This window comes from Pongo abelii, chromosome 6, assembly GCF_028885655.2.
Source record: "Pongo abelii isolate AG06213 chromosome 6, NHGRI_mPonAbe1-v2.0_pri, whole genome shotgun sequence".
Taxonomy (NCBI): domain Eukaryota; kingdom Metazoa; phylum Chordata; class Mammalia; order Primates; family Hominidae; genus Pongo; species Pongo abelii.
In genome coordinates this window covers 124,782,732-124,844,718 of record NC_071991.2, presented here as the reverse complement: position 1 = coordinate 124,844,718, position 61,987 = coordinate 124,782,732, and the positions used below count along the sequence as shown (strand labels likewise).

The 61,987-nt window shown below is 37.1% G+C and overlaps 1 protein-coding gene across 11 annotated transcripts; it reads left to right on the top strand.

The window, feature by feature from the left end:
• Nucleotides 1–3,582: 3,582 nt before the first annotated feature.
• Nucleotides 3,583–52,228, top strand: ZNF800 (zinc finger protein 800). Of its 11 annotated transcripts, XM_063726157.1 has the most exons (7): nucleotides 3,665–4,336; nucleotides 4,782–4,900; nucleotides 10,235–10,330; nucleotides 19,109–19,252; nucleotides 21,407–23,099; nucleotides 37,382–37,439; nucleotides 37,528–39,154. In XM_063726157.1, exons 2-6 carry the CDS (start codon nucleotides 4,840–4,842, stop codon nucleotides 37,401–37,403), a joined length of 2,016 nt encoding a protein of 671 aa, XP_063582227.1. In that variant the 5' UTR covers nucleotides 3,665–4,336; nucleotides 4,782–4,839; the 3' UTR covers nucleotides 37,404–37,439; nucleotides 37,528–39,154. The 11 variants fall into 11 exon arrangements, with proteins under 11 accessions (XP_063582225.1, XP_009241473.2, XP_063582227.1 ...); XM_063726155.1 differs by lacking the exons at nucleotides 37,382–37,439; nucleotides 37,528–39,154 and adding an exon at nucleotides 50,906–52,228 and having other exon boundaries at nucleotides 3,583–4,336; XM_009243198.4 differs by lacking the exons at nucleotides 37,382–37,439; nucleotides 37,528–39,154 and adding an exon at nucleotides 24,623–26,393 and having other exon boundaries at nucleotides 3,603–3,847.
• Nucleotides 52,229–61,987: the final 9,759 nt, after the last annotated feature.

Here is a 61,987-nt window from a genome sequence, read left to right as displayed (position 1 = left end):
GGAAACCCAGGCTAGTATCCTTGAGGTTGAAAGGCTACAAAAAGAGAGGTCTAGCCAACAGCTGACACCAAATACTATGTGACTGTACCCAGTCAAGCCGCTAGTTGACTGTAGCATCTGCGTGGGTGACTCTAGACAAGGCCAGCCCAAATTACTAATCTTCAGAATTGAGAGCACATAAAATGACTTTAAGCCACCAATTCTGGGTGGCTATGCAGCAATAATATACTGTATATGTGTATGTGTGTATGAGAGATAGTGTCCTCTCACCTTGAGGATGACAGAATTTTAAACTATAAAATGGATTTACGTTAACCATTACGATGTAATTCTAGACTTTTAAGGATAAAAAGGTAATGTGTCACCTAGATTGCTGCAGTGAACAACGAAAGGGAAGGCAGATAACTTTTTTGGGATAGTTTGTGTGCATTGTTTTTAGAGGTAGGGTGATAATTCTAGATGATGTCTAAGGTTCCTTTAAGTTCTAGAGCCCTGTGAAATTTCAATTAAATTCTTGTAATTTAGCAACTCATTTCCTGTTCATGAACTTGCACACAGCATTTTAATATGCAATACCTTTCACAACTGGCAGGATCTACTGGCTTGTCTTTCGCATACAATGTGAACCAAAACAGCTATGGCATAGTGAAGGTAGCACAGGGTAGACAGTACAGTGTCATGGCTAAGTTCATGAGTTCCAGAGCCAAACTGCTTGGGGTCAAATGATGGCTCAGCTACCTATCAGCTGTAACCTTGGTGTATTAGTCCATTCTCACATTGCTATAAGGAAATACCTGAGACTGGGTAGTTTATAAAGAAAAGAGGTTTTATTGACTCATAGTTCTGCCGGGCTGGGGAGGCCTCAAGAAACTTACAATCACGGCAGAAAGCACCTCTTCACAGGGCAGCAGGAGAGAGAATGAGTGCCGGCAGGGGAAATGCCAGATGCTTATAAAACCATCAGATCTCATGAGAATTCACTATCAGAACAGCATGAGGGAAACCACCCCCATGATTCAATTACCTCCCACTGGGTCCCTCCCACAACACGTGGGGATTACAGGGACAACAATTCAAGATGAGATGTGGGTGGGGACACAGCCAAACCATATCACTTGTTAAGTCATCTAAACTCTCTTTACCTCAGTTTTCCCACCTGCAGAATGGAAGGATAGCAACACCTCATTAAATTGTTGATAGGATTAAATGAGCTAATATTGAGCTTAAAAAAATATTAACTACTCAATACATGTCAAATAGTAGTACTGTTAATTATAGTAGGGAGTAATCTAGGTCCTGACCCCAAGTTCCTACTGACTGGCACATTACTTAGTCTCTCTGGGTCTCAATTTTTATGATTCTTTTTTTTTTTGAGACAGAGTCTCACTCTGTTGCCAGGCTGGAGTGCAGTGGCGTGATCTCGGCTCACTGCAACCTCCGCCTCCCGGGTTCAATTGGATTATTTCATTTTTATACAGATATGTTTAATATTTGTTTTACCCACATGCACATTTCATCTTGACTCTAATTCTAATTTTTCAAAGATTGTCTAAACTTACTCTGTTAGCAAGCAATTTTGAGGACCCTCTGGTACTGACCACTTTGCATTCGAATATAAATAACACTACATTTGCTCACAAAACATACTTTTCTGTGTGTGTGTGTGTGGTGTTGTTTTTTTTTTTTTTAAACTCACACCTGGTCAGCAAACAACTGATATACCTGAAGCAAAGCCTTTTCAGGGTTCGAACAATTTAGACTTGCATATTCATTTTTAAGCCTATGTTAAATATGTTTATTAAATAAAAGTAGGAAAAGATCCTCTGAAAATGCAGAAAATGTTTTACCTCACATTTTACCACTCAGAGATCTCCAATGTAGATATTTTTATGTTTCTTTCAGTCTTTTTTCACTGCATTTTTTGGAGTGACATTGAGCTTTATTATTGTATGCCATTTTCATATTATTACAGCCTTCTTACTGCGTTTCAAAATTTTTCTGCTTATTCAAGTTTTATATACTTAATTTACAAATTTTGCAAAGTATACAATAAAGAAAATAAAAATTGTTCATAATTCCACTGTTACAGCCTACTGTTAAAATATCACATTTCAAAATACTTCCTTTTTGTTGCTTAAGCATATTCCATACAACTAAATTTTATATAAAATGTGATTTTTATTGGCTGCATAACACTATCACGGAAGTATCATAACTTATTTTACATTAATTTATAAACTGTGGCATTTCATATTTTAGTTTCCCGTTGGGTGATGCCTCTTGACTATGGGACAGATACATATGATCATACCACTCATGTGACTAGTTAAAGATCATGTTTCTATCCCTTTCTTGTCATCCCCTATAATCAGGCTGCTGCAGTCCCCGGAGACCTAATGCAAACGCTTCACCTCCCGACTCCCCCCACACCCCCCCCACCCCCGCCTCAGCCTCTCGTATGTAGCTGGGACCACAGGCACGCGCCATCCTGCCCGGCTAATTTTTTTTTATTTGGTTGAGAGGGGGTTTTGTCATGTTGCCAGGCTGGTCTCTAACTCCTGGGCTTAAGCGATCCTCCCGCTTTGACCTCCCAAAGTGCTTGGATTACAAGCACCAGCCACTGCGCCTGGCCCAACATTTTTAAAGTAACAAATGTATCAATTTACAACCTTTCCTTTGGGTTTTGAAAACTGAACTTTTTCTCTTCTAAACAAAGTCTATCTACTGAACTTCAGTTTTTGCAGGACGCCGCACAATGGCAGCTTAAGTTGGACCAACTGGAAAGGTTTTCAGTGGATCTTGGGGAGGATCGGAGATAAGGCGAATGGGCTTTATTCTCTTAAAATTTCCTGACCGGCAGTGGACACATATTTGCTTGATGTCACCAAGAGCAAGAATTACGTTCCAGGAGCTGGGAGGCAAACGACGGAGGCGGCTCCCTCGCCCCCAAGAAGCGGCCCTCGGTTGGCAGAATTTGACAGATGACTGGGATCTTCGAGGATTTTCCAAGCAGGATCGGGGCGCAGAAGAGGAGGGAAAGTGCGTGAGCGCACATGACCCAACTCCACTTTCAAGTTTGAGAAGCGGAGCTGCCAGGATAAATACCCATCTGCTACCAATAGATGCTTTCCCTCCCTTGGGCCTGATAAAAGAATCCCCAAGTTCCCGGAGGCATGCTTCTAAAATTGTTGGCAGGAAAAAAATAAGTTCAACTTTTGCCATTTAGCAATGCACTGACAGCCTTTTGGGGATCATCACTACTTATGGTTCATACATCTGCCCACCGCTTCCTAAGTCCTCTCCCAACCCTCCCCGAGTTTCAGTTCCACTGAACAGAGAACAGCGAGAGCAACAGTTTGGTGGCCGAGCAGCCCGTCTCCGTGGGCGCGCACGCCGCACCGCGGGCCTCACACCTCACCCTGGGCTTCGGCTCTCGGTCGACCCGAGACTCCTGCCGCGGCCCTGGTGTCCCCTGCTCCGGTTCCCTCCCCTCGGACACGTCCCTCGCGCCGGCGGCCCCGGTCCCCTCCCCACCGGCCGCGGCGGGCACAGCGCGTCGCCTACCCACAGGCGGGGGCGCCGGCCGGGCGCATGCGCGCGGCGCTCCCGGGCGTGCCGGCCACACTCCCCCCACCCACTCGGTGAGCTTGTCACTTCCTGCCCTCGCCCCATCTCCGTCCGGGGTCAGTCAGTCGCTCCCTGTCGCTGCCGGAGAGTCTCTGCTTCCCCCTTCCTACGCGCTCCGCGGCGGTAGCTCGGGCTCTCCGGAGGAGGGGGCGACAGAGAAAAAGAGAGGCTGACTTAATAAAGTTTCCTGAAACAACAACTACCACCGAAAAGGCCCAAGGTGGGGGGAGACCCCCCATTCTTCTCCGCCCCTCTCCTAAAGCCTGAGGGACCGTTGCAGGTGGAGCGGCGCTGGTGGGACCCGGGTTGCGGCGGCAGCCGTTGCCCAGGCGAGGGGAGCCTCAGGTCCTGCCCGCTCCGGTTCCGGCTCCTTCGGTGGTGGCGGCGGCGGCTGCTGCCGGGCGGTTCCTCCTGTCAACTGCCTCCGCCCGCGCGCCTCCCGCCTAGCCACACAGCGCGGAGGACGCCGTGAGCCGCCGCCGCAGTCGCCTCGGCCCGCGGAGGGACGTGGTGAGCTGTGGCGCTTCCGCGTCAGCGCTGGTGGGGACTCTTTGGGAGCGCGTCGGGCCCGAGTGCCGGTTCCCTCGCGTGGTCAGCGGAGGCTGCGCCAGGTGGGGCCCGCAGCCGCCTCCCACGCCAGGCTGTCCCCGCGGCCGCCCGGCCTGCCTTCCTTCCTTCCGCCCGCCCGCTGGCCCGCCCTAGGAGTTGAGTAAGTTGGGCGCACTTGGTTGTGGGGACGGGGTCTCCGCCAGGGAGACCCCAACGCACGTGCGTAGCGGGAGAGCGAGGCGTGGGCCAGCAGCCGGCGGGAGCGGCACCTCTGTAGTCCCGGAGCCCGGCGGTGCCCGCCGCACTCTGCGCTCCGTTTCCGCGCGCCCGCCCGAGACGGCGAGGCCGCAGCCGCCCGCGCTGCCGGCCAGGCCTTCGCCCCTGCGCTGCGCACCCGAGGCTGCGTTTCCGGGTAGGGCGATGAACCTGTGTGAGGAGTTTGGGCTGCAGGAGGGTTTGTGCGTCTTTCTGTTTTCTTTTCGAGAGGGAGATGCGGGTCCGTGGAGGGAAAGCGGAGAGCTGATGATGGGAACGTATCTGGAAAATGCAGCCAGTGCCCCCCAGGAAGTTCAGGGCGAGTGACGGGTTTGTGCTTCTTTCAACAGCCACGCCGCAATGAAGAGCTTCTTACAGTGAAAGCAAAGTAGGTCGAGTCCACTGAAAATGCCTTTAAGGGACAAATACTGTCAGACTGACCACCATCATCACGGATGCTGTGAACCAGGTAGACCCCTCTTCGTCCGCAGTTGCTTTGCCCTCCATCAGAGCCACTCTGCCTTCTTTCTTTCTAGTTTTTTTCCTCCTGCCCCAGTAGTCATTCTTAAGCAGGCTGTGATATTCCCCAGCATAAGCCAGTTATGAAGCTAAAAGCTTGTACAAACAAGAGGTCTCCCCTGCTTGATCCCTTAAAAAAAGTAATGCAAGTGTCACGTTAAACCATTTCCACAAGATCAGTCGCTCAGTCTTTTTTCTTTCTCTTTCAAGGCATCCTGCAGTTAATATACTCCTATGGTCTGTAAATGTTTAAAATTGAAGAGAAAGGAAAACATAGAATACTAGATTTGTTGTCGTGAAATTGTTTCACTGAAACTTTAAAAATTAAAAGTTTCTTAGGCATTTTAATCAGCAAGTAGTTCTGAAAGTCTAAAAGTGAGTTTAGTTTGGGTTTTAAAAGTTTGTTGAACTCATTGGGAGAATCAGGTTTTGCTAAGCGCAACCTTTAAAAAAATTTCTTGGGCAGAACATATTATATTGCAAAATAAAAGAGAAATCTCTTTTTTTATTTAGGTAGAATACATAATTATTTCCAGGGTATTTTATGGAATGAAACTTGGCTTTAGTTGAGTTTATCATATGAAAAAGTTTTTCGGAGTCTCATGAAGAATACTAGCAAACTTTGATAAACTTGATATACTGTTGACAGTTCTACTTAGAACTTTGATATGCTTTATGACAATCATTAAAAGGTATAACTTAAAAGGGAATCATTGAATGCATACCATCACTAAATCAAATAAAGGCTATGCTATTCTAGTTTAAAGGCAGATGTTTATCATTATTTTTGACCTAAAAGTTATTAGATTTTTAATACATTTGCTTGCTTTTTGTTGGAGTATTTTAACTGCACTTATGTACTTGGATTTTATCACAGTAGAGTTCATTTTAGGTAATTTTCTGATTAATGGAAAAAAATGTTATCAGTAGAAGGGAAGAGCTTCCATTTTAAGAAAACTTTGCTACAGATAAGGATAAAATTTGTACTACAACCCTATCTCTACTGTACTTTGCTGAGATCAGTAATAACTTACCTGTACTAATAAAACAGGCAATCCTTGGATGGGATCCAGTTTCTATTGAACTGCTCTTGACCTGTTTAACTTTCAGGATCCTTTCACACTGCATATTTTGTGTATTTGAACTGCAGATATATTGCTTAAGTTTTACTGATCTCGAATGGAGTTTGCTAGTTTTGAGCTATACAGATGTGAGTGCCATTTAAACTCATGTTCCACTGACCTTTTAGTCTAGTTTTTTTTTTTTTTCTGAGAACACTTTTAATCATTGAAATTGAATTAGTTAATGAAACCATCTTATTTAGGAAGAAATTTATTTGATCATTCATTTCTTTAACAAATTGTTATTGAACATCTATTGAGAGCACTGTCGAAGGCAATGGGGATATAAGTGGTGAACAAAGACAGATAAAGTCCTTTCTTTATAAAATGTTTGAGTGGGAAGAGGTAGACATAAAGAAGTAAACAAATAAGCTAATTTGTGATTATACCAGTGTGTTCTGGTAATGAAAGTTTTCTGAAGACTTTAATGTCTTTAAAGATGTTTTCTAGACTTGAACTTTTTAATGTGTATTGAAATGTTTTTGCTTGTTTTTTTTCTCCCCAACTAGCAGGAACTCAGATAAAATTGTATTAGTTTAAAATTTTCATCATCTTTTACTAGAAACTTTTTCCATGCAGGTTAATTTTCAGGCTTATCACGTCAACAGTAGTTACTGTTTTCTTGCCTTGTTAGCTTGAATCAAACTTTCTGAGAATTTTGTTGAATGGAAAGCTAGAAGTTTGTTAACTTATAGGGTAGTTCATTGTCATTATTTCAGGGGAAGGTATATGCTGAGTGGGTAGGATATTTCCAGGACTGAAAGAAATATGTTGTAGTGTGATATCTTTTAAAAGATCATGTCCACAGATGGAGGGAAGATGACATAATGTTTGATAAAAATCTGTCCACATTTGGATTATGAATACTGGGTGAGTCTCCAGAGGAGAACAGTATATTCCTGATGAGGCCATTTTGCCTTGAAGAGATAGGTCAATTTATAGTGAAGGGTGGCACTATAACTGACAGTGTATGTATTTTCTTAGTTATGTTTTAAGATTTTATTAACAGAAATTTCCAAACCTTCAAAACTAGATAATATGAGGAACTTGATGTAACCATCACACAACTCCATCAGTTGTTGTTATATGGACAATCTCTTTTCCTCTATGTTCTCTCCTCCCCTCCTCCCCCAATTCCCCTCTCTACCTTCCACTTACTCTCTCTCCCCCTAGTTTTGTAAGCAAGTCCCATACATCATAAGTAGAAGGATCTTTTAAGGGCCTTGTTTTAAGGGAGGAGAGACTCTTAAAAAAGTCCATATTATATTCTGGGAAATGTGTTTTTGGAAGGGTGTAAGGAAAGATGTTCTGAGGATTTGGGTTTTTTGGTTGGAGAAAGATTTTTTTTTTTTTTCTAAATGGTCATGTAACCTGGATGGGTCTGATCTTGGGAGGATGATAGGCTATGTAAGAAGCAATTTTATAAATTATTAATATAATAAAGTTTTCTAGAGTTGAGGGTATGTTTTCAAGTGAAGGAAGAATTGTATCTTTAGAGTGGGAGCTACACAGATGTGTATACCGAGTGGTTGTGTCCAGGCACAGCTAAGCTAATCCCGGGCTTATTTTGAATGTTATCTCAGGATGTGTATGTGTTCTGGTGGTAGCAGTGTTCTGAGGGTGGTGGGTAAGAATATTTAGCTTTAGCTTTAAAATGAGGTGCTGTCATGTGGAAGTGGAAGTTAGTGTATTTTATACAGAAGGTTTTCTGGAACACATTTGTAAATGCAGGAGCTCTAAGGAGAAGAGTCTGTTTTTCCCAATATCCTTCCCTTATTTATTTCTGTTTTTTTGTCCTCCAGTTCTAGAATTCTTGTAACTGATAGAGGCAGACTTTGAAGCATTTAGTTTTTTACAGTAGTGTGGGTTTTCACCCTCTTTTATGTAGTTATCATTTTTTTTGTAAGTAGTTACCTGTTGCTATAATGTGCAAATAGGAGAAATCAGTTTATTCAAGTAGATGATACTGGTCTGTTTACAAACTTCTGTTTTCCTAAGAGGTTTAATTCTCTTTCTCTAAGATTTTGAAAAAAGATTTTTTAGTTTTTGGTGTCAGGAAAGCAATTGATGGATACACGTTGGTGATAGTGATGGTAGAATGTTTATTGAGCACTTACTATGTCCCAGGCTCTGTTTTAAGCAGTTGATCTGCATTAGCTTATTTAACCCCTATACAACCCTATAATTTAAGTACTTTGAAAATCTCCATTTTAGACCTGAGAAAAGAGAAATCAGAGAGTTTAATGTGTCCTAATTGTATCTAGTAAATGGCAGAAAAAGAATTTAAACATAGAGAGTCCAGGTCTGGATTCTTATGTTCTTAATCGCTGCAGTTAGTGCCAATGTCAGATATTCTCAAAATGAGTGTGTGTATGTGTGTGTTCTTAATTAATCTAAAATACACCTAAATTAATTAATTAATTAATTTGTTTATTTATTTATTTTGAGTCAGTTTTGCTGTGTTTCCGAGGCTGGAGTGCAGTGGCGTGATCACAGCTCACTGCAACCTCTGCCTCCTGGGCTCAAATGATCCTCCCAGCTCAGCCTCCCACGTAGCTGGGGCTAGAGGCATGAGCCACCACGCCTGGCTAATTTTTGTATTTTTTGTAGAGATGGGGTCTTGCCATTTTGCCCAGGCTGGTCTTGAGCTTCTTGGCTCAAGTAATCCTCCTGCCTTGGCCTCCCAAAGTGCTGGGATTACAGGCCTGAGCCACCGCACCAGGCCAAGTGTCTCTTAAAATTGGGGAAATTTTGCTTGATGAAATGAGTTGGTCCCAAAACATCATTCCTCTTGTTTGTGTACACTGAGCACTAGACTTGAAGCATAAAGAAGAATCTAAGCCTGTATCTATATACATAGTACAGTAGACTAGTTTAGCCCCCCATCAGAAAGCTAAGTACTGTCTAAGCCTAAACCCTGAAGCAAGAGTATCACACATTGTTGAAATCACCCTTCATTTCTCCTCACACTAAGCGGGTGGTCCTGTGTTACGATGGTCATAGTTGAGTAGAACATTATAGCATATTTTAAAAAGATAATTAAAATGGTCAGTTTTTCTCTACCACAACTGTCTCTGTTTGATAACTGATGAAGAAACCCAGTTTTCCTTTTCTGTTGCCTTTATTCATATTACTGTAATTTATTATGTATCTATACTACTAATCTGAGAATCTTGGGAATTAGGGATAATATAAACCTCTTTATGTAAAAATGAAATTTTTAATTTTTAAAATGGAAAGATTATTTTTACTTATTGTAAAAATGTGTCCTTTCTAAAATGCGTACTTCTAAAAGCCAGACTCTGAAGCAGCATTGAAGTGTGAGGCAGAAAGCAAACATCCCTGAAAATCCACCGTAACAGCATTTATACATATATACAAATATATATAAAATTTATATATTTTTGCATCTACCTATGTATTAATGTAAATGGGATCATATTCTATAACGTGTTTGTTGCTTAACAATTATTGCCATCCTTTGTTGTGAATACACATAGAACTAGTTCATGCTTTCTAACAGCCATGAAAAAGTCTGTCCTATGGACATTTCATAGTTTATTTAATCTGGTCACTATTAAGAGACTTTTAAGTTGTTTGAAATTTCTCCCAATTATATACAGTGCTGCAGAGCACTACAGTGAACATTCTTCTGCATCCATCATTGTGCACTTGTTCAGTTATTTCTTTAGGCAGTGATTTTTGACATTTTGCTCATAAATATCCAGAGTTATACCAGATTATCCAGAGGATTTTGGAATGGTTTATGAAGTGTGGCTAGGCCACCATTGCCTTAGAATTTTGATTAAATATAGTGTTTCCTCTTCAAGGGGAATAAAAAGGCAAACATGAAGAATGTGTACTAAATAATACCAAAATAGTAAGGTCTTTGTATTGAAACCTAATATCTAGCCTTAAGTAGCCTTAATTTAGCCTTTAATTGAGAATAGTTTTAGTTTTTTTCTCCATTGTTTCATTTTGCCTTACAAAGATGATGGTTAATTATATATATCTCTACATATTATATATACGTGTGTGTGTGCGGGCACAAGTGTGATTATCCTTAATGTAATTGTAGAAAGCCATTGTTTTACTTTAATAGTAAATGATTTAAATAACCCTTTTTTTGTGGGGATTGGGGTGGGTGTTTGTCTTCCATGTAGTTTATATCCTGGAACCTGGAGATCCTCCTTTGTTACAGCAACCACTACAGACATCCAAATCTGGTATTCAACAAATAATTGAGTGCTTTCGATCAGGTATGAATGTTTTAGGATATATTTTTCAGTCTTCACATAGTAGTTAAAAACTACCTAGAAGTCCTTAGAAATAATTTTTAAAAAACATTAAAATGTATATGTTGGCTTTCTTTATAGAATATTTAAAATTTTCATATTTTAAAAAAGTGGATGTATAAATATTGACTTGGTCTAGAGATTATTCTTCAGTACTATATATGGTATATTAATTTTAAAATAAATTTGTTTAGTATGATTTAAATAAATATATTATGTGGTGTATTTTCTGGTAAAGCACTTCTTAAAGATCCATTGATATCTTTTGGCATGTTTTGTGTAAACTCTCAAAAGGCAGTAAATTATTCTGGGTCTTCATGAGCTTTGGTACAGTAGATTACTCAGAATGTCTGAGATGTCATTTGTTCTAGGTTAATTACCTTATTTATGTTTGTGTGATTCACCTTCTTCTCCCTAACCCTTGAGTTTGTGGAGTTTTGGTATCTTTAATAGAGCACAAGATAGAAGAAAGACAATATTCCAGCCCTGATATCTTCAGGTAGATTTGCTTAGATATTATTTTCATTAGCTGATAATAAGAATTAGCTTTATAATAAATATAATTGTGTAATTGCAATCCAGTGTTTTAAAATAGGTATTACTTACAACATGTGAAATGATTGGGAACTGTTAGCACCCCTGTGTTGTCAGTAAGATGTTAGGTTGCTGTGATTCCTGTAATCCACTTGTCCACCCCTGGTGTATTTGGCTTCTCTGACATTACAGAGTATTCACTCAGATGTGAACAAGCAAATAAATATAACTGACGGACACTTAGAGGATTAGAATACCTTGTCATTATTTTAAATCTTAACTACCTTAATGAAAAATTTCTGAGGTTCAAAGGAAAAAATAATTCATATGTAACTACTTGTTTTGTATTCATGAGATTTTTTGAGATGCTTGTTTCTAAATTGTTATAAACGGGGAAATCATATATTTGCTTTACTTTAGGATTCTAAGAAATAGAATCTAAATTAAAACATTTATTTTTTCTCTGACTCTCCAAAAGATCCATTTCTCAGACTTTTCATCTGTAGTACTCATGGCATTGCTTTTATCTGTATTTAATTTAGGAAGTATTGCTTGTATACCAAGTGCCTATCCTTATATTGGATGGTGGTATAAACTATTTTAGGGATTTTTTATTGTTTGATTTTTACTTTTGATAATTGCCTTCGACTAACAGATAATTTACAGGTCAAATTTTCTTGTGATAAGTTCAATTAAAATAGAATTTTACTTATTAGGGACAGTATTTATATTTCTGGCATAACAGAAAAAATGGTTTCTGTTTGTTTTAGCTTCTTTTAGAATAGAGATTAAAGGGTTTTTTTGGTTCTTTCTCATACCATGGAAATGACAGCAATAGCTTTTCATATTTAGTAATATTACTTGTTATAGGTTTCTTTTTTAAAATTCTTAATTTGGAATTAATGAAGTTATACTGTGTCAGTTTATTATAGTTTTTTAAATTAAGAAGTTAGAATTAGGCCGGGCGCGGTGGCTCACGCCTGTAATCCCAGCACTTTGGGAGGCCGAGGCAGGCGGATCACGAGGTCAGGAGATCGAGACCATCCTGGCTAACACGGTGAAACTCCGTCTCTACTAAAAATACAAAAAATTAGCCGGGCGTGGTGGTGGGCGCCTGTAGTCTCAGCTACTTGAGAGGCTGAGGCAGGAGAATGGCGTGAACCCGGGAGGCGGAGCTTGCAGTGAGCCAAGATAGCGCCACTGCAGTCCAGCTTGGGCGAAAGAGCGAGACTCTGTCTGAAAAAAAAAAAAAAAAAAAAAGAAATTAGAATTAGTTAAGTCATAAGTGCTTTGACTTGTTAAAAAACCGCCTTTTCAACAAGAACCTGTACCCAAAATCTGTGTGGTTACAGAATTAAAAAAGATTCCAAAAATCTTTTTTAATTTTAGAAGGCAAATATTTAAAGATTAAATTAATTATTTTCTTATTGTGTTGTGATCATATGTGTTCTCTGTGTTTGTCATATTTTTACTCTCTGAGCTAAAGAAGTGAGGCAATGAAACGGGTAATTTGAAATGGTAAAATTCCAAAGCCATTTTATGTTGATGTTTTGAACTGCGTTCTTTTTAAAATGGTATCAGCAAATTTGCCTTTTGAGTTATTTTTTATTTAGGCAAATTCTGAAAATACTATTATTTTAATTTTCTGAGTACCCAACAGTTTAAGTTAGAGGTGATTTAGAAATATGCTGAGTGGTACAAAGAAACTAATTTTGGATTAAAAAAAGAATTATTTTACTTCATTAATGTATCCTGTAACTAAGAAATTTTAATTTGTTCAAGATAGTAGTCTCTTGCATTTCTGGTTAATCTAATGTCTACTATGGTAGCCCTTCTTTAGCACTAAGGCATTTAAGCTGAGACTGACTAAAACCTTGGGAGAATGGTACGGAAGTCTGGACTGTATAACTTTGGGACAAAGATACCTTCTAGCTCTGAGGCTCTGTTCTTCCTATTCCACTCTATTCCCAAGCACACTCTCAACGACTCATCTATTTCTAGGCTCTTTCCATTACAATTAGGTCACACACATTGCATTTAAAGAACTATCCTGGTGGTGCTATGTATCTTTGACAGATATTTGAAGATAGAACCCTGAAGTCCATGCTTTTGCTCTTGTTAACCTATAGGGTATAAATCAGGTTGAATAGTAGTAATATGTTAGGTTATCTACCTTTATCTTCAAGCTTAGATAGTTATCTTCAACTGCTGTATCATCTCCTTTTGTGTCTCACCTTCTGCCTACACTGGGCTGTCTATGACCAGGTATTAATTCCTATGCAAGCTGTAAGTTCATAAAAGGTTCTGTCTTATGAAGGAGTTGACTCATTTTTAATGTCCACCGCTTGATGTGTGCTATACTGACTGCTTGACCAGTTTTAACCCATCCTGTTTGCCTGACACTTCAGCTTTTGCTTTGAACTGTTTTCTTGGATTTAAATTACAAATTCTTACTGACTTCTGGTATATCTTTATTAGTCTGCTTAACTTGCAAATTAAGTTAAATGGGTTTTTCTTTTTATAATAAGTAATATGTGTCTGTGGTTTTAAATAGTAAAGTACAAAAGGGTATAGAGGAAAAAATAAGTTTCTATACTATTCTGTCCTTCAGTTCCCCTTTGCTCAGGCAACACTGCTACATGGCTTATGTGTCTTCTTCCAGAGACCTTTTATACATATACAAACGTATATCCCTCATTTTCTTCTTAACACGAATGGTAGCTGACGCTACATACTCTTGTGTACCTTTGCTTTATTAACTGTAGATTCAACTATTTATTGTTGACATCAGTCCAGAGATGGATGCCTCATTTTTTAAGAAGGCTGCGTGTTTTGCAGCTGTAGGTTTTCCACTTGGAAATTCCTGATGATTGGCTGACTTGAGACCTGCTGTTTGCTCTGAACCCCTGGTTTCTTGTACTACCTTGACTGTGCCTTATACCCTTTGTGTAGTCTTGTTTTGGCTGTGTCATTCTGCTAGGATCATGTTTCTAATATGGTGTCTTCAAATTTCCCTCCTCTCTATAACACTTTCAGTTTATCTTCCTTCCTCTTTGACCTCTCTCCCCAAACCAAAACAAAATTTTAAATAGCAGGTAAAAAGTGTGCTACCTTTACATATTTATTAAATATCTTTTATGTGTTTATTAAATTGGTTTAGTTGAGTTCAATATTCTTTCAGAATCTCTTAGTTGTCTGCTAGAGGCAAAGGAACTGTAGAATGCCCCTATGGTTAGAAAGAGAAAAATGAGGGGAAAAGAAAAGGATAATCATTTTGTCTGGTATTCAAGACTGGTCTTTAATATGAAGCCGACATCTTCTTTTTAAATTCTTGAAATATATAATATTGTAAGAAGAGAAATATATAATTTGTAGAAAAAAGATTGTACATGTAGAATATGCTAGAGCGGTACGTGCAGGGAACTCTTTTTGTGACTCTTAGGGAGGAATAAATTGTAACTTTCATTGTATGGTAATGAAAAATGAGAGTTAGCTTCATGTGATGTTTGCTGTCATTAACTTTCTAAATTTGGGTTTGGTCATTTAACTTAGGCTTTTTTTTTTTTTCCTCCTTAAAACAACTTTAATTGCAATTAGTTTAAGCTCTGACTGAATGCTGATGCTTCAGTCCTGATTCTGAAGGCAAAGCGTAGGGTGGACGTGATTTTTCTGAGGTACATAGGAGAGTGCCATACCTGTGATGGCTTTTTTTGTTGTTGTTGTTATATAGCAGTTATAGGAAATTTAAAATGGGACTTTTTTTTAATAAGAAAAAAGTAGATTTGTTTTCCTTACATTCATATTCAAAGCATGTCATCTGGTGTTACGTTCCCAAGACAACAGCCATTTATATTGGTCTGTGAGTTTCTCAGTGGGGGAAAGACTGTATCTTTCATATTTCCAATGAGTAACAGTGTACCTGGTATTTAATATGTGCTCAATAAGTGTTTGTTAGATTAAACTAAAAGATTCCCCAAGTAGGCACTGTCCTAAGATAATTTTATTCTACTTACACGTTTATTGTGGTATGTGGCAGTGCTCTATAATTAACATATGTATATATTTAACCAACCCTTATTGGTGATAGTTTTAGGATAAAACTTTCAATTTCTTAAGTTTTCTTTGTATCTTTGAATCCTTACGTTAAGGATGATCAGTAAGAAATTTCCTTCAGGAGTTGTGATGAGGAACATACATTTATTTACTTGCAGTGTTTTGATGATATTGTAGTTAAGTGGTCATCTTAAAGAAGATTGAGTTTATATTTGAGCCAATAGTAAGCAAGCAGTATACCATTTAAGAAGCATTCTTGTCATCACTTAAAATGGGCGTTGACCAAAAATGTCAGTGCATTAAGTAAGAAAATGAAACCTTGTCTTTGTCTAGCATAGAAGAGTTAGAATTAATATTGTCATATTGTAATGTGACTGCCATCCAACCCAATGTAAAATTGAATACTGATTCCATTTGAAAAAATATTTTAAACGTTTTCACCAGTACATGCAATGCACTTGCCATTAAAGAATAACACAAGATAAACCCTTGATGAAATTTAAGTAATTTTTATTGAGCACCTATTACGTGTGAAAATCTGGAGTATACAGTCATTAATCTTTAGCTATCAAAAGCCTTTCCTTTGGAGGGCTGGATGTTTGAAAGGTACTGATCTATGTAAGCAGTAAGTGGTGATTTCTAAGATAATTTAAAACCCTAAGGCAAGAAAGAGAGCAGTATAGGAAAAGAAGAAGGAAGTCAGCATGGCTGTCTGTTTCTCAGCATCAAGAGCTGTGGAGGAACTTTATGTTGCTGTCTAGATGACCTAGTCTGTTGTCTCAGGTGACAGGAAGTTTTAGCTGTTGACAGAGGCACTTACAGTTGGCTGTGTCCAATTGTAAGTGAGCAGAGCAATCAGAAAATGGTAGCTGACTTTGAATAGAGCCATTCCGTCTCCATGGGAAAAAATAACAAAATCTTAAATGGTGTCTGAAACTTAAGGGAAAAACTTTCATTATCTCTGTTTGTGGACTGAGACACACCTTATTTTTCTCATTTGTTAAATATGTAAGTGGAATTAGAAAAGTTTTAAAGTCTCATTTTTGACTCCTCAGTTAACTTCACATAGATTTAAAATTTCTTATTTTTAGAGAAGGTTTTTTTAATACATAGAGCTCTGTAGTATTTCCTTTAGCAAATGTCAGTCATGCATTATCCTGAGAGCTGGGGTAGCAGTGAGCATCAGAGATATCTTCTCTGTTCTAATCTTCCAGTTTAATGGGGATATGGAAAAGAAATTAATTACAAAACAGTGGATAAGCTAGTATAGATGTCTAGGGTGCTATGAGAGTGTAGGTGAAGAATTTTTAACAAACAAACAACAACAAAAAACAGAGAAGAGGTTGATTATTGAAGGCTTCCTGGAGGAAGTGACATCTATACTGGTATCTGAAGGATTGTTAGAAGTGAGTCAGATCAGGAAAGTGGGAGAGTGTTATAGTCAGAGAGGAAAAAACATAGGTGAAGGCCTGAAAAGTGAGGGAAAGAGAACATTTGATGTATCTGTGGACCTGAAAGAAATCTGGAGTGCTTGGATCAACAATAACACACACTTTCTCTCTCTCTCCCTCTGTGTGTGTGTGGGGGGGGGGTGTGGGGGGTTGGGTGGGGGTAAGGGGAAGCATTTGTGATTGATAATTAAGATTGATTAGTTAAGGTTAGAGGCAAATATTTTTTTTGGATGTTTATTGAGAATAAATATGCAGTCCCTACTGAATATAACTTAACCGTATAATTAGGACTAATTAAGAAATTGATAGTGTCTTTATTTTTCTGTGATTGAGAACCTGGTAGGCAAAGTGGTATGTCTGATTTAGGGATGCAGTCTTATATTTTACACTTGACTATTTTTTATGTATAACCTCATGTTGTTTACAGACTGATTATTTTATGCTTTAAATCTGCAGCCATGTACATGTATCCTATTTAAATCTTAAGTTGAATTCTTAAGTTAAACCTAGTTCACATTATTTTGGTGTTCCTCTTCAATCTTTTTTGACTATTCTTAAAGGCAGAATTAAATCTGTATTATGGGTCTAGCAGGTTTTGTAGTTTAGAATCAGTGTGCAAAAGTTTCCTGTTTTCTTCCCACTGCTACTATACTCACCTACACTTCCTGAGAAATATATATAGGTCAATTAGGCTTAGCCAAAGCATTTTTTAAAATCAGTCTACCTCTCATAGTTTGTCATTCACTTATGAAGTTAACTATGAACTAAATATATTAGCAGTCCGCTGCCAAGATATTTTGTAATGTGAAATGGACTTCAGAAATATATATATGAGAATTTACTTTTATGTAAAGAATAACACAGGCTATTCTCTGAATCTTTTTAAATTTATGTTTTCTGATTTTGTGGTAATAAGGACTAGTGGAGTAAACACAGATTTGGATTTGGGAAATGGTAGAAATTATTTTATTCTATACATTTTTTCCAGTAGAAACTCAAGTATATAATTTCACTGGGATTTAGGTTCATATTTTCTTTAATAATTCTTCAACTTAGGTTTGGTTAGGTTTGTTCTATTTTACAACATGAGTAAACCAAAGTATAAAGATTATGAAGCTTTTTAAGGACACACAAGTAGATAATATCAGATTTGGAATCTCTCAAGACTTAGTAAAGTTGTGATAACCTGGTAACTTTTTTGCAGTAGAATTTTGAATGCTTGGATCAACAATAATTATCTCCCTCTCTCTCTCTCTCTCTCTCTCTCTCTCTCTCTCTCTCTCTCTCTCTCTGTCTGTCTCTCTGTGTGTGTATGTTGTGGGGGTGGGGGAAATGATTTTATCATCGTTTTCAAAATGATAAAATACACTTCAAAGATTAAATGTAAACAGATTGCAAAAGATTGAATCTGGGCTATTTAACTTTTATAGACCCTACTATATTAATTATACTTCTAAGATAGTTTATACTCTTTAGTAGTCCCAGAGCTTAATAGATGGTTAAATGCTTCTTAAATGACACAACACTTTGCACCTAGACAGTCTTAAGGATATTTTTCAGGGTACTTGGGTCTTTTCCTGTTCAAGTCAATATATTGTCATTTAAAAAAAGTTTTAATTTGAGGAAAGTAAAGGTACATTAATTAGTAAAGTACTGCAGATCAGTTTTGCCACCTTACCTGTGGCAAAGACCTGTAGGAAAGTAGTGACTAAAGACCTTCTGTTTGTATTTTATTTCTGGTGGATGTTTTTATTTTAAAGATCAGGTGCTTTTTACCATTTATTTTTTCTCTGCCTAAAGATATTCTTTCATAGTACTTAGGTTCCCTAGATTAGTAGCATTTCTTTAACAAATAGTTTTTGAGCATTATAAGAGCTGAATACGTTACACTTGTAAATAAGATAGGCTTATTCTTGGCTGCTTTGGGGTGTATAATCTAGTAGAGAAGATAGGCATTAAATTAGTAATTGTATCAATACTTAATTAATTGTAATTGGGGTGTTTTAAGGGAGAAAGGCTTTGAATAAATTTATAGTGCTGTCAAGAGGCGTAAGCAAAGTTCAAAATTTTGTCTCAGTATAGACAAAGAATCTCTACTTTGTAGAGAATCACGCTAAATAGCCATAATCCCATGTTGGCCCAGAACCTGAAGTAATTTGAGCTGAATTTAAAAAGAAAAGTCACAGGCAGTCCTGTAATACAGTTTTGACCTTCTTTAAGGAATAAGGGGAAAATGTATTGAAAAACTCCTTGCTTACTTCCTAATACAGAAAAGAGCTTGAAAGAACGAGCCAAAAAGTTTGCCAGAGAATAATGGGGGAACATTTAATTTTTCTGCCCTACTCCAAATCTATTAAATCTGAACCTCTAGGGGAGGGCTTTGTACATCTTTATTCCCAGCTCATTGTAATGATTAACCTCATGTCAGAACCACTGCCTTGGGATATATCAAGAATTGATTGGCTGCTGAAGTGGGAACAAAGCATCAATTTTAGTTGTCCTGATTTCCAAATGATAGTAGGGTTTTACTTAGAATTTAGTCTATAACTTAATTCTAAATATACTGTGGTAGAAATTGGCAATGCCTATATTTTGTTTTCAAAGAGTAACTGCACTTTTGGTCTGTCAACAGTGGTTGTCCAGTTTAAAAGTGCATGTTAAAGTTACCTTTTGTGTTAAGTTTTTCTTTTCTTTTTTCTCTCAGGAACTAAACAACTTAAGCATATTTTATTAAAAGATGTGGACACTATTTTTGAATGTAAGTTATGCCGCAGTCTCTTCAGAGGATTACCAAATTTAATTACCCATAAAAAATTCTACTGCCCACCAAGTCTCCAGATGGATGACAGTAAGTTTTATTCATATATTCAGTTATGCATTTTACAGCTAAGTATTCTTATACTGCAAGTATACATTTGCATTAAAATGGTATCTAGTTACTGATAATTTGATAATGATGTCTAGTTACAGATAATTTTTAGATGGAGATGGAGAATAAAATTAAATACTTGACTCAATGTTACATTCAGTTTCTTAGGTACTTTCATATCAATGCCTTCCACTTGGGTTTTCCTAAAGATGACATATAAGAGGTTAGATTTAAGAGGATATTTATTTGTATTAAAATATTGGATATTGTTTTAGAATGTTTATATGGGGGCCATAAATGGATTTTCTAGTTTATATTACTTTTTACTTCTTTATTCTTTAACAACTTGCAACCAGATGTGATTGATCACTTATTTAGATTTCCCTTAAGTAAATGAAAAGGTTGGGAATAAAGAGCAAAGGATGAGGTAAATTTGTTCATTTCTTGGGAATGGTGGAGAGCATTAAAAAGTCTTTATTAATCTTTCTAGTATTTTCTAGGTCTTGATTTGAAGATCAGTTTTGTTTTCAGAAAAATTTAGATAAGTCATTTTCTCAGAAATTACATTATGTTACAGGCTGACTTGAGATCCAGTATAACTTTATGTGATAAAGGCAGATAGCAGACTAATATAAAGTCTTTCTGGAACAGAATGTTTGTTTTGAATGCAGTGTATTGTCTCTGTGTGATTAAGCTGGCAGTATATCTAATCGTATTTTCTTTCTTCAAAGAATTAATGTAAATTTTAAAAAATTCAATATTGGGTTACCTTATTATTTCTTGTTTAGGGATTTAACTCTTTGTTGACTTACAAAATATAGAACTTACTTTGTCAGTCTGATACCATAGATGTATTGTGGATTCTGTGCATTTTTCAGCTTAACCTTTTTGGGATTGGTATGAAATACAATCTCCAAATAAGTATGGCTTTAATTATAATGAAGTTGGCTTAAAGTATATTATAGAGCATTGATTAAATACAAATTTTATATTTACCTGGAAATATTTCCTACTACTATTTTGATCTTGCTATTTTCTCATTGAGATATAAATTAAAAAGCAGTCTGTAGAGATTCATTTCAAATCTAGACTTTTAATTAAAATACTAGTAGAAAATTAGTTTGTCTTTTGGTAGTTATTTATTTTTTAGTTGTAGAGTTAACTTATAGAGTGAAATGGTAAATGGATTTGCTAGATTATTGTGCACTTGCCTTGGCAATACTCATTCTAGAAATACTTTTGTGAAAGTATTTTTCTTATAGACACTACTTTATTCATCTTAAAAGACAGATGAATAGACTAGAAGAGCTATAATGAATCACTTCCTGATTGGTATAGATACCAGATTTGGTACTAAATTTGTAGCTAGATTTTAGAGTAGTAATACATGGAAACCTAACCAGTGTTAGACAACTCTGTTACAATAGGATAGGTGATTGCCTGTAAAGGGTGTAATTATTGTACAAGGAAATAAAACTACCTATGGTTTTTAAATAAATCCGTATAGTTTTTAATCATTTGTTTTAGTAAAATTGTGTCATGTTAAGAAGACATGTAATAGGACTGAGTTTAGCAAATACTTCTACACATCATCCCATTTATGTTTACATATTTGCTTACAAATCTTTCATTTTCATAAGATGCTCAAATAAACTAGATTAGATTAGACTATTATGGATTAAGTTAATAGGAATGCTGTTATGTTTTCTAAAAAATACCATTTTTGTTTATGTAGTAACATTTTTCATGCTGTTTTATCAATCGAGTTACGAGAATTTGAGTTGCCTTTGCTAGTCTAAAACATTCAGACTAAAAATATGAAATATCATTTTTATTATTTAGGACACCTAAGTGCTTATATATCTTATATTAAGGGCATTTGAAGCAAAAGTAGCCCTTCAGATTATATATGTTCCTTAACATTTTTGTGTATCATGATGAGAATTTAAAGGAAATTTTGGTTTAATACTAGTCTTTATCTTTGTAGAATACTGAAAAGTAGATAATGCTCTTATAAAAATAAACTGGTAATATGATAGATTCTGAGATAGAGGTTCATAATGTATCTTAAAATATTAGAGGGCTACAGCAGGCTAATTACTTCAGATTAAAATGCTGTTTTTTCCTTAACAGACCTTCCTGATGTAAATGATAAACAAAGCCAAGCCATAAATGATCTCCTAGAAGCCATATATCCAAGTGTGGACAAACGAGAATATATTATTAAGCTAGAACCCATAGAAACTAATCAAAATGCAGTGTTTCAATATATTTCGAGGACCGATAATCCTGTTGAAGTCACAGAGTCAAGCAGTACTCCTGAACAAACCGAAGTTCAAATACAGGAAACTAGCACTGAACAGTCAAAAACAGTACCGGTTACAGATACAGAGGTGGAAACTGTAGAGCCCCCTCCTGTTGAGATTGTTACAGATGAAGTTGCACCTACATCTGATGAACAACCTCAGGAGTCGCAGGCTGACTTGGAAACTTCTGACAATTCTGATTTTGGTCACCAGTTGATATGTTGTCTTTGTAGAAAAGAATTCAATTCTAGACGAGGTGTTCGCCGTCACATTCGAAAAGTACACAAGAAAAAGATGGAAGAACTAAAAAAGTACATTGAAACACGAAAGAACCCAAACCAATCCTCTAAAGGACGCAGTAAGAATGTTCTAGTTCCATTAAGTAGGAGTTGTCCAGTATGTTGTAAATCATTCGCTACAAAAGCGAATGTAAGGAGGCATTTTGATGAAGTTCATAGAGGACTAAGGAGGGATTCAATTACTCCTGATATAGCAACAAAGCCTGGGCAACCTTTGTTCCTGGATTCTATTTCTCCTAAAAAATCTTTTAAGACTCGAAAACAAAAGTCGTCTTCAAAGGCTGAATACAATCTAACTGCATGCAAATGCCTCCTTTGCAAGAGGAAATATAGTTCACAAATAATGCTTAAAAGACATATGCAAATTGTCCACAAGATAACTCTTTCTGGAACAAACTCTAAAAGAGAAAAAGGCCCTAATAATACTGCCAACAGTTCAGAAATAAAAGTTAAAGTTGAACCAGCAGATTCTGTAGAATCTTCACCCCCTTCCATTACCCATTCTCCACAGAATGAATTAAAGGGAACAAATCATTCAAATGAAAAAAAGAACACACCGGCAGCACAGAAAAATAAAGTTAAACAAGACTCTGAAAGCCCTAAATCAACTAGTCCGTCGGCTGCAGGTGGCCAGCAAAAAACCAGGAAACCAAAACTTTCAGCTGGCTTTGACTTTAAGCAACTTTACTGTAAACTTTGTAAACGTCAGTTTACTTCCAAACAGAACTTGACTAAACACATCGAGTTGCACACAGATGGAAATAACATTTATGTTAAATTCTACAAGTGTCCTCTTTGCACTTATGAAACTCGTCGGAAGCGTGATGTGATACGACATATAACTGTGGTTCATAAAAAGTCATCTCGTTATCTTGGGAAAATAACAGCCAGTTTAGAGATCAGAGCTATAAAAAAGCCTATTGATTTTGTTCTAAATAAAGTGGCAAAAAGAGGCCCTTCGAGGGACGAAGCAAAACATAGTGATTCAAAACATGATGGCACTTCTAACTCTCCTAGTAAAAAGTATGAAGTAGCTGACGTCGGTATTGAAGTAAAAGTCACAAAAAACTTTTCTCTTCACAGATGCAATAAATGTGGAAAGGCATTTGCCAAAAAGACTTATCTTGAACATCATAAGAAAACTCATAAGGCAAATGCTTCCAATTCACCTGAAGGAAACAAAACCAAAGGCCGAAGTACAAGATCTAAGGCTCTTGTCTGGTGAGGAACAGTTACAGAGTTTTGCTTTTTTCCCCCCATCGAACTAAAAAAAAAATCATTTGACCATAATTTATAGCTGGTTCCATTTTAACATGTTTGCTTCCATATATCTCATGGCAATGGGAACTGCAAGAGTAATGTGCATATTGCATTTACCTCTTCAGTGACCTTTATTCCAGTGGCTTGGGAACAAAAGTTAACTTCAGAACTTATCTTCCACAGGACAATGCAATGTAGTTATAGGTAGATGGCACAGGGTCAGTGCTTTCCTTTTAATGTTGTAAAATATATACATTTATACTGGCTTATGTTTACAATAGAAGTCTTCTGTTTAACTAACTTTGCACAGGTTTAATTTGATTCAGTGACTTAGTCTACTAATTAATGAATTGTAGGAAAGTTAAATATATTAGAATGAACTTGTGAAGGCGATAATTATAGGAAAAAATCTTTTGAGGCACTGTAATTATTGTAAAAATTAATCTGTGATGGCTAAATAAAGTGCTGCACTCAGAAAAAAAAAAATCCCCGAATTGAATTAAAAGTGATTAGCATTTATCATTTACTTTTAACATAGTGCTTCCAGGCAAAGGGGGAAAGTTGGTAAATAGAAGTTTGGATTTTTTTTTCCTTCTCCTTGGGAGTGTGTGTTAGTTACTGTTTTTTAATTTTGATCTATGGAAACAATGCTTATTTAGGTCCCAAATGCTTCCCTCTCTTTTTAATAAACTTTTTGGTGATCATTTTAACATAGTTAATATTATTAACTAGGGTTTTTTTTTTTTTTTTTGTGGTTGTGTGTTGTAAGAAAAGTAAAATTCATATTTGGAAGAAAGAAAAATACTACTATTTTTTTTTTGAGACAAGAGTTTTGCTCTTGTTGCCCAGGCTGGAGTGCAGTGGTGCAATCTCGGCTCACTACACCTTCTGCCTCCTGGGTTCAAGCAGTTCTCCTGCCTCAGCCTCCCAAGTAGCTGGGATTACAGGCATGAACTACCACGCCCGGCTAATTTTGTATTTTTAGTAGAGATGGGGTTTCACCATGTTGGTCAGGCTGGTCTTGAACTCCTGACCTCAGGTGACCTGCCCACCTCGGCCTCTCAAAGTGCTGAGGTTACAGGCATGAGCCACTGTGCCTGGCCAAAAAATACTACTTGTTAAAGAAGGTTTTGGAACAAATGTAGATTTTTTAAAAATGCAATATAAAATGAGTAGACTCCCTATACTTTTCGCAAGTCTATATATATTTTAAAAGTTCACCTTCTATACCTGTGTCCCTTGTATTAAGGCATTTAATGTATTTAATGAGTATTAAATTAGTTTCAGATTCAGGTTCTAAAGCAAAATATTAGTTTGAGTGCTGTGAGGGTTAAATGTTGTGGTTTGATTATCACACTTTTTTTATTTGTGTGGAAAACTTGAGATGAAACCATCTTTTAGAAGTAATTTACTGTTGCATAGTTTTAAAAACAAGGTTTTATTAGTAAACTCAAAAGTGTTCATTTATTCCCATTTCTCCTCAGATAACTTCAAGTGATGTACGAAAAGGTTTGGAGTTCATTTTTGTGGAAAGACTTTAAATTGGTGTTAGAACCACTAAACATCTTCAAATGGTACTATGAGGAAAAAAAGAAAAACATTTTTCTAAATATTCAACTATAACTGCTGTTTCCTGACTAAAATAATAACCATCTAACCACTTGTTTCTAAGGCACTGCCTATTCCAGCACTTTCAAGTAGCTGTGACATTACATGTCATCACAGTCCATCAGCTAACCACCCTTGACCTTGTGCATTTGGTCTACAGTTTCTACAAAAATGTTACAAATTTTGTTTTATAAACAATTTGTTGATTAAATGATCAACAACCTGAAGAAAATATCAATTTTTAATTGACAAAGACTTTATATCTTAGTGATTTTAATTTTGTTTCTCTTTATTTGGCAACATTTCATCTGAATTGTATAGATACATGATTTTCTAGTGAGTGTATGTTAGGAACAAAAGACAAAATAGTATCAACACATTATAAATATTTAGCTTACTAAATATTTGTAATTATTTTTACATCCATTTATTTCTAGCTTGTTCTCCAGCACTTAAGTGTTTGAAAGTTTCATCCTAAAATATATACTACAGGAAAGTTGCAGTTCATTTTCATGCATGGATCATTACATTTTTCACTTGTAAACGTAGGTTTTTATGAAAATTAAACATTCCCCTATTTTTCTTTAAATTTTATACAAAGCACTTTAATGATAGATGCAACCTTATTTTTCAGTTCCTATTTTTTTAAAGACCACACATTTACTAATGTTAATATGAAGGTAATAAATAGCTTACTGATGTTTTATGGATGCAGACAATCCATGCACAACCACTTCTTATGATACTAGTTTATTTCCTTAAATATTGCTACAAAAGGAAGATGCGGGTGTAAGCCCTGATTTTTTTTTCTCCCAAGAAAAATCTTAAAGGACCACTTTAGATAATATTTGATTCCTACTGTAAAATTTAGAAAATGATGAATTCTTGTCCATTTTTGTAATCAAGATTTTAGGAAAAACAGAAGTACATCTATCTTTATGAAATTTTGGGCAGGTTTTTGTGTATCAATATTTTGTACTTTTTAGGGAATATTTTATTTTTAGTTATTTGTGTCAAATTATAATTATAAAAGGTACAGCAGAAAATATACCATGTTTTTATATAGGTTCACACCTGTACTTAGGAGGGACCCTGTCCATCTATATACTTTTTGTATAAAATTTTAAAATGTTAAAGATCCACAAGGTCTTAATAAAATGATTCTATAGCTAGAAAAACATTTACCTTCCCAGTGCTTTGCACTAAAATATACTGTGAAAGGAAACTAGAAAGACTGTAACTATTGCTGGAAATGTTCTATATTGAATGTACATGCTCTTGTTGGAAAAATGTACTATATGTGATGGAAATAAACCAGACTCGAAGTTATTTCAGCTAAATGTGCTTCAGCAAAGGTGCATTGGTTGAAACTTAAATGTTTTATTATCAAATTTAAACTTATTCAGTGACTATGAGCAGCTACACTTGAATTATATTCTGATAGTTTTATTTCTAAGAAATAGAGTAATAATTTCTCTTTAATTTAAAAACAGATTTACTTTCCCACATATTGAAAATTTGTACTTATAGCTCTAACTTTAATAACTAATAGTATAATATATTTAGGGAACTAAATGTGTAGGTGGTATTTCATTTATAAGCCATCTTCATTAGTTGCACATTATTAAACCTATATGTTTGACTTTTGCAAGGTGTTATCTTTTATGCATTCCTACACACAAGACATATTCCAAAGATGTTTTCCAGATAAATGCTGATAACCCCTGAAAAGATATGAGGATTCCTAAAAAGCTTGGGGTTGCTCTTTGCAGCATCCTCTCATTTGTATGCCAGCCTTTCCCTCTCTGCTTGCTTGTTAAATACTATAGAGAAGAAAGAAAAATTGATGTTGGAGGAGGGGAGCCCATTGCTGGAATTCCCTTACTCTACCCACCTGTTTCTACAGGACCATTCACAGTGTGTCTCCTCCATAGTAATTCTGGGGCCACAGAATAGGAATCTAGAGGAGGAAAGAAATGAGAGTTCCAGGGCTGTCAAAAGATTTCATCTGGGTCATGTAGGAAAAATAGCACTGTGTCAGTACTTGCCTAAATTAGAGAGATTGGAAACATTTTATCATAATAGCTGAATTAATGGATAATGGCATATATAAGAGAAGCTGAACTAGGACCAGTTTAGAAAGGTAGAACAAACAAGTGACCAGAAAGTATTGTTCTTCATATTCCTTTCTGGTCTTCATCCTTCCTGATTTGACTTGAGCTCTGTCATTTCAGGGGCTCAGGCTTAAGGCTCTTGAGAAGAGGCCTAAGAAGTTTGTGCCAGAAGCTCTTCTGCATGTAGGCTACATAACACATATTTAGGTGGCTTTGTATTGTTATAGTGAGGATTAAAGCACACAAAGAGCCATCAGAAACTGCTTATTTTATATAAGACCTATCTGGCTATAAATTATATCTACCTTTGCTGCTATTTGATCAATTAAGAGTTTTCCTATAGAATTCAACTTACCTTCCTTCCTAAAGACACCTTCCATTCCTAAGTGTGGTGGGAGAGGAGAAACAACAGGTGTAGGTTGCACTTCAACTTTATAAGTTTGAATAGTGCAAATGAGAGCTGAAGTATAGCTGACATTGGGCAGGTGTTCATTAGACATGCCTTGAATACACAACAACCATTATTTTTTTTTTTTGGTTTATGTCTCCATTCCCTCCCCCTCCCCTTTACTCTTTAAGAAGAAAACCTTTGAAGAATGTACGCATTACCCATTCTTATGTTTTAGTTTTTTGTCTAGTTTCATATATGTGAATTAAGTTTTTGGTTGACACAGGTTGCTTTAGTTGTTGAAATGTACCTTCAGATTTTTTAGGAATGTATTTATTATATTACTTTATGGTCAATAAATAGTCTGTTCTACTCAGTTTGCATTAAAGAGCCTATGGGTGCAGTAGTGGGGAGTTAATGATTTTGCTATGGCATGAGGCTGTGGGTATAGAAAGAGGAGTTTCCCTATAGGTGTTATGGTAAATACATGTGGATATAGGTAGAAGTGACTATCATTCCCTGTTGTGAAGTTGCAAAAGATCTCTTCAAATAGCATGACTTCTGAAAATGAGATAGAGATGCTTCAAAAATTTTGGAAATTATGTTTCCAGGTTTCCTGCAGTGACCCATTGAAGTATTCTAGATCCTTAGTTTGGAGTTGGAGAAGTTATTTTTCTAATGGAATCCATAGATGATCAGGATTATGATTTAGCCATGGCTTTCAGTTGATCTGAAGCCAAGCTCTAAGATATGTGCAGCAGGATATTGGCTGTGCTGTTAGACAAAATCCTTCTGTACTCTGTGCTATCCTTTCATCTCTCTTTGACTTTAAGAGCTAAAGGGATCCTTGGTATTGAAAAGGAATAAGGATCAGCAATTTCAGGAATAGCTGTTCTGTGGTTTTTGAGGCATTAAACACATGGTAGAATGCAGATTAAAAACATGTCTCACTTAAAACCTACAATTATTTTGGCTTTTCTAACTTTCCAGATTCATTTCTCTTCTCCTAAATTGTTTCTATACCCTAGTCCTCTGAGCTTCCAGCTCCTACCTTGCCTTTTTTTCTTCTAGTTTATAGAAATCATTAGTACCAAGATAGCTAAAGTGTTTTTTGGAAGGGTAAGAGTGTGGAAAATGCAGCTCATTTCCTCCTGAATCTTTATCGTTCCACACCAAATTTGGGAGGCTTATTATTTTCAAGCCTCTTCCTCTACATATTTTCACCACTACAACACCACAAACAAAAAGAGACCTAGCATACCATAGGTGCATCTGTTTGAGAAAATGCCGAAAGTTGGAGGTTTTGGTGTTTGTGTCCACTCAGCAGAATTAATTTGGTTGATTGTGTATTTTTGATGTCGGGGACTCTCTTGATAATTTTGTACGGTGCCTAGCACATTTTCATGTATACAAAGACACTTTAAATAAATATTTGATAATGGTATTAAGGCAAGTAAACCTTTTCCATCTCTAAATTGTACACCATGTATTTTGAGACTTCGAGTCTTAACATTTTGTCTTCTCAATATTGATGGATTTCGCTTGTTTTTAGGAAATTTCACCAGTGTTGTGTTTATAAAAAAGAAAGATAATTCTTAGTAATAGCTAATAATAATGAACATTTATGGCATGCTTGTTATATGCCAAGCACTCTGCTAAATCTTTACATGCATAATGTCCCTAATCCTACCAACAACTCTATGAAGTAAAACCTATTCTTTCATTATCCCTATTTTATGGAACAGAAAATAGAAACTTAGAGAAGTTCAGTGATTTACTTAGGTTCACATAGCTGGTAAGAAACTTACACTAGATCTGACAAAACCTGTGCCCTTAGTGCAACCTTACATTTGCACATTTTAGTATTTGCAAAGCACATTTACTACATTATCTTTTTGTCGGCTTAATGTAATGATCTGGAACTAGATTAGTTGGTGAAATTTTCGGATCCGTAAATTATTTCCTGTGTGAGACCTTGTGTAAGTTTACTCAAACCTTCTGTGCGTTTGTTACCTATTGGGGGATTATAGTTATCTATAATGGGGCTATTATTTCTTACCTCATAGATTTTTCTGAGGATAAAATGAAAAATACCTGTAATGCACTTAGAATAGTTTCTGGCATATCACAATAAATGTTATATAATATTGCTGTAAGTGACTTGCACAACGTATTCAAATATGGAATTTTTTTACCTATTTAAATGGATAGAAATTTATGCATTAGATGAGAGAATTTTATTGCTGCACATCTAATTTTATCTGCTGATTTTGAATTTAATTGGGACAGTGAAGGCAACCAACTATATTATTTGCTGCTAATTCTCTTCTAGTCAGGTATTAGTAGTATATCATTCTCATACATTTTTCATTTACTTTGAAAAAGACATTAGGGAGTTTTAAGCACGTTGATTTTCAGTTAGGCTTTGTTTTTATGGTTTCTCCCCAGAGTAATACGTATGTCTCAACATTTGCATTAGTTATTTGTCTCATCACACAATAGTTTTACTTTTGGTCATGTGTAAAATACTGACATGAAGCAAATATTAATTGGATAACATTGCTGAAATATTTTGATGAAACAAAACTTGTAGCAATGTAGTACTACTTGAAAGGAAGCATTCAATTATGGAAATAAAAGATTCTTCAGGAGAGCACGATTTGGGCTGTATCAGAAATTTCTTTGGTGAATGTGTCATGAAGAGATAAAAAGAGAATGGCAATTATTAAAAGTCCTGTCAATGGTTGTCATTGGTGGCAGTACTCCACATTTTAGCTAAGGCCCTAGTACTGTTAAGTTATCTGCTGAGAGTTTACTCTCACACCTGACTGTTTTTGATCTGGCTTTTTAAATGATAAGGTGACGATTTTAGAAATGTCAGTGTTTAGGGACTAGTATAATTTGCATCTCCAGAGAAAACCTTGAGTCCCTAGATTTGGATGACTCTTTACATCCTGAACTTCAGATCTAATGTTGGTGTTCTTATACCTGTGCAGCTTCTTTATGTTTCTGATACTCAAGTGCTTGTGTCAGGTAGCGAGAACATATTCCTGGGATGCAAAACATTGTAATGTTTAAACAGTAGAATGTTGTGATTGAAAAAATAGCCAAAATAAACAAAACAACCTGTCTTTGGATGCTTGAGCATCCTATCTGGCTGTCCTGCCCTGTGTAATCTGGCAACATTTTCAGTACAAGAGTATGTAATGATGTTATGTTCAGATGAGAAATTATTATACCAAAATGAACCTTAGGTGCATTTAGCTTTCATTACAACTTAAGTTTTGAATATTGGATTTTAATCCTGTCTGTTTGTGGGACTCTCCTGAAAATAAATTAGCTCTGAGAAATAGAACTGTGGCTTTTAGTCAGACTTTCCCAGCTGTGCAAAGGTGTTTTTAAAAACAGTTGAAACTCTTCTTGCTTTGGTGTACTGAACCCTAAAGTACCTGCTAGTTGTGACTAGCAGCTTTTATTTTAGATGGACAGAAAAAGCAAAGAATACTTTTCTTCTAAGAAAAAAATAGTGAAACATTAGGAACATAGTGTGCACAAATGGTTGAATTACATGAACCACCCAGGACTTTTAGGGAAATAATTTTTATGTAGTTTCCTTCAATTTTGACATAGAAGTTGTTAGGGAGGAAGATGTTAGGGTAGTTTTTTGTAAACTTCTGTAGGAGAGTAGCCATGTCATTTGCATGCCTCTTGCTTATTAGATATATATCGAATTCCTTGTGATGCAATGCACTGGGCATTTGTGGATGTTTGAGAATTTTTTAGCCTCATTCTCCTTTCTTTGTATAGGTAGGCTTTGAGAGGATGATAGGGTAATGAGGCCCATAGAGATTAAACAACAACACATTTAGTGAAACTTACGAATAATTTTCCAGACTTAGAAGTTATACTTTCCACAAAACATCTTCCTAGTTTTCTGATTTTTCCTTTCTTTACCTGGCCATCTTGACTAATCAGCTATTGTTTATTGTGATTCTAAGAGAACAAATTCACTTATTTCCCATAAAATTCAGCCACAAACCGATTTACACATATATAAGGGCAAGAAACTTTTAAAGGAGTTTTTGGTTTTGTTTAACTGCCCTGGATATCTTTTTAATTTCGAAGTGCACAACTGTAATGGTAGGAGATGTTAATTTTTAAGGTTCAGGATAGAGGCCCTTCTCTCTAGAACAGTTAACTAGTGGTAAGTAACACAGTGTTCAAACCACAAATGCTGCAAGATGGAAGTCAGATCCACAATGCTTGGATTGCCAGCCACCATCCAGCTTGCCATGTCATCTAATTGGAGGCGTGTGAGTGCATATGTACCCATAGATACAAATGTTATGTTATGCTCTTTTTTTGAGTTGCAAGCACAGAATTTTACTTGGTAGCTTCTAAGGGGAGTTTTATTAGACGACTTTATTTGGGGAAATATGGGAGATATGAGTGACCAGGCCTTATAGGATTCCAAGAGTAATTGTACAAATCGGCTTCACCATTCAGATTTCAACTAGGTAGGTGTTAGAAAATTAGAAAAAAAAAATCAATGCAACTCTAGTGTCTGGATGTTGCCCTCTGAGCAGCAGAAGTATTGCTTCTCTGCTGCTGTTAGCCCTTTTCGGACTCTGCTTTGTTTTGTTTTGAACAAATTACCTCACTTTGTATCTTCTGAATATGGTCTTAACTGCCTCGTTCCGCCCTCTGCTCTGTGTCTTTCAGCTACTTTCCCCTTCTGTACAGCTTGAGTTCAGTCTTCTATAAGAGGAAATCTAATAAGTCCAGTTAGATTCATTGCCTGTTGGGCAAATCTCTCATGTCAGTCCCCTTCATAGGTTGCTGGCCAGTCTGTAGATTGGCTGCTCTTGGGACAGTTGCTCTCTCTTGGTCCTGTCATTTGTAATCATGATGGCAGAGTCAGTGGCATAAAACATGGCCCTGGGCCCCATAGAAGGAATCTTTTGGTGGGAATCTTTTAAAAGACGATAGTCCTAAAATGTGATGAGCTTTCCAGTATACATGTTTTTCTTTCTTTTGAAAGGTGACAGAATGAAAGGCAAGTTGTGATCTTGACTGTTAGGTCAATGCAGCATCAGCAATCCTTTCCATACTGAGAAAATGTGGAAAATAGTCTTTTGATCAGTATCTGCAGTTCCTTTTCTAAACTGCCTGATGACATTTCCTTCTTTGGGTTTGTAGATTCATAGACAGCCTAAAGTTTTCCCTCAGAAAGAGCCATTACATTTTTTTTAGCAGCATATTAGGCCACCATGTCAGTTGCTGCTATTTTCCAGACATCCACAATTATGCTGCACAGTTTGAATTGGTGATTTAGTGAATCCTCAAAGTATTGTTTCTGCTTTTCTATTTGTGCTTTCCACATTTGGGCTTACTGTGCAATGGCTGCTTTATATCCTGTCATTCATTCCTTCAGTGACAGACACTATCGAGCATCCATCATGTGGCTAGCATCATTCCATTCTTTTGGGGGAAACAATCATATGGTGGTTAAAGCACGGATTTTTAAGAGTCAAGAAGACCTGAGTTCAAGTCCTGGCTTTTTTGCTTACTAGCTGTGTAGTGTGGGCAAGTTACCAAATCTTTCTAAGCTTCAATTTTCCTGTCTGTAAAATGATTATATTAGAAACTACCTTATAGGTAGGTTTATTGTGGGAATTTATAAAAGCTTAATGATGTGTATAGTGTACTTAGCACAATACCTGGCTCAGGGAAGAGCTCAGTAAATATTATTACTGTTGTAGTGATCACTGAACTTGTATCGGTTTCTTTCTGAAATACTTTCTAGCACTTAGCTTCTGGTTATCTTGCTTTGCCATTTGATGTTCGTTGCCTTCTTGTTGGCAATAATCCAACCGTTAAATGAAAAGTCAAATGTAACATCTGTGATAAAGCCAAGATACACAGAAGTTTATTAAGTTAGAGCACTTTGTTATTTTCTGGGCCTTTATGCTGGAGTTTGATGCCATTTTTGGTGGCACCTTTTGCTGATTGTTCATGAATTTGCTGACCTTTTATGATATTATTTTGCTTCTTCATGATTAATGTCTTATTGAACAATATGTAGTTTTGAATATTAAAACTCAGGACAGTTTTTTTTTTTTTTTTTTTTTTTTTTTGGTAAACATTAGGGTGTGGGTACAGGAATGTATTTTGAGTTTACAAGGAAGAATTGTCTTTTCTTTGTATCACCAATGCCTCATAGTGTACCTAGCACACAACAGTTGCTAAGAGAATGATGGAGGAAGAAAGAAGGAAGGCAGGAACAACACTTCAGTTATCTTCAGGCTTATCATTAGTCAACAGTCTGTCTTGGCTTTTACTTCTTTTCCCATTACATGATCTAATCTGTATAGCTTCTCTGCATGTGAGATTCCTCTTCATTTCTGGTTACTTATGGTTTCTGTTGCCTGCCTTCATTGTGTGAACCTTCTAGCTTCTGCCATTGCTACTAAGTAATAGTGACAGATTCAAACTCATGGTAGTGCTACATTGACTGTATTAGTATTAGCCCATATATAATTGCGTGCTATATGGGTGTGCGTTTAGTGATTTTTCTTGATAATTCTTAATACTTACCTTTTTAAATTCATACTTAATCTAATTCCGTGAAATGCAGCTCACCTTCCACTTCATGTTCCACTTCCAGATCCAAACAAAGCATGCCTACAATTGTAGATTGATTGTGCTTTCTCTCATTTACATAATCTTAAGAAGTGGAGTTGATTGGTTATCATTTCATTTATCCTTGCCTGCTTCAAACTTTTCACACTGTTCTTAAGCCTTCAACCCCATCTTTGCTTCCTTTATAAAAGTCAGATCTTGCTTATATCATGACAAAAAGTAGAGGACATTTGTTTTTGCTCTTTTCACATCAGGACTATTTTTTATCTTCTGTCTCTTCTTTGGAGGAAGAGCTGTTTCTCTGTTCCAAGTCCAGCACTTCCACCCTTGCCTGTCTACTTCACTGGACTTTCTTCCAACAACTGCTCCTCTTTACCCCTCCCCAGCTTCTGTCTCCCTGTCCACTAGCTCCTCTTCCTCAACCTACAAACATGCTCAAATTCCTTTCAGTCAAAAAATAAACTTCTCTTCTATACTACCTTGAACCTAGTTACTGCCATCTAGTCTGTCAAAATTCCATGTGCTCTCATACTACCCTGTTTTAGTACTGATTCTGTCACATTGTAATTGTTTATTTCCTTGTTTTCCTTCTATATCAGACTGTAAGCTTCTGAGAAATCTGTCTCTTGATCATGGTTGATTCACCGAAGTCCAGGCTAGTTCCTAGTGCATTGTAGGCATTCAGTAAATATTTTTTGAATGAATGAATGAATGAATGAATGAATGAACAATGTTAGAGCCATGCCTATGCCATTCACTTTGTGAACCACCTGTAATTTTTTTCTACTCCTACATTTCGGTTGAAAGTTCACTTGAAGGTCACCACATAAATGTGAAATCTAGTGTCTTCTCTCTACATCATGCTTGACCTCTGCAACCATTAGTGCTTACAAATTTACCTTTTCCACACATTCATGGTCACGTATAACTGGGTCATTTTGGGCCAGTCTCAGTATTGCATTCAAAAGAAGCAGACAAGCCCTAAACCTTTGGAAAGTAATGAACTTCTGTAATGTATTAGTGAAATCTTCTAATGAGATAGAAATATACAATTATATAAAGCTCAGCAAACTTCAAATAAGTTCTCTTTACCCACCTTTCTTCCCATATCCTTACACAGCTTGGCACCTTCAATTTCTCTTTTGTAACAGTTCACCCAAAACTTGTACACTTTTGGCCAAAAACCCCTTGTCCCCTTTTTTCATCTTCTATGTTTATTTTTTTCCAAGAATAGATTATTCTTTCCAGTTTAAATCACTTTAGCCTCTTTTGGCTCCTTCCAACCAAGTTCTTTCCTAACCCAGTTATCTTACTCAGTATTTTAGAAGTCCAGGAGCATTGTCTTGATTTCATTTGGTTTGCCCTTACCAACTTTCTTTGCATAATTTTATTTAATCTTAATGCCTCACATCAGTGAGTATTCTCTGACCTCCTGGGTGTCTCCTTTCTGTGTCTCTGTGGTGCCCCGTTTATAACTCTCTGGAAATAATCTATTTTCTCTAGGCTATACATTTCTTACGGGTAGGGGTCCTGTCTTTTTTTTTATACCCCTGTATCTAGCATAGTACCTGGAACATGGTGGGTGTTGATAAATGTTTATTGGACTGATGCTTCTGTGAAATTTAATACTTTCTCTTTTGCCACTGGCTTTTGTTTTGTTACTAGGTCTTCAAATATGGACTAAGATTTCCTTAATGTCTTTTTTCTTTTTATATACTCTTAGTGATTCCTCTATTCCCAAGGTATCACTTATCACTTCTATAAAGATGACTCCAGGTCCGTTTTCTAGTCTGGCTGTTCTCCTTATTATAAGACCATTTGTTTTCAAAGTTGCATGTCAGACATCTCCACATGAATGTGTCACCGGTATCTTAAATGCAACAAAAAACTCAGTAATCCAAACTTACCTTCCTTTTAAAATTTCTTCCTATGTGCTCCATGTCTCAGTTGTTCTAACCCCTACCCTTCCGGTTACCTATGCTAGTTGGAATCCTGGCAAATGCCTTAACTTCTTTCTTTTATACTCTCCCTAATCTGTGATCAATGCCTATCCATCCTGCCTCTGAATGTTTTTCACGTTTGCTTCCCCTTCCCATCTCCACGCATAGTAGTTTTGTTATCACTTACCTTCACTATTGCAGTAGTCTCTTAACTGACCTCTTCTCTGATCTGTCTTCCATGCTGTTGTTAGAAATATCTTCCTAAAACACAGATCTGTTGTTACTGTATGTTCATCACTTGACTAATTTACTTATCTTTCAGGTCTCTGCCAAATGTCACTTCTAAATAAAGATAAAGTATGTCTGTCTTCCTTGTTGTTTGTTTCATGTTCCTTTCCTACTGTCATCTAATATTGTTTGTAATTATGTTTATATTTGTGCATTGATTTGTTTAATGTCTTTCTTCCCACTGGAGAGATTTATGTAAGGGACTGGGGAGAGTTATGGGCCTAGCACAATGCTCGGGACATAGTAACACTTAAAACATATCTGTTGAATGAGTGGATGGATAATAGCAAAGTACAGGCAGTACAGGCAAACAGATACCAAGTAGCAAAGGCAGGGAAATTACAGGGTCCTAGACTCTTACTACATTCTCACAGACCTTAATCTGTAGTTTAAAATAGTAATGGGCTTCTCTCTTTTGCTTTTTGCATTTATTTCCCTAAGGATGAGAGTGAACAACTTACTACCCGACACTGACACTTTAGTGAGGGCACTGTGGAACCTTTCTAATCAGAAGATGGGACCAGGCTTGATGATGATTCAATGAAAGCAGTTTTAGTGTCACACTTGTCTCATGGAGGCTATTTGTATTTCTGAGGAAATTCCAATCAAATAACAGCTTACTAGATTTTTTTCCTGGTCTAAATATTATTTTTGGGCATTTTCCACAAAAAGCTTTTTGGGAAAGGTGGTTCTTACACTGGGGCTTGGAATAATTGTATCTCTGTGCTTGGCCTTGTAATAATTCTGTCTCTGTTGGAATTGTGCACACGTTGAGGCCTGAGGCCTCATCTTATATAGGGCCTTCACTATGTAGCTTCTCGTATATTCAGCATCTTAGGAGAGAATCATATTCAACATAGTTTTGCTGTAAGCTTTTTGCTTAGTATCAGCAGTTTTGCCTTAAGTTCTAAAGCTTAATAATGAAACTATGTTGAATGAGAACCTTTCCAAAAGATATACTTTTCTACATAAGCTGAGTTTATTCATCCAGAGTCAACAAGAATAGGTTATATTTAGAACATATGGAATGAATAAATATTAGTGAATTAATCTTTATTGGACTTTTAAATTTCTTTACATATAATTCTGTTCACCCATTTATTCAGCCATCTGCACTTGAGCAACTACTTTATGCCAAGGACTGTACTAAACATTTAGGATCTGAAGAAAAATACGACTTGATTACTCTCAAGAATTTTATAAGTCTAGGCTTTTTTCATGTCTGAGGCCAGATTGATTTTTCTTTTCCTTTTTTTCACTCAGGATGAAGTACATAGTGGTGTAATCCTAGTTGACTGCAGCCTCGAACTCCTGGGCTCAGGTGATTCTCCTTCCTCAGCTTCCTGAGTACCTGGGATACAAGCCTGTACCACCACACCTTGCTAATTTTTATTATTTATTTTTTGTAGAGATGAGGTCTCTCTATGTTGCTCAGGCTGGTGTCGAATCCTGGCCTCAAGCAATCCTCCTGACGTGGCTTCATAAAGCGATGGGATTACAGGCATGCACCACCACACCTGGCCTTAGAGTGATTTTTCTTAAGTGCAAATTCATGCTCTTTTTTCTAAGGCCTCAGCTTGGAATGTCCTCTTGTATTACCCACCTCTCTTCTTTCAGGACTCATCTCTTAGGAACCTTCCCTGTCTCTCCAAGGCAGCTGAGTACCCTTCAGTATACTCATCCTACCCTCTCCCTCTCCTGTTGTGGCAGTTAGTACCATGTTTTGTAACTACCTGTTTATTTGGGTCTCCCCAACTAGACTGAAAAAGGCGCTTGAAGGCAGGGCTGTGTCCTTGTGTCCTGAGTGCTGAGCACAGTACTGAGTACACAGTTTGTGACCTATAGAATTTGTGGAGGGAATGCATTTTGGATGGAGGCTGTTGGTTAAGTGACCTGCAAAACTGCTCCAGTGTCATGCCAGGATCAGTCTTCTTTGCTCATTATTGATGAGAAGCAACGCTAACTTATGTCTTTATTCCTAACTGAATTATACTCCAAGTACACATTTGCATGCTTCATTACATGCCTGTAGTGATATCAGTGACACTGATAAAGTATTTTTTCATATTTTAGTTCTCATGTTTTTGACTATTTTAACTTTGTTGTTGATTGAATTGAGTATTTGAGTTGCTGTTAGTATAAATAAAGTTTCCATCTTGGATGACCTACCATGTTAATAAAAAAAAAAAACCACAAGTAATATTATGTGCTAGTGATACCTTGTGATTTCAAATGTATTTTGTTCCAGCAAAGAACCAGTTTGGGTCTCTCTGGAGAAGGGCATACATCTGAGTTGACCTCAACTTTTCTGTAGGAGAGATTATTGAATCTCCTATAAAGGATTATATGTAAATATATAAATTAAAATTTGTCTGTTTTACAAAATAGAGTGTCTGAAACAAGAATACATAAAATGTTATTTTCAATGTACTAGAGTAGAGGAGTTTGATATTTAAAGGAGTTCTGTACTTTGGTAAAGCCAAAATTCCTTTGATTACACTAGTGGTTGGTTATTTAATCAGGATGTGAATTCAAATTGCCTGCAAAATTTTGAAAAAATGCAGATGTCTGGCTGACTCCACATCTATCGGATTGCAATTTCTAGTGGTAGTGTCCAAGCTCCTATATATTTTGTTGTACCAACTACCTGGGTAATTTGATGGGTTTTCAGAACTACTCAACTATATAAACCAAAGAACCTCAAACCTTAACATATATATGATCATGTGGGACCTTGTTAAAATGCAGATTCTGAGTCAGGAGCTCTGGGTGTGACCTGAGATTTTCCAGTTCCAGCGAGCTCCATGTGATGTCCGTGCTGATGGTGTGCAATCCACACTTTGAACAATAAGGCTATAAATAATAACCATCTACATTTTAAAAGATTTCCTTTTTTTTTTTTCATTTAAGTGTGGTGTATCTGCTCCTACTCTTGCTTATTCTATAAGAGAAGTGTAATGGGCTTTAGATCCAGTCTAAAATAGTTTTGTTTTGGATATTGTCTTCCATTAAAGTTTCAGTATGCAGAGGATGAAACTTTGTCCTTCGTTTTTTCCAATGACCATCAGATAAATGATAAACATGAATCTAAAAGTAATTTCTCATTTCCGATCCTCCTGTCAGCTATGGTCCTTTGAGGTTAAATAAAAGACAAGTAGAGGAAGTAAGTCATCTGTTCAGAGACTCTGTTGCCTCTTAAAAATAACACTCAACTCTGAAGATTACACATGCTTAATTTTCATTATGATATTGTTAGGACTAGGTGTGTTTATTGTTTTTAAGGCATTGACTGACAATTTTGTTTTTGAATAAGTTCTATTTTAAAAATAACTTTAATTTCTTTACTTAAAAATATTTTGCTTTCAGGTCCTCTTTGTTAGAATTTTAGTTTGGTGTGTTCCATACAGAGGTGGAAATAGTGTTATAGCTTTTAAATAACTAAATTAACTTTGTTGGTAAGAATTAAAAATAACCCAAACTTTACTGGGTTGATCATAGGAAGCTGAAGGGATGCTGGGGTTATGATATGTGACAGGAGATTTACTGACGTGACTGTAGTTGATTTGGGGGCTGTGGGGTGGTGACAGCTAGCTTTGTTTACATGCTACTGATGTGTAGATGGTGTCCTAGGTATGCAGGCAAACAGGTATTTGCTAGGTTGAATTAACCCAAATTCCTTTTAGTCTCTTGAGTAATGCAAGCCTTTGTATTACGTGTTAATTAAAGAGTTCATTACTTGTAAGACTAGTTGTGTTTGAAGTGAGGTATTTGCCTTTTAAAGGTTGAAGATTTCAACTTAGCACACTTTATTGAATAGAAGATGAAAGAAATTATTTAAAAATATGATCGGGGACAGATTAGTAATAATAAGCAAATTAAATTAAACAATTTTTTTGGCAGAGCTTGTTCAGTGTCAAAAGTTAAAGCATTCCGTGAGTATTCTTCAGATTTCACTGTCTTACATTGACTTATTTCATTCAGTCAGTAAACAAGTAAGCTCCTGCTTCGTGCGAGGCACTGAGTCAGGTACAGAGATAAGCAATGCAGTTCCTTTTTAAGTATGATGGAAGAGGAATACATTATAAGGACACAGAAGTGGAATATTAAGGCACACTGAGGAGTTAGGAAAGACTTATAATTCCTAAATTTATTCTTGAGTTTTGAAAGAGATAGGCAGAAGAAGTTTCCATGTAGGTACAGAGACATGAAATCGCATGTAGATTAAGGGAAGGAGTATGAGACAGGGAAATGGCCAAATCAAGAAGGCTTTTATGTACCAAGTAAATAGTTTGAACTATATTTCAAAATTAGGAGTACCGTTGAAGGATTATAAACAGGGACATATAATAGTACCAAGGGGACGGAATTGGAGTGGAGGTGGGGATGTGGGATTGTGTGAGGGAAATAAATTAGGAGACTATTTCAGAAGTCTAAGTAAGAGTGATAGGATGTAAATTCAGGTTTTGGCAATGAGACTACAGAAAAGGATACAGGTGAAATAATTATTTCAGAAATGAAATTTTCCAGGTAGTGGAGACGAAGAACGAATGTAGTATGATTCAGTTTCAGGCACTCTAGTTGAGCAGGTGGGTGGCACCATTCTTCAAGGCAAAGAATACAGGAGGAAGAAGAACACTTTTCCAGGGGGAAATGCTGAATTAAATTTTAGATATGTTGAGTTTGAGGTGGTAGAGGGGTATCTAATTGGAGATGCTTAACAGGAGTAGAATATACAGGTTAGAGGGCAGGAGAGAAATTGCCCAGGGGCTAGAGATTTAGAAGTCATTAGTGTTCATGTAGTTGTTGAAGCCATAGACTTTGAAGGGATTACCAGGAAGAATAAATAGAATCAACGTATTATACTACTACATGGATTCTTTTCATTTATTATGTAATTTATGATAATACCTACCTATTTCAGTTTTTCATTTGGGAGCAGGTATTTGGCTAGCTCTGATTCTGTCTCTTGTCTCTCTCTGTGTTACCCCCAGCCCCATATAAAATATGTAATATAACATGTATTTGATTTTACTCTGAGAAGTGCTGAATAATTAAATTGTAATACTATTAGGCAATATGAATTAATTTATGTGTTGTATTCAGAGAGGTTTTAAGATAAAATCTGTAAGACCTATTTTAAAAGATTATTTCTTGAAAAAGGAAAAATCTTATTTTAAAAAATAAAGCAATTTATTAGTGTTCTTGAACTAAATAAGATTTATTTGTTGAGTCCCATAGCTTTGATCTGTCCAGGAATTTTCATGATTTACTCCCCATGCCTCTGATCTAGGCAGGTACTACGTCTGTGTGCCTAATCTAGTCAAGGAAACTAGGAGAAAGCCATCTGGCTGATAAGATCCTGATAGAATTTGACATAATCCGTATGAGAAACTTAAGTAATTTAGTATCCATAGCCAGAGTCTAAGGGAATAAAGGTACTATTAAAGGTTGAACAAATGACTTAAATATATTAATTATACTTTGTAAAGCTGCACTTTTTGGAGTGGTGAATATTTAATGAAATGTAGATCCTACGTTGTCATCCTGTGGCCCTCACTGGTTTTTCTCTTTTCCACCTCCTTTCTGGAGGAAGAACCTAATGATAAAACTGTTTCTGATCTTGCCATCTAGAAAACACTAGTATAAAGTGGAAATTTGTGTCTCCTTAAAAGTGAAATGAAGCAGCCTATTTACCACCACGTACCCCCAGGCCAGTGGGTACTTATGAGGGTATGCAAGATGACTTTTCAGAAATCAGCCCTGCTTGGGATCGAAACCGTTGATTTAATAAAGAAAGCATAGGTCTGTATACCACTCAAGATGCCATTGGTCTGTATCCAACTTTTTTGGCATTAACTTTTAAAATATGCCTTTAAAGGAAAGAATTCCCAGGAGACTTTGTCAAGTTTCAATATAGTAAATTTTATGGCTGAGTTATAACTCCTAAAAACTGAAGTCAATAGTAGAAACGACAGACCTGAATTAGAAGAGGATAGCTATAATAAAAGAATTTTTGTTATTCCTTTATGATCTAGAATTAAAAAAACACACATTTTTAAGTTTTTTGTTTTAATGCTTTGAAAATGGTTTCTCTTTCTTGTTATTTATACTTTAATCAATGATGGGTATTAGCATTAAAGCCTAATATCCACATCAAATAATACAAGGCACACTGCTGTAACACACAATTATATTAACCATAAACTTTTACCTGTTTCCAGTCTCTCTTTTTTTGTTTAAACATGTTTTTTTTTTTTTTCCTGGCAAGCCTCTATATTCTCATTCACACCCCAGTAAATCACTAAGAGATTATTGATGAAGATATGTGTATTTGGGTGTTTAAAGGATTGTAACAAAAATCAAAAGTAGAATAGAATTTTAGAATATATGCTTTCTGCATTGAGGACTTCATTTGCTTTATAGCCTTCTTTATATTTGTTGATATTCTTTCTTGCCCTATGCCAACATTTTAGAAATACATTTTTAGAAATTTCTTACAAGATTTATCAGTATGCTACCAATAACATCTCTCTCTCTCTCACACACACACACACACACACACAACTTTTTATCTATGTAATAACAAATATCTTGAATTTATAGTGTGTATTTTGCCAGAAGTTAAGTGGTTATACATCATTGCTTTAGCTTTACAAAATCACTAGATCACTGACAGATGGTTCTTTTGGTTTATTTTGTTTCGACATTTTTTCATGTAGTTAAAACCCACAGCACTCAATTTCATCACCCAGGCCCAATTCACAAACTTAATCAATGGCAAAGTAAAACTGGCACCTCTTGATTTCCTGGTTTATGTTTTTTGGGTGGAGCTGATTCCTGAGTATGAAAATTGTGTTAGGAAATAATATTAGGTACCTGCAAGAAAATACTGAAAGATGGTTACCAAACATCCTGTGTAAGTGTGATTTTCTCATACCTCAAGGCCCTGCCTATTAAGAAGTTGGATCTAGATGTGTGTTGATCTTGCCTAGTCAGCCAGTTTTGATATATTACTAGCATGTCATCATTCCTATGTAGTACTCTATAAAGAAAATTTGGCAACCCAACATTTGAATAATAATTTTTAATATTTTTAGCCAAGTTACTATTTAGAATCAAACTATGTCTAAAACTAAATTCATCACCCTGTTATCTACGATTACTGCTCCCATCCTACTAGAACTGACTCTCCTTGCTTGAATTCTTCATTTTATCAATGCTACCACCACCACTTTGCTTATTACGTAGACTTCAAAGTCTTATTTCTTCTATGAATCTGTTTTTGACAGTTCCAACTCATGGAGACCTCTTCTGATAAACTCACATTTACCTTACCATTTATTTTTCACTTCTGTCCTTTGTGTTATTATTGCATTATTAATTACATTGCCCCCCATGATTAGACTAAGCCCTTTGAGACCCAAGGCTAGCAGTTTTACCCTGCAGCATGTAGAATTATGAAAGAATGGATCACCAGGCCTGTCCCCATTCTCCCTGTCCTGTAAGGTATCAATAAGTTTTTATTTCTTTTTTGTAGTGTCTTCTTCATGTCCTATTTTTCCTGGTCTAAGCTTTCTATTGCTCTACTCTTGGGCTTCTCTGGTTCTTTTAGTATCTTCTGTTTATAAAGATTATGGATGATTTTTAGAAGATTCTTGGGATAATTTTTTGGAGATATATGGGTGATTTTCAGCTTTTTCTTATCTCAGTTTCAATTTTGAAACTCTACCACAAAAATTCTATCTCTTTATACTTACATTTAATATTTAATCAATAATTGAAATGTTTTGAGAGTGTGTATCTCAGAAGCAATAGTTTGGATATGTTAAAAAGGTGGGTTAACCACACTTTTACTTTCAATACAGAATAAAAAGACAGAAGAGTAAGTCATTGCAAATTAAGGCTAATAGTTATTTTATTTCACCACCTGATATTTTGTATATATCTTCGATTGAGCCATAATTCTGTTGAGTTGTACATGGAGAATCTAGAGATTTAGTATTTTAAAATGGAGAAAATTGAGGTAAGTGATTGCACAAGGTCAAATGTGTAGCTGATGAAGAAGTCAGGAATAGAAGCCAGCTATCTCTTAAGGTTATTTTAATATGTAATAACATGTTTTTAAAAAGTACAAAAAGGTATACTGTGAAAGGTAAGTTTTTTCCCTACCCCATCTCTCAGTTCTTCCATTACCTTCCCCAGAGGCAAGAAGTTACCAATTTCTTGGACTTTCAAGAGCTATTTCATGTATGTACAATCAAGGAAATGTATACATTGTCCTTCACACAGATGGTAGCATATTATGCATACCTTTCTGCACCTTGCCTTTTTTTACTTAACAATGTCTGAAAATTGTAGAGCCCGGGATTTTTTTGTTCCTTGGTCCATGAACTTTGCATTTTGCTATACTGCCTATTATTATTAAACAACTGTTTTTTGTTAATATGAATGGACAGAGTATTAAATTATTATTAATGTCTAGCATATTGAGTACCTCACGTGCAACATGATGTAGTATTTCACATTTCTTTCAGGAAGAGAGGGTCAGTGATTTATTTTATGATAAATAATGTTGAAAGTTAAAAAACAATAAGGGAAATTTATAAATAGCTGTTATTGCTGGTTACCAAAAATAGCTAATTGTATATTTACTTTTCCATTTGAGAAAGAATTGGCAGATGAAGTTTTCAGGGAAATCATTTACCTTCAGACTTGTGTAAAAATTTGTACTGTATGTACAAACAGTTTATCTCAAGGCCAGTGAGAAGCAATGATGTTAAAATGTCAAACCACAAATGTTTGTTTCATTTTCTAAATTTTAAAATCTCCAACCTCAAATGCATATCACAGAAATAGTTTTTCATTTGTTTCTCAAAACAGCTTGTAACTATATATTTTTATCTTGATATGATTCATGATCATCTATATAAAAATACACCATTAATTTTGATCATTCTGGGTTATTTTTTTGGCCAGCTTATCTATCAGTGCAATTATTGCTTTAATTTTCAGAGAAAAATAGAGCCTGTCAGAACTGTTTGATTTTAGATCTTATGGACCAAATTGTATCACAAAAGACAAATCCATTAAAAATGTGTCCCATGCCAAATGTCCATGATAAGATTCATAGAGGTTGAGTACTTATATTTGAACTTCATGTTAGATAATTAGTCAGTAATTCTGCTTTCTTCCTAAAGATGGCAGGCCTTCTCAATGTATTATCTACTTGGTAATTCTGTTTGAAAATACTATTAGACTCCAACCATTGTTGATTGGAAAAAAAGTTAATCAGACTAAAAATATATTTTCGTAACACCATCATCATAGTTAAAATTCAGTAGTTGAACAAGTAAGATCGTATTCTTGATGTTCATAGCTTTAGCACAGCTTTTACGTGTGTTATCCTCAACCCTGAACACAGGGTCCTAAGGGTTCTTACTGCATTCTGACTTTGGAATTCTTGATGTAAGATAATGAACAAAAAGTCTTGTCAAGAATTGTGATAAGTCATGTTAGGATCCTGCCATATTTATAAGTTTCTCTCCTATGGAGATGATGTCAGAAAACAAAAACTGGCCAACAAAACATCCCAAAAGGAAACAACACCCCTAAGTAATGATGTATTGCATATATTTGTGGACATCTGAAATATTTTTATATTTATTCTTTGGTAAAAGTTTATATGTCCAAGTTCTACTTGAACTTTTTCTTTTTGCTTAGGTGACTGATTCTTTTAATAAGCAAAATAAGTACTTACCGGTGCCATTGGAAAAAAAACCCACTTTGGCCTTATCTGCTGTAAAAACTAAGCTCACAAGGTAGCGCTCTAGAGCAAGGAAAAACACTATATTTTGTTCCTCCTTTTCTCATTATTTCCATTTCTAATTAAAATGGTTATTGTGTGTGTGTGTGTGTGTGTGTGTGTGTGTGTGTAATCATGTGGGATTTTGCTGTTTAAAGAAGGTGGACAGCAGGACAGAGGGCAGGCTGGCCTCCCTGCCAGGCCTCACAGGAACTTTGATGTGGCCACCGCTTTCTAAGGCTGACCCTGATTATTGGTTCATCCAGAGAAGTAACTAGGTATTAGAAGACTGCATCACTTTAACCGGCTTCATAGTAGTGTATAAATACCACAATTCAGTTCTTTAATTTGTGATGGGAACTGTCAGGCACAGTCGTTTCTCATGTTTATGGTTCAGTGCATTTTCTCCCAATAGGCAAATCTACGTGGAAAAATAAATTATAATCAGAAGGTTGCTTAGTGAGCATTGAATCAGCTCTCAGCAACCAGTGTCAGTAAGCTCTGGTAGTGCAACACACTCATCTTCCCCATAGGAAAGCAACTGCCACTCAGACCAGATATTGTTTAATATGCAGAGCATCCTTTCTACTAGACCAGGCTGCAGATGCATGGCCAACTTTTGCTTTCTTCATTTCTTTTCTTACAGAGGTATTATACTTTCTCTTTTGATACTTTTTTTCTATTAGAATTTAATGCAGTTGAGCTGATTAATATATGTAAAACACTTAGCCCAATTCCTGGTATACAGTAAGTACATGATAACTATTATGAATAAGCATAACTGGTTTTGAGTCCAAGTCATCTTGTTACTTGTAATATCAAAGACAGTCTTTTGGGCCATTTTTATAGATGAGTGTGATCCATCTTTTACATTTTGTTATTTTCATCCTTTAATTCTTTTCATTTAATTCTTCAATTTTATTTATCCTTAATGTTGAATCCATGAGCTAATTAGGACAATGCCTTTGACTGTATGTGATCTTGCTATTGTTTTAACTTTAAGATTTTTATTCTTTTAAATTTCAGTTTCTTGCTCTGAAATACCCCATTCTCCACATTTCCCCCACCTGTAATGTGAATCTGTTGGAAGAGATGATCTTGAAGTTGCTGCTCAGTTCCAGAATACATTTGATTTTACATCTTATTTGAGTATATGATGTCAGTTGTAGCCATTCCATCTAACTGTGCTTGCCTTCATTTTAAGCTCTGCTTAAATTCTTTCTCATAGAGTGTGAAGTTATTTTGAAAATGGTAGCAACATCTGAATCCTTAGAAGGATGGCCATGGCACTGGGAGGTTGTGATTGAAAAGTCCATGGGTAAATGTAGGATTTCAGCAGTCAGCAATGAAACTACAGACCTGACAGATACACAACTGACAAATCAAAACATTTGTGTGAAAATGAGTACAGAAAGGAATGATTCAGATGAGTCAGTTGGTCACCCCAGCAAAAATAATCATTGTCAGTCTTCTCTCCATCCATCTGGGAAGTGAGTTATTCTTTTAAGAGTCGCAAAGAAGATTCAGGAAAACAGGAAAAATTACCACAGCTCTTTCTGGTGCTTGTAAAAATACATATTATGGTGCATTTTTAAAGGTGGTGGTCTCAGAACCACATTTTGAGAACTGTCAAAGATAGGAACCATTGTCAGAGTTCAGAAGAGAGATAGATCATTTCAGGCTGCAGTAGTCAGGGAAAGCTTAATGAAAGAGACTGGCTTTGATCTAGGTCTTGAGAGATGGACAGGATTTGAATAGTTGAGAGCAGGGAGAAAACATTTTTCCATGGGTGAAATGCCAAGAACAAAAGTACAGAGGTGGGAAACAATAGTGTAAGGGGAGTGTGGAATCAAATAGTTTGACTCAAAGGTTCTTAAATGTGGTCCATGGAAGAAAATTGAGGCCCTACTTCTGTCAAATGACATCACTTACTTCAGACTTGGAAGAAATGGGCAGCTCTGCATATTTCTCTTCAGCATGCAACCGGATGAAACTGTTGATGCCTCTCAGTGCATCCAGCTTCACATTTTCATGTGCTTGCTGATGTCATCAAAGGAGAACTCCATTTTAGAACACCTTTTGGAAACTGGAAAGACTGTCAACATCTTCAAAATATTCATTTTCAATAAATATTCAAATGGAAGAAGAAAAATTGCACTCTGGGGGCAGCTGGTGCACCTGTGATGTCAGGAACACAGCATGGTATTCCTGCTTGATGAGGAAAGGATTGCTGCACGTCATTGTGCCTCGGTGCTTTCCATATCAGCAGCTGTTACCACCTTTCCAAAAGGTGTTGCCAAGAAACAGGAGCAGGGTAAGATGTTTTTCTCTAACCAGACAGAAATCTGCTGACTTTCCAGAAGTCTAATTGAACTTGAAGGCAGAGGAAATAATGTGACTTGAATCTAACTTGAAAGTCTTGGAGGAATTTGGTGTTACAGTATGCAGGCCACCTTAACCTGGCAAATTCCATTCTATGCAATTCTGCTTTCGTTCTATTAAATACCTACCTTTGTGAGTCAAGGATTTCAGCACTTGTTGCCATAGGGAAAAAGTTGTAATGGATTATCAAAGATGAAGTATATGTTGCTATGTCAAAAGCCAAAGCACAGTTTCAACTCATTTAAACTAGATCTCATTGAGATGTACTACTGAACAGTCAGAATTTTCTAAATTTTTTTTCCAGGAAACAGTCATTTTCCTTTCAAAAGAGAAAGGAGGCATAATCCTTTATAAATATTGCTTATGTTCAGGAAATCAGCTTCCAGTGCAGTGAAATGAAGTAAATGGTGTATGCATTTCTGCGCATGTTTCTGGAGGAGGAAGTCCATATCTTTAGTCAGAATTTCTATTGATTTAGCTATTGTGGAGGCAGTGGGTTGCTCTGGATAAATCTGAGCAAAGGAATGAGAGGAAATCAGCTCATTTGAAGAATATGGGATGCGAAGCTTTGACATGACAATGGCGAGTAATTTAGGGATTCAGGTTATCCCCCGCATCTGAGTAATCTGAAGGTAATTTTCTAGCTAGAGCTTCTCAAAGGTAGGAACCTTGTGTTATCTTTTTTGTTTATACTGTCTGAGCACAGTGCAGGAGACATAATGGGGACTCCAAAAATGTTGAGTTAAATTGAAATCACTGTATGGATAGTGAAAGCTGGACTGTAGCACCAATAATAAATGCTCTTCTGTCTTATTTGTATTTAACACTGTTTGGTTACATCATTTGGGGAATACTAAGGGTTTTGAGAGAAAATGTTTTATTAAAAGCTCCTGTAACCTTCATTTTATTCAGGAGCAGTTGGTTAACACAAACTTTTGGCCTTCAGAGGATTTGTTCTCTTTGGACATTTTATTTATTTCTGATAATTTTTACCAAAAGTATGCTTCCAGTAATTGTATCCAGTGCCCTCAGGGTGAAGGAAACTTACAGGATGGTGTGATTACTTATGTCATCTGTTTAAGCAACAAAGCAACATTCCAATAAACATCTAATCTTGGATTTGCTCATCATTAGATAAAATCAGCCTGACAACTCTGAGCTCACTTTAGCTTAAAATATATCTGAAACTTACAGCGGATCTTCTATCAATCTAATAACAAAGCCCTGGAACCCCTCTCCTGTGTCATATTATTATAATTTTATTATCACTTTTATGCATGTTCCCGGAACAAGGCTTAGCAAAACAGACTCCCTAGGTATTAACTTAAAATTTTAAATTAATTTATGATTGGGAGACCAGGATGTTAAGCTTAGATTCTAGTTCATTGTCATATTTTAGTTTTGATCCTATTCAATTATTTCAAACTAAAGAGAGATTCATTGAATTACTCTAAAACACTGGCATGATCTAAAACATTTGTCCCACATTTTTGTGTTTTTAGCAAACTTTGTGTTCCCAAGTCTGGAAATTACAAATCAGATTACATTTCTCGTTTCTCAAAAGCCCAGAATTTTTTTTTCTAAAGTGGAAATTATTACTAGAGTTAAATAAGATATAATGTCACAAAAGACGTGGCTTTGATTAACTGCAAAATGTTTAAGAGTTTAATAAACTCTTCTGTAATACTGTAATTTACGCAGAACTTTTGAGGAAGATAAACTACTTTTGTGGACTCTATTCATTTTTAAAAATCTTTTGATGTCCACCACTTTGCTACACAATAGAAAAGAAAGATTTTCATAAATTTGAATTGAGATAAATATAGAATGGGTACATAAGAATGGAGTAAAATTCCTTGTATTATATTTTTTACTATAAAACAAGCTTATATGAAATTTGGGAAAAATAAGTTTAAAAAGGGTTACCTGCAGCTTTATCACCTGGAGATAACTGCTTAACATTTTGATGTGTTTCTGTCCATTATTACATATGTGATGTGTCGTGTGTACACACATGTACACATAAGTATACACTCACACATGGTACAAATGGGGATGAAACTGATTTTTTTCATTGCATATAGTATCAGTTCTTTTCCATATCATTACGTATTATTTCACAGCATTATTTTAATAGCAGTTTAGTATTCGCTGTAAGAAAAAGACTATAACCAATACCTTATTTTTGGGTATAGGACATTCCCATTTTTTTTTTTTTGGAATTTTTTTCTGGCATTTTTTTCTATTATAGATACTGCACTGAACACCCTGTATGAAAAGTTTGTAGGTATTCATAATTATTCCTTAAGGGAAAATTCTCAAGCTAGACTTTCTGGGTCAAAGAGTATTCAGACATTTAAGGGTTTTGATACATTTTCCTAAATTGCCACCAAGTTGTTGCATGAGACCTGAATTGGATCTGTTTTCCTATAACCACCGCAGTTTTCTCTCGTGGCACCCTGTTGGGCGAAAGTGGCACCGCACTGCCCGTGGGTCTGCAGCTCTTGCGGGGCTGAGAGGCGTCGGCGCGCTTTCCTTGGTTTCTAACCCGCATATCTTTGTCTTTCCTCCCTGGGGACCGCTGCCACCCGTGCGGGCCGAAGCCTCGCGAAGCCGTCGTCCCGCAGCGCTGCCGCCCTGCGCCCGGCCGCCCCCGGGAGCCGCTGCCCGCCCGCGGGCGCCGTCACCACGCGTCAGGCCGCTGCCAGCTGCCGCGCCAAGCTCCGCGGCGGCGCCGCCCGAGAGCGCCAGCACGCTGCCCGGGGCCTGGAGAAGCCCGCGGCTCCGTGAGCGCCGCCGCCTGGCCGCCGGCGGGACCTCGCCCTCGCTCCGCACCGCCGTACCTCAGGCGCCTTGCCGCGGCCGTCTCCACGGGCTGACCAGTCGTCCGCAGACCCCTGAGGCCTCTGCCTCGCCTCAAACCCCTTTCACTCCTTGCCCTCGCCGTCCCTGGTTTGAGCCAGAACTCTCCCGCGAAGCCCTCTAGAGGACCACGTGCCTTAGGGACAGGCTGGGGGCGGCCTCCGTGCGAGTCGTGGTTGCTCGCAGAGCAGCACGTCCTCTGCCTGCCAAAATCCCGGCTTCTTTGAGAATCTTGTTACTGGACAATACCATCCTTTTCCTTTCAGCCTGTAATTTATAGATTTCCTATTCCTAGTGAGTTTTGTCATAATTAGTTCTTCAAAGACTAGCTCCTACTTGAACCTTCACCTCAAATCCTGGCATCGACAAACTAGTTTCCCCCCGCCCACCTCCCCACCCCCCCGCCACAACCCCAAATATTGCCATCTGCCAGAAGATTGTTTTAATAACTGTCCAAATCCTCAGTGACTGTGGGTTGCTTGACACAACTTGGAGTTGTGTTATGCACAACTGTGGTTGAACTTGAACTCCAACATCCAGTCCCCTCCTTCCTGTAACTTCATCTCCAGTGATTATTTCTCCCCTTAAGAATCAGTCCTTGCTACCACAGTTCTAGACCGTGTCATCATTAGAATCCGCATCCTCTCTACAGTCTTGTCTGTGGTAACCATGGCCTCTCAGATCTCCTGCTCCAGGGAGCAGAAGTGACTGACAGGTCCCCCTGCCTTCCCAAGGCATCCATTGTTGGGTTTGCACTGAAGCCATGCTTCTCTGGCACTACTCCCAGTCAGTGAGCGGGCACAGCACGGGGTGTTGGTGGTGGCACGTTCATGGAAGATGTAGGACTCCTCTGATGAGCAACTTTGGCTTGGGAACACCTGATCCGCCTGGTTGAAACTTTCTGAGAACTATGCTGCATGCAGCCTGAGGCTCTTGGGCCCAGTTCCTCTCTCCTTTCACAGGTGTCAGACCTGTATTATGATATGAAGTCTCCCTTCCCCTCTCCTGCTTCCTTCTGTTTATCCTTCACAGGAGTTCCCTTAATAAAACTCTTGCACATTGAACCCTGTCTTGGTGTCTGCTTCTAAGAGGACCTGAACTAGCACATCATCAGACATTCCATGCTCTGATCACCATCTTCCTATCCTAGATTCCTTGCTCACTGACAGCCAATTCGTTGCTTCATTTTTTTCTCACTGTTTATCAGCCCCTGTCTTGCGTTCTCATCCTGCTTAGTCTAGATTCTGTGATCCATTATCATGATCATTCTACTTGAAATGCATTGCTTTCAGCACTCTTGAACCACAATTTCTTAATTTTCCTGACAAAATCCCAACTCTGGATAAATCTTACCATCTGCCTTCCATGGGCCTTACTGGGACAACTGAACATTTTCTTTGAGAAAAGCACACAATTCAGCCAATTCATTTTTAATTTCAATCCATTAACTCAAACCTCAAGTTGGTGCTGTTATTCCTACCGTAGTCTCAGTTCTCCACATTGAGACTACTCTTCATACCTTTTCATCTCCTCAAAATGTTCTGATCTTTTCCTCCCTGTTTACTTCACATTTCCCTGAGAAAACAGAATTTACTACATACAGACTTCCTCATCTTGTCACCACAAGACCCTCCAACCGTTACCTTGGTAACCTTCCTTTTTGTGGTAATAGAGGGAGCTTCACAGATCAGCCCCTCCTCTCATGCCCCGAATCCCAGCCCCTTTGCCTTTTCAAGGACTTCCTCCTTAGGTTTTCCTCTTTCCCTCTTTTGCATCATGAATCCCGCCTCCTCTCAATGGATTATTCCCTGCACACATGCTCCAGTGTCTTTCATCTTAACCACGCCTTCCCTCGTGCATGTCTTCTCCATCTGTGAACCATTTCTCAGCGCTCCTTTAGAACCAAACTTTTTAATGGAGTTGTCTATTCTTTCCTACCGGGATATTGTGACACCAGTCCCACCTGGTCTCTCTTCTACCACTCTTAACCACTCCAATACATTTTTGATAGAGTGGTAGCAACAACCTTTCTCACAAATTGAATTAAGCAAATTGTTGCTTTTAGGATAAAATCTAAACCCCTTTACCATGGCTCACATAGCCTTGCACAATCTGATCCTTACCTATCCTTCCACCCCCCGTCTATGCTCCTCTCTTTATTGCCCACTCGAATGCAGCAGCCACACTGGTTCTTCTAATATGCCAAGATATTTTCCGCACCTCAGGGGCCTAGGAAATGCTGTTCTCTCTGTTTAAGCTGCTTTTCACAGCCACCCTCTCTCCCACCATAACCGTATCCTTTAGATAACTGATTAAATATAACATCTTGAGAAAGACCTGCACGGAGCACTCTATTGAAAGTAGACCCTCCCTTTCTGTCCTCCCATTTGCTGTATCAGTCCTTTGTTTCCTTCATCACTCTAATCCTGTATCTCAACTTGCAGTGTTATTTATTTGTTTATTTACCTTTGTGGGAGGGTCTATTTCCCATACTAGAATGTATAAGGGAAGAGACCATGTTTGGATGTCTAGATTCTTCAACATTGTATTCTCTGCCTGTAGCACAATATTTGACACATATTAGGTGCACAGTAAATATCTGTTGAAGGAATGAATGAACATATTTGATATTTTTTCTGTTGAGGGTTCACTTTTCGTTGATTTGTAAGAACTTTTTATATATTGAAACCACTAACCATTTGTTTGTTCTGCATGCTGCAGACATTTTGCTCTTTGTCAGATATCTATCAATTTAATCCATGATGTTTTTGACAAACAGAAATATTGCATTTTTTATTTAGATAAATGTGTCTTTCATGATTTGTGCTTTTGGTGTTACGTTTAAAAAGGTCTTCTCTTTCCCAGTGTTATATAAATATCTGTCTATTTTTTTATTTCATTTTTTCAGATTTGAATTTCTACTCCAAATGGAATTTATTTTTGATATAGGTGTGATTAAGGGTCTAAATATTTGTTTAGTTGTTGTATCATCATTTATTGAAAACTCCCTTTTCTACTGTTTTAAAAATTCCACATTTATCAAATATTAAATTCTTATACACACTTGGAGTGGTTTCTGAATTTATTGTTTCTTTAATTTTTTTATATCCTCTATTCCTTAACCATGCTGTTTTAATTATTGCCATTTTATCATTTGCTTTACTGTGTGTTTAGTTTCTCAGTTAATGGGGGTAAATGTTACTCTTCTTTTTAAAATATTTTTGGCTATATTTTTTCATGTATTCTCGCAGATAAGCTTTAGTTATGTTTTGGTCACGTTCCAAAAGAAATTCTGTTGCCATTTTGTTCAGAATTGCTTTAACAGTATAGACTAATTTGGGGAGAATTACCAACTTTGTAATATTAAATTTCTTATTCAGGAACTTGTCATGTATTAAGGTTACTGAAGACAATCTCCAAATGTTCTTTAGTAATTTTGTATGTCTTGCATATTTTTATTAATTGTATTGTTAGATATGTCATTTCTTTGTTGCATTTGAATGGGGTCATTTTTCCATTATTTTTTATTACTGGCTACTCCTTCTGGGGTCAAGCTATTGATTTTTGTATTTGATAACTTTTTTGAACTCTTTCATTAATACTCCCTAGTTGATTCTCTTCTAAGTAGCCAATCATTTTAAGTATAATTAATGGTGATTTTTCTCTCTTCCTTTATAATATTTATACCTCATGTGTTAAATAAATGATGGTAATAACTTTGCCCTTATTCCTGACTTGTTAGGTATGCCATTAAATTTTACCAGCTTTTAAATGTTAGCTCTTAGACTGAAATACAGGTCTTTATCAGGTTTAAGATGTGGTTTGATGGTTCAAATATACTAAGCATTTTATTAGAAGTTGTTCAATTATATTAAGCATACTCTAGGCAACTAGAAATGATCATGTGATTTTACTTCTCTGGCCTATTATCACAATAAATTATGTTAATAGTTTCTCAATACTGGATTATTTCTGCATGAGATGTATCCTGTTAAGTAATGGTGTTTTTTCCCTTTTTTTCTTGTAACAATGTTGAACTCAATTTCTTACATTTTATTTGTATTATTGCATTTATATTTATGAATAAGATTGGGTTGTAGTTTTACATTTTTGAATTCTACTTTTATCAGCTTAAAAACCTAGATTGGTACATAGCATACGAATTGCCTACTCTTTGGGGCCTGGAGAAACTCACCCATAACATTGTTTACGTCTCAATCTCTTTAAGGGAGGATGACTAGAAGACAATTCTCTGAAAACTTAAAAAACCTTTTTCTATGGTTTTAACTGTCACTTCTTGAGTATCAATTTAAAAAATCATATTTTTAAAGAAAAACATGCATTTTCATAGAATTTTAAAATTTGTTGTCTATATATAATTATAATTAAAAATATTTTTCTCTCTATCTCTGGTTATCGCTTCTTTCTCATTTCTGGTCTTTTTAGTTACTTTTTTCCTTTCTTTTATTAGACTTGCCAGTCTTTTTAAGGAACCAACACTTGAGTATTTCATCAGTTCTATTTTTTCTATTTGATATAATATTAATATAACTTTTCATCTTTAATTCTTTCCTTATTTTTATGTTTATTTTGTTGTTTTATGAAAGTTTTGTACTAATTGATGGCTTAGTTCATTTATTTTCATTTTTTTATTTAATAATAGGACACATAAGACTATAACTTTGCCTTTGGGCACAGCTTTGACTGCATCTCTAAAGTTTTGGTATGTAGTCTCTTAATTGTTGCTATTTAAAAATGATGGATTATATTACTGTTTTTATTTTATTTTTGATGTATTATTCAGGATAGTGTTGTGAGGTTGTTATTGTTAATCCTACTTTCTTTTTAATAAAGAATAAACTTATTAATATTTATGTTGCTACTTTAATAAAGAGCTGATTTTGTTTGGAAAAAGTGAAATTATCTGTGAAGTGGTCTCATCTGAAGTTGTACACAAGCACCGTGGAGAGTTCCTTGTTACAAGATTCTACCAATAGCATCAGCTAGTGGCAGCTATACTAATTATTGACAGCAGGGACTTGGTGTACCACTAATGTCAATAATTTACAGGAATTCTGATTTTATAAAGTCCTATTTATCCATATAAAAGTTAAGAAAGAACTTTAAAAATGTTTATTGGACCAGAAATCCTCAAGTATGATAAAACTTAAAAGGTCATCTGATAACTAGGGCAACTCATCAAAGTTTATGAAATCAGGAAGGATTTGAATATTGTGAAAATGGACTTTGTCTCAAAATGCTGGCATTAGAACAATTTTTCTTTTAGACTTGGCAAAAGTAGTTTGAAAAATATTTGTTTTTTATAATTACGGATGTAATTTATGTACATAAATAAAATAAAAATACCCTGTAACTTCATTACCCAGAGAAAAGCACAGCTAACATTCTGTTGTATTTCCTACTAAGATTGTTCCTGTAAATCTTTCTCTCTTTCTTTTTGTTGAATTGGGCTCATATTCTTTTTGCTTATTTTTTTTTTCACTTATTATTTGTGAGCATCTCCCTATGATGTTGGAAATGGAGATGATTGGGAACTCATTGATCTCAGTAACTGTAGCTCTAGGGCAGGGCTCTTCCTGCTGTGGTTTCTACTGTCCAAGCTGCTTGCTTTTCAAACTGGAGCCTTGAAGGCTCCATGATATCCTTCCACTTAATTCCTTTTTTTTAACTGGCCATAAGTAGTTTCTATCCTGTGTACTCAAGAACTCTGATACAGTGATTTTTTTTTTTTGGATTGATAGCATTTTCAGAATTCTAATGCCAAGAGATATATTATGCATACATGTGCAGGCATGTGTGAATACACACGCACACACACAGACATACACACATGCACGCACACACACACACATATCATACAAATCTGGGAAATATAACTTACTTTGCTTGTCTATTTGGGGATTCACAGGCCACATTCTTATATTAAAGGCTCCTGGACATGTGCGGTAGCTCACACCTGTAATCCCAGCACGTTGGGAGGCTGAGGCAGGCGGATCACTTGGGTCAGGAGTTTGAGACCAGCCTGGCCAACATGGTGAAACCTTGTCTCTACTAAAAATACAAAAAAAAAAAAAAAAAAAAAAAGCCAGGCATGGTGGCACACATCTGTAGTCCCAGCTACTTGGGAGGCTGAGGCAGGAGAATCGCTTGAATCTGGGAGACGGAGGTTGAAGTGAGCCGAGATTGCGCCATTGCACTCCACACTCCAGCCTAGGCGACAGAGTGAGACGCTGTCAAAAAAAAAAAAAAAAAAAAAAAAGAGGCTCCTAGAAGTTCTGCATTAAAGAAAAAATGTTTGCTTCAAAATATGTACTTCTTTCAAACATTTTGTTATTGAATACTTTCTTCTAATAAGACCTGTTAATAATTTTTATACAACTTTGGAAACAGTGAGTTTATTTATTGGCTTAGCAACATACTCGTGGGCCTTTAGCTTTGTTTCCATGTATCAGTGTCAATTAAATTAGCATTAATAGTCAACTCTCAATTGATTTATCATATGGAGAAAGTTTACTTTCTTTTTTTTTGAGATGGAGTTTCGCTCTTGTCACCCAGGCTGAAGTGCAATGGCGTGGTCTCAGCTCACTGCAACTTCTGCCTCTCAGATTCAAGTGATTCTCCCACCTCAGCCTCCCGAGTAGCTGGGATTACAATCACGCACCACCTAAATTTTGTATTTTTAGTAGAGACAGAGTTTCACCATGTTGGCCAGGCTGGTATTTAACTCCTGACCTCAGGTGATCCACCCGCCTCGACCTCCCAAATTGCTGGGATTACAGGTGTGAGCCACTGCGCCTGGCCAGAGAAAGTTTACTTTCTGATGCCTCTTGTTGCTTACTGATTTGTTGGTTCCAGCAGTGCTGTAGGATGTGATCTCAGGATTGCAGTCAGACTCAGGCAAGACAGGCCCTGCTTTGGACTCATACTTTACAGGGCTCTGCCCTGGCCCTCCTTTGGGTACTCCTGCTTTGCCAGGGTAAAGCATCTATGCAGCCAAGGGAATATGTCCACCTGGAACCTAAGCCTTCTTCTTTAGGCTACATTCTGGGCTCCTGGGGCCCAGAACTCTCAATCCAAACAGCCCTACCTTCAGGTCCATCCTATTGTGCCACCAGTTGAGCACCCCAGGACCAAAAAGAGGCCAAAGGATGGCTATTTGCAGGGGTGTGGACACAGCCTCGTTCTGCGGGCCGAAGAACCACACATAGGCATGCGAGGCCCTTTGGCAAGATGCAGTGGGGGTGTGGGATAGGGATCTATACTTACCAGGCCACCATGTTCCAGCACCGGAGTCCAAGAAATCTAAAAATTCTTAATTTGAATGTAGCCTTCTAGGAAATTATGTAGGTATATTTGTCAGCATACAGCAATAGAACACATTTTATTTAACAATTCATTGGCTTGGTTTGCAACTTTGAAAATATTTGGGGCTGGGTGCAGTGGCTCATGCCTGTAGTCCCTGCTACTGAAGTGGCTGAGGCAGGAGGATCTCTTGTACCCAGGAGGTGGAAGCTGCAGTGAGCCATGATGCGGACCCTGCCAGAAAGAAAAAGGGAAGGAAGGAAGGGAGGGAGGGAAAGAAAAGAAAAAGAAGAAAATATTTTGCCATATAGTATATAAGCTTCCATTGTACTCTGCAAATATTAGGGGTGAGATTGGTGCTTGGGGGCTACAAGCAAAAGTTGCAATCACAATGGCACTGGGAAGTCTTGGGGCCTCAAGGGAAAGTGGCTACAGGGTGCAACTTGAGGGAGAACCCTGGGTGTCAGTCACAACACTCAGCCTGATGGAGCCCTAAAGCTTGGCATGAAGCACCAAAGCCTTCAGTCTTTGAATAGACCATACACTGAATAATGAGTACTTCAGCAGGGACCTCTGACCACGGTGGACTGAAGACTAGAGACTCTTATCCCAAGTCCTAGGCACTACAGAAGCCTCCAGAATTCTGTGCTCTTGAAGGCCTGCCAAAACATGACTGATTTTGATTTTTTTCCTACACTGGCGAGTGAGAAGCTCAGAAATCAGATTGAATTTTATCTAGAAAATTAAAGTAATAGCACATCTGTTAAACCCAAGTGTAATGGTATGAGAGTCACAGTAGCCACATTGTAATAAGTACAGAATAGTACAAAATGAAGCACAGGATGCCTTGGAAGAGTGAAACAGAGGGACCTCTCTTGGTCTGGAAGTTGAGGGAAAGTTCCTAGAAGGGGTGACATTTAGCTAAGAGGTGGAAAATGAGCAGAGTTTTCAGAGACAGTGTTAACAGTAAGAAAAGAAGAAGGGCATAGCAAATAGGAGAGAAGATCATATGGGGAGGTTGGAGGTGGGAGAGAGCAGGATGAATTAGAACTAAAATGGAGGCCTGCTAGGTTTGAGAGTTGAAAGCAAGACAGAGAGTGGATGGATGAGATGAAGGGGAATGACACAATGATGCTCTATTACATCATAGTGCTCTATAAACTGCATCATGAACTTCTCCAGGAAAATAATCAGACCACGATTTTTACCTTCAATGAATGAGTTCATGGTTTAGTGGGAGACAAAATTCTAATGAGAAAATAATTCAAAGACGTAAGTGCTGCACTAAAGATCTACTCACTGTTATCTGAGAGCATGGAAAAAGGAGCACTTAAATATTGCTGAGTGACTCAGAGAAGGATTTTCGAGAACTTGAGTGCTTAAGTTGAGCCTGGAAGTTGAGTGGGAGTTTTCTAGGACACAAATGGGTGGTGAAGGAAAGAGAAAGGGAAAGGGAAAGGGAAAAGCAACAACAAAATCTTAGGGGATAGAAAAATGCAGTATGGACGGAGGCTGGGGTGAATGTCTTGCTAAAGAGCTCGGATGTTTTTGTATGGGTGATGGCAAGTCTTTAAAGACTATGAGAAAGATCAATCCTAGAAAAATGTGGAGGATGAGTTTGAGGGATCTGAAACTGGTGCAGGGGGACATGGTAAAAATTGCCATTATATAGGTGAGAGGTGGAGTCCCTGAATGAGAGAACTGGTGCGGGGGCGCCATTGGGAAGAAGATGGTCTCAAGAGATGTCTCACCAATGGAAGAAACCAACAGGCTTCCCCAGATCTTTGTGCCTCACTCAGCTTGGCTTCATAAAACCGGTAAGTTAATAATGGGCCAGACAGTAAGAGAGAAATCTGATGGTCCCATTCACACTAACTTATCAATGCTAACAGCTCAATGTCATTTCTCAGAGGATGTTGAATTAAAAACAGTATTTCTGGAACGGGCAAAGAGTGTGTTGAATGATGGAATTTCAGATGCTTTGGGGCTTGATAGGGAGGTAATTACTGGGTGCGGGAAGGGCAGGAAGAAGAGACACTGCTTCCCTTAAATCAGTGCTTCTCAACTAGGGGCAATTTAGTCCCCCAGTGGACATTTGGCAGTCTGAAGGCACTTCTGGCTGCCATAAACTTGGAGTGGATGTTCTAGAGGTCATTGTCCTTGCAATGCATGGGACAGCTCCCTCACAGCAAAGAATTGTCTAGCCCAATATGGCAATAGTGCTGAGGTTGAGAAACCCTGCCCTAAATCATACTTTGAGTGGCTCTACATGAAGACTTGCGCTATATCTGAGTAATGTAATTATTAGGTTAAACAATCATAACTTGTGGGACAAAACCAGAAAGTAACTTCCATTCCAGTTTTCAACTGTTCCTTTAAAATGATTCTGTGGGGTTTGTTCTTGACCTGTTATTGGCTGAAAACTTGGACAGGCCTCATGAATTTTCTGGTCACTATTACACAATGAAAAAAAGTCTTGAAACTGCAGAGTCCATTCTCAATTCAGTAATTAGCATGTCTAGTCTCCTATAATAATAATAAACTTGATTTAAAGCGGAGCCTCTCCCTTCCCCTGGCATGGGGAAGGCTGCGCTGGAGGAAGCGGGAGTGGCAGGCTTTTTTCTCCCTTTCTATGCCCAGTGACCCAGCTCCTCCCCAGCTTGCCAAGCCTCTGGGGTTGGAGCATGGGGCGGGAGTAGGGGAAAGGGCACGAGGAAAGTTCTTCATAGATGGATAGCATAGTGAGTTGGCACGGAACCCTGTGCCTGGCAGGTATTTAAAGCTGATACTATCCTCTTGGATATTTTGGGGGAACTTTATTACCTAGAGTTCCCTTTTGTGAATAATACACTCTCTCCTAGCTTGGGGCTTCTTGAAAAACCATCTGTGGTAAAGAACTAAGGGATTTTGTTTTTGTTTTGTTTTAATTCCCATTCTGCCATGGATTGATACTTTCGAAAACACACAGTAAAAATGAATTACTGCGAAGATAAAATGAAAAAAAGTCGTACAAAATAGAAGCCCACATTTTAAATCATCACATTGAATAGACATAAAATTACTGTCAAACTGCTATAAAATTTTCTGAAAGCTTACTTTCGAGGGCTGGGCGCACTGGCTCATGCCTGTAATTCCAGCACTTTGGGAGGCCGAGGCGGACAGATCACTTGAGCTCAGAAATTTGAGACTAGCCTGGCCAACATGGCAAAACGCTGTCTTTACTAAAAATACAAAAATTAGCCAGCTGTGGTGGCCTGTGACTGTGGTCCCAGCTACTCAGGAGGCTGAGGTAGGAGGATCACTTGATCCCTGGAGGTGGAGGTTGCAGTGGGCTGAGATCACACCACTGCACTACAGCCTGGACGACAGAGTGAGACCCTGTCTCAACAACAACAACAAAGCAAAGCTTACTTTCAATTTCTGTACTATTCCCACCATAGACCAGTAACAGTCAAGTAACAGTCAGTGGACCAGCCCTGATCCTTGCGCCCCACGTGAAG

Coding starts and splice junctions, on each gene's coding strand:
- ZNF800 (XM_063726155.1), top strand. CDS start 4,840: ATGCCTTTAAGGGACAAATACTGTCAGACTGACCACCATCATCACGGA. Junction 10,331..19,108: donor AATTGAGTGCTTTCGATCAG/GTATGAATGTTT, acceptor TTTTTCTCTCAG/GAACTAAACAACTTAAGCAT. Junction 19,253..21,406: donor AAGTCTCCAGATGGATGACA/GTAAGTTTTATT, acceptor TTTCCTTAACAG/ACCTTCCTGATGTAAATGAT.